The sequence below is a fragment of the Chiloscyllium punctatum genome, chromosome 28 (assembly GCF_047496795.1).
Source record: "Chiloscyllium punctatum isolate Juve2018m chromosome 28, sChiPun1.3, whole genome shotgun sequence".
Taxonomy (NCBI): Eukaryota; Metazoa; Chordata; class Chondrichthyes; order Orectolobiformes; family Hemiscylliidae; genus Chiloscyllium; species Chiloscyllium punctatum.
In genome coordinates, this window is record NC_092766.1 from 55,980,845 (window position 1) to 56,052,933 (window position 72,089).

Below are 72,089 nucleotides of genomic sequence, written 5' to 3' on the forward strand. Positions count from 1 at the left end.
AGGATTCCAGGATGTGGTACATTTAGCAACAGTTGTGGGATGTGGAAAATATCACAGTGATAGGGAGGATGGAATGGACTGGAGAATATTACAGTGAAAGAGTGTGTAGTATGGACTGGAGAATGCTGCAAGCACATGGAAGATGATATAAGCTGGAGAATGCTGCAGCAATAGAGAGGAGTATATGGACTGGAGGATGTTGCACGGACAGGGATGAAGTTGTAGACTGGATACAGTTAGAAGGAGAGATGAATTTATGCACTGGAAGGTACATCAGAGAGAGTGAGTGGTGTGCATGCTGCAAGATACGACAGGGATTGGGAAGCTTCTTGAGACTGGAGGAAAGAGTGATAGAGAGTCTTGTGAGAGACCAGATTCACTTATGAGCATAGGATGTGCTACATGAGTAGAGCCTTTTGCTGATATAAATGAGGATAAAATGGCCACAAAGCCGTAACACTTATGCATAGGTATATAGGAACTGAAGGAATTGAAGAGATTGCACAGGCTAGGAGTGTTGTATGCATTGGAGGAGATTAACCTGACAGGGAAGCTTTTAGAACTCAACAATGTTAGGAACTAATGGTAGTTGCAATGGTGAGAGCAGGTTTCAACAATTCGGAGGATATAGACCTGAAGGAGCTTTGACAGATAGCGATGGTACAGTAAAGGGAATTGTCGTGGCTTCCGTTTCATAAGCAATCCAAAAGCACTTAAAACAGCCTGTTTGACATGTGCATTATCTCTCGACCATTCATCAGACAGCGCTGCAACTACTTCACTGGCTCTGCCGACCGGCTTAGACTTAACTAGCATTACCAAGAAGACCTCGGGCCACTCTATCTGTCGATGCAATTTTTCAAATGAAATAAAGAATTCCTTGACAGTAGAGTCACAGGTAGTTAGGATAGCGAAAGCGGTGCTTGGTATGCAATCCTTTATTGATCAGAGTATTGAGTACAGGAGTTGGGAGGTCATGTTGCGGCTGTACAAGACAGTGGTTAGGCCACTTTTGGAATGCTACATGCAACTCTGTTCTGCATCCGATCAGAAGGATTTTGTGAAACATGAAAGAGTCCAGAAAAGATTTACAACAACGTCGCCAGGGATGAGCTAGAGGGAGATTTTGAACAGGTGATGGTTGTTTTTCCTGGAGAGTCGGAGGCTGAGGGTGACCTTATAGAGGTTTATAAAATCAAGAGGGGCATGGATAGGGTAAATAGACAAAGTCTTTCCCCTGGGGTGTGCGAGTCCAGAATTATAGGGCGAGATTTAGGGTGAGAGTAGAAAGATATAAAAGATAAAAAGGGGCAACTTTTTCACGCAGAGGATAATACATCTATGGAATGAGCTGCCAGAGGAAGTGGTGGAGGCTAGTACAATTGCAACAGTTAAAAGGCATCTGGATGGGTAAATGAATAGGAAGGGTTTAGAGGGAGATGGGCCGGGTGCTTGCAGGTGGGACGACATTGGGTTGGGATATCTGATCTGCAGGATGGGACCATGAATGGGTTGTGGAACCTGGAGGATGTCATGATTTGAACCACAGGTAATGTTTGATTGGATCTTTTAGCCAATCTTACAGATGGTACAATTGCAAAATTTAAGAAGCATTTGGATGAATATATGAATAGAAATTTTTAGAGGGAGATAGGCCAGGTACTGGCAAGTGGGACTAGATTGAGTTGGAATGACCTGTCGGCATGGCTGGGTTGGAATGAAGGGTGTGTTTCCATGCTGTGCATCTCTATGACTGTAAGATCGGCTGAATGGTCCAATCAAAAATTACCTGTGGTTCAAATCATAATATCCTTCAGGTTCCACAAGCCATCCTCTGTCCCATCCTTCAGGTTCAATGAATCCCGGAACCTCTAACATTCTGCAAGTCCCACGTCCCTTCCGACATTTGTACCATCTTCCAGGTTCTGCAGCCCTTCATACCTCGGAACATGGCCCAGACTCTCCAACTCCTCCTTCCTCTGCAATGTTCCCCAGAAGGGCACTGGAGGATGGTGGAGGTTACAGAGATATGGAGGGACATCAGGACGGGAGGATTTTGCGTACATTAGGAATATAGGGACTTGAGGAGGTTTCAAAGTTTATGAGTGTTGTAGGGACTGGAGGAACTTACAAAGATAGGGATAGTTTTAGATTGGAGGATTCTGCAGAAAACCTTTAAGTGGTTAAAGGCAGGATTCTTAGCAGTGTGCAGGAACAAAGGCATCCTGTGTCCCTCAGGTTCCCACCCAAGTTGACAGGCTGTTAAGAAGGCGGATGGTGTGTTGGCTTTCATTAGCAGGGGGATTGAATTTAAGAGATGTGAGACTTTAATGCAGCTCTGCAGAACCCCAGTTAGACCACACTTCGAATATTGTGAACAGTTCTGTTCGCTTCATTATAGGGAGGACATGAAAGCTTTAAAGACAGTGCAGAGGAGATTTATCAGGATGCTGCCTGGACTGGAGGGCATGCCCATAGAAGGTCCGTTGTGGAAGCAAGGGCTTTTCTGATCAGAGCGAAGGAGGAAGAATGGTGACTTGTTAGAGGTTTACAAGGGAATGAGAGGCATAGATAGAGTAGATAACGAGAGACTACTTCCCATGGCGAAATGGCTATCACAAGGGGACATAAGTTTAAGGTAATTGGCAGATTCTTGAGATCACACTTTGGAAAGCCTCCCATTTGCCAGTTGTTCCTTTTCCTTCAAACAGACTCACCCAATCGATTAGAATCATAATGTGGAGGTGCCGGTGTCGGACTGGGGATGTACAAAGTTAAACATCAACCGACACTCGGTTCCAGTCCAACCGGTTTATTTGAAAGCACTAGCTTTCAGAGCACTGCTTCTTCATCAGGTGGTTGTGGAGCACAATCTTAAAGGTACAGAATTTATAGCAACAGGATGGCAGTGTCATGGAATATAATATCAAACAAATTTAGTTGAAGCCTTCCATCTGTTACAGTGATCACCAGCGCTTCCAAAGCGAGTTGGATTATAACTGAGCATTGTGCAATTTTAAATTCACGGCATTGACGCTGGCCAGATCCTGCAGAATGGCCCCAAAACTGGCCCTGTTCCAGTTTTTCTCTTCAATCTGTGGACCTGCTGATCTTTTTTCCATAACTATGTTAAATCGGAGACAGTTGTGGGCACTGGACCCAAAGTGCTCTCTGAATGACACTTCAGTCACTTGCCCGACCTCGTTTTCTGAGGTGAGGTCCAGTGTTGCACCTGCCTGAGTAGAGTAGGGCCCTCTGCATATTGATTTAGGAACCTTCCTTGGACACATTGAAAAGTTGCCCTCCGTCCAGGTCTTCTTACACTCTAGGTGGCGCAGTCAATACAGGGAATATTAAAATCTCCAGCCTGCACTCCTCTATTATTCCTATAGTTATCTGCAATCTCTCTACACAGCTTCTCCTCTGGTATCTGTTGGGTTTACAACAGTCTACAATACAGTCCCAACAAAGTGACCACCCCCACCTTCTTCTTTCCAACTTCTAACCATGTGGAATTTTAAATGAATATATGTTTTAAAAATTGGAATTAACAATCCATAAATAAGTAACGATAAAAATCCAAACACTTGACCTTCAGAGAAAGACAACAGTTCACTCTCATGTGGTCTGCACGACATACCCACAGCAAAGTGTTTGCCTCTCAATGACCCTGTGAAATGGGCGAGCCAGCTGCTTAGCTCAAGGGCAGCAAGGGATGGGCAATAAAGGTTCGTCAGCCAGAGACACCCACATCCCATACCTGATTTTTAAAAGAATCCATTCAGATTGGTCCCAGCACAGTTCCAGTGGAACAATGTCCTGGCCAATCATGTTGGTAGATTTACGGACAGGGCTTTAAACTGACAGAGAGGATGCAGGGACAGGCTTCAGGTGAAAGGAGCTTTCCAAATCCAAAGAGAAAACGTGAAGCATCAGAGCAGCATGGGAATGTGACTGAAGACAACAGAAAGGAACAGGATGGGACAAAGTTTCACTAAAACTGTAGATCAGTAAATCCATTTGTCACAGGAAATCGTGGGAACGACTAAATTATGTTTTTTATTAATGGACAAACTATCTGCAACAAGGTAGTTGGATTTGTGACACAGAGATAAAAGGGATTTAGACACCAGAGAGATGTGGTTACAGGGCGAAAATATGGTGGAACGTAAATATTCAATGGTTCACAGCCTTGTGCAAATTCAGGCAAATGGACGACGCTAACAATAATGGGTAAGAACGGCATTGCAGAGAAAGCATTTGGCATCAGATCATGAAGTAGAGTCAGTCTGAATGTAATTCCTGGCTACTACTTGCTAAGGGCACAAGCAGCAGAACAGTTTTAGACCACCCACCGAACAGCATTTCATGGCTCGTCACTGCAATAAATAGGAATTCATTGGAATGTTTAATACAGGCATGGTGAACATTTAGTGAAATGTCAATATTCGCAACGTCTGGGACAATCACACTGACAACAGTGATATTGGAAGAGGAGTTCAGAGAATTTTTTTCAGTGTTTCTTAGAATAACACATTGTGCAACTGGCGAGGGACGTAACTGTCTCAGAGAGACTGTTGTGTGATAAAACTTAGTGAATGAGTAATGTCACCTGGAGAGATGCTCTGGGAAATTGTGATAAAGTGCAGTTTAAAGAAATATAAAGTTTTAAAGTGCAAAATTGGTGGATAGAATACTTTCACCAGCGGGTGTACCACGGGGATCTGTGCAGGAACCATTCAACATTATTAACTCGGATGTGAAAGCAGAAGATATCAAGAGTAGGTTTACAGATGACATGAAAGGTGAGGGTGTTGTTCACAGTGAGGGGGGTGGTCTCCGTCTGCAGTCCGATGTCGATCGGATGATAATCTAAGCAGAGTTTAGTTCTGATCGAAGTGAGGGAATACTCTGTGGGAGGTACGATAAGCGAAGGACAGACATAATAAACGGTAGGTCTTTGCGCAGTACTGAGGAATACAGGGACCATGGTGGACAAGTCCATAGATCCCTGAAGGTGTCAGCACAGGGAGACAGGGTGGGAAAGGCACCTCAACTGGGAGAGGGAGAGGAACCCATATCCTGGTGGGGTGAATTGCTAGAGCTGCTTGAGAGGATATAACCTAGTCTGGCAGGGTGTTGGACCTTAAATGAACGTAAGGCCAGAAAGAAGATTGAGGCTTGTACACGAGTTAAAGACAGCAATTTCAGCAGACAAGGCAGGCAAGAACATAGCAGGGAAATGGGGGAAAACTGATGATTAAACTGCATTTACTTCAATACAAGGGGCCTGACAGCTAAGGAAGATGAACTCAGGGCATGGATTGGAACATGGGACTGGGATATTATAGTTATTACAGAAACACAGCTGAGGGATGGGCAGAACTGGCAGTTCATTGTTTCAAGGTAGAGATGCTACAGGAAGGGGAGGCAAGAGAGGACGTGTGGTGGTGGGTTTTTATTCCATGAATCATCACAGCAGTCATTAGAGAGGATATTCCTGTGGGATCGCCCAGTGAAGCTCTGTTAGTGGAACTGAGAAATAAGAATGGGTCATCACTTTGATACGATCGGACTGGTGACCCCGAATAATCTGTGGCAGATTGAGGAACAAATATGTTGGGACATCTTAAATATCAACCATAATAATAGGGCTGTTATGGTTGGGGTTTTCCAAACCATAGACTGGGACTGCCAGTGTCCAGTGTTTCCAAGGTAGGAATTTGGAAATTGTCTTCCAGAAAACTGCCAATCAATATGTAAATGGCCTGAAAAGAGAAAGGGGTAAAACCTGACCTCCACTTGGGAATTAAGGTAGGGGGAGGGACTGAGGTGTGAGTGGGAAAGCATTTTGCCAAAGGGACCACAGTTCTAGTAGTTTGAAAACAGCTTTGGAAAAGGACAGGCCAGGTCCACAAGTGCAAGTTATAAAATGGAGCCTGACCAATCTTGATCGTATTAGCCATGAACTTTCAAAATGTGATTGGGGAAGGGAATTATTTACAGGGAAAGGGAAGTTTGGCAAGTGGGAATATTTTAAAAGTGAGATAAATTGAGTGATCAGTGCCAGCATTTTCCTGTTTGTGTGCAGGTCAATGCTGACAGCATTCGGAATCACTGGCTGTATATTGTGGGTCTGGTCAAGGAAAAGGGGGCACATGTCAGGTATAGCCAGCTGGATCAAGGGAATCCCTGAGGATATACAGGGGCTGTAGGAATACACTTTGAGTAGAAAACAGGAATGGAGAAAGGCTAAATGAAGTAGCCTCAGCAGAGAAGGAAAGGGAAATCCAAAAGTGATTGTATCAGTATTTTAAGAGTACATAAGTAACTCAGGACAGAATAGTGTCAATTAAAGATCAATGATGCCATCGATGTGTTGAACTGAAGGATATTTGCTAAGATCCTAAACATTTTTTTCATTCCAGAACTTACTGTGGAGAAAGAATGGGGAACTCAGGGAACAAGAGTAATACATTAGACCACAATTGGAGTTCTCTGCAATTCCAGTCTCTCTGCTGCAGGAAGGATGTTGTGAAACTTGAAAGGCCTCAGAAAAGATTAACAAGATATTGCCCGGGTTGTTGCTGAATAAGCTGGGGTTACTGTCACTGGAGAATCGGAGACTGAGGGATGACCTTACAGAGGTTTATATGAACATGAGCGGTATGGATAGGGTAAACAATCAAGGCCTTTTCCCAGAAGTTGGGTAGTCCAAAACTAGAGGACATAGGTTTAAGGTTAGAGGTGAATGGTTTACAGAGGGACTGAAGGAACAGCTTCTTCACACACATGGTGATGCGTGAATGGAATGAGCTGAGAGAGAAAGTAATGGAGACTGATACAATTACAACATTTAAAAGGTATCTGGATGGGCATCTGAACCGTAAGGCTGTAGACGTATATGTTCCAAATGCTGGAAAAGGGAATGGATTTATTTAGATCTTCTGGTAATCCTGGAGGGGTTGGGGACTGAAGGGTCTTTTTCTATGCTGTATATCTCTATGACTTGAAAAGAGTGCATGCTATTGAAGAGGTGGTGCTGGAGGTTTTAAAACACAAAGCTATGGCAAGTCCCAGAAACTGATTAAGTGTATCACAGGACACTGCGGGATGCTTGTGAAGAAATTGTGGAGCCCCGAGCAAAGGTATGTGTCCTACTGACAGCCACGTGTGATGGGCTGGCAGGCTGGAGGGTGGCATCGTGGACAGTGAAGGAGGTTTTCTGAGATTACAAAGGGATCTTGATGAAGGGAGTGAATGGGCTGGAAAACTAGAGATGGAATTCAATCTGAATAAATACGAGGTAATGCATTTTGTCAAACAAAAAAGGGTAGAGCTTATACAATTAATGTTCGGGCCTCGGTTAGTGTTTTAGAGCAGAGGGCCCTCCGGGTTCAGGTACATAATTCTTGAAGTTGACATCAAAGGATGGATGAGACAGTGCTTGGCATGCCTGACTATTGCTCAGTCCATTGAGTGGATGATTTGGGACGTCATGTTGGGATTGAACAGACATTTGTGAGGCCTGTTCTGCAATACTCTGTCCAGTTCTGGTCACCCAGTTAACAGGGAGTTAGCTGCAGGGCATTCAGAAGAGATTTACCAGGATATTGCTGGGCATGGAAGGCTTGAGTTCGGAAAAATGGCTGGATAGGCTGAGTCTTTTTTCACTGGAGCCTGGAGGTTGAGACAAGATGCTATAAAGGTTTATAGGAAAAAAAGTGATTTATAGATCAATTTAATGGTAGTTGCCTTTTCCTCAGGATGGGGGAGTCTCAAGAGGAGGGGCCACATTTTTAAGGTTAGAGCAGAGAGATGTTCAAAAAAAAGATATGGGGCAATTTGCTACACAGAGGGTGGTTTGAGTGTGGAATGAACTTCCTGAGAAAGGGTTTGATGTGGGTACAATTACAACATTTAAAAGATATTTGGATAAACTGGTGAATAGGGAAGGGTTGGAGTGATATGGGCCAGCAACAGGCAGCTGGGAAGAGTTTCGTTTTAGATTATGGTGGGTATCAACTGAAGGGTCAGTTTCCATGCTGTATGGCTCTATGACAAGAATATGGTTTGATTCCATTATTGAAGAAAGGATCAGGGCTGGGTCCACTGATGTGCATCATCGACATAAATGATTTGGTTGAAAATATAGGAGTGATTGTGTGAAAGTTTGTTGATGATCAAATGAATGGTGTAGTGGGCAGTAAATACGGTTATCAAAGGGGATCGTGACCAACTGGGCCAGTGGACCAAGGAATGAAAGATGGAGATTAATTCAGGTGTTGGATTTTGTTAAGACAAACCAGGGAGGACTAATACAGTTAATGGAAGGGCTCTGGCTAGGGTTGTTGAACAGAGAGAGAGAGACCAGGGGGTGCAAGTTACATTGTTCCTGGGAAGTGGCATACCAGGTGGACAGGGTGGGGAAAGCGACATTTGGCACATTTGCCGATATTTGCCAGCACTTTGTTACATACGTTGGATATATTTGTCACATTGTCCTAAATATTTCCCTTGGGCAGAGCAGGCCACGGGGTGATCCTAAGAATCGTGAATAACCAAGGGTGGGTGAGTCCAAAAGTAGAAGATATAAACAGGAGGTGAGAGAGCAAGGATTTAAAGAGGGAGCTGAGGGGGAACATTACCCACAGAGGATGGTGCAGAGATGGAACAGACTGCCTCAGGCACATCGGAGAAACCAGAACAATTATAGCATGGAAAAGACATTTGGGCAGGTACATGGAGAGTAGAGGGTTTGAAGAGATAAGGGCCAAATGCAGGCAAATAAGATTCATTCAGTTTAAGTAACATGGGCAGCATTGAAGAGTTGGACCATAGGTTCTGTTTCCGTGCTGTATCACTCTGTATGCAGCTAAAGAGAATTAGTGTACCAAAATAAGGCCTGTTGTAGACACTGAAACAAGTTACAGCGATGGGGATGGTAGTCTGGAATGCAGTACGTCTCAAATATGTGGAGGGACTATCGGGAATGGAGCAGGTTACAGGGACAGCTCCTGTTATAGGAGTTAAAAATGACTGAAGACACTGGTGCACAAGCCATGCCATAGATACAGTGTTGCAGAGTAGTGAGTCTTAGTACAGTGTTGGAGGGAGAATACAGAACAGAAAGATCCCAGGCAGCATTCCCAACCTCTCGTCGGAGGCCTACTCTCCCCTCTGTTGTCCTGATGCCCACTAAGACAGCGCAGACCTGGAATGATAACTCTGATCACTCTCAGTGCAACATAAGTTAAAGTAGACGTGGTGATTGAGCCTGGGGTGTGTCTATACTGTGCTCCCCATCCAGCACTGTATCTGTGGCATGTCCTGTTATCGATGTCTGGAGCTTTCTCATTGCTCCCTGCTCTGTGCACTGTGAGTGATCTTACCTCACTGCAGGATTTATTGAAGGCTCCAGATCTCCCTTCCCTTTGTCTCTCTGGCTGACCAACCATCTTCAGTGAGGTGATGGATGAGACACACAGCAGTTGGGAAGTCTATTGAGTCAGCAACTTCCTGAGTACCTACAGGAGACAGAGAGATAGACAGAATGGGAAATTAGACTGATGCAGTGAGGGTTACATAAGGAGAATGGGAATGAGCCCAAACAGATATCTGGAAAATCCCAAACTCCATCCATGGCCTGTGCTGTTGCGTCTCTCTGGAGTGGAGAATTCTGTTGGCTCAGGATGTGGAGCAGCTGCAAGAGTGAAAGACACTGATAGAGGCAGCAATTGACCCACACAGAGAGGGATACCACATGGACAGCGACTAAGTGATGTCACTGGAGTGCTGGAAGACTTCAGGATCACACAGTCATGTTGGAAGAATGGGTTTAGCTTCATGTATCAGTGCTCAGGGATGAGCAACCAGTGAGCGGGTGAAGTGATGGCCTAGTAACATTATTGTTAGGGCATTTATCCAAAATCTCAGCTAATGTTCAGGGGAGACAGGTTTGAATCCCATCATAAGATATGGTAGAATTTAAAATCAATAATTTTAAAAATAGCAATTAACAATCCATAAACAAATATGAAACCATTGCTGATGTACAAATATCACAATCCCTAAGACTAGATTCCATACAGTGTGGAAACAGGCCTTTCGGCCCAACCAGTCCACGTCAACACTCCGAAGAGTAACCCACTCAGCCCCATCACCCTCGACCTAATACACCTAACATTATGGGCAATTTAGCATGGCCAATTCGCCTGACCTACGCGCCTTTGGGAGGAAACCAGAGCATCGGAAGGCAATTCACGCAGACACAGGGACAATGTGCAAATTCCAAACAGTCGCCTGGGGCTGGAATCGAACCTGGGGCCCTGGTACTGTGAGGCAGAAGTGCTAATTACTGAGACACTTTGCCGCCCACTTGTCCTTTCGACAACGAGATCTGATCATCCTCACGTGGTCTGCATGACATACCCACAGCAACGTGTTTGTCTCTCAATGACCCTCTGAAATGGCCGAGCACGTTACTCAGCTCATGGGCAGCTAGGGCTGGGCAAGAAAGGCTGGTCAGCCAGAGACACCCACATCCCCTCCCTGATTTATAAAAAAAAAATCCATTAGGATGGTCCCACTGGAACTGTGCCGGGAACAGTATCCTGGATAATCATGTCAGTAGGTTTAAGGACAGGGCTTTAAACTGACAGAGAGGATGCAGGGACAGGGTTCAGGTCAAAGGAGCTTTCCAAATCCAAAGAGAAAAGGTGGAGCATCGGAACAGCATGGGAATGTGGCCATAGACAAGCAGGAAAGAACAGAATGGGTCAGCGATTCACCAAAACTGCACATCAGTGAATAGGTTTGTGATAGGAAATCGTGGGAAAGAGTAAATTATGCTTTTTTTGAATGGACGAAGTCTCATCAATAAGGAAGATGAATTTCTGACACAGAGATAGAAGAAATTTAGACACCAGAGAGATGTGGTTACAGGGCGAATAAAAGGTGGACATAAATATTCAATGGTTCACAACCTTGTGCAAATTCAGGCAAAATGGACGACGCTAACAATAATGCGTAAGAAAGGTCATTGAGAGACAGTGAAAGCATTTGGCATCAGATCATGAAGTGGAGTCAGTCTGAACATACATTATGGCTACTACTTGCCAAGGACACAAGCAGCAGAACAGTTTTAGTCACCGAACAGTATTCCATTGCTCATCACTGCATTACACAGGAACTGATTGGAATTTTTTGACAAACACATTGTGATAATTTTGGAAAACTTCAATATTTATATAATCTGGGACAATCACACGGTCAACATTGATATTGGAAGAGGAGTTCGGTTTTTTTTTCAGTGTTTCTTTGAAGAACACATTGTGCAACCGTTAAGGGACATAACTATCGCAGAGAGACCGTGTAATGAAACTTAGTGAATGAGTAATGTCACCTGGAGAGATCCTTCGGGAAATTGTGATAAAGTGCGGTTTAAAGAAATATAAAGTTTTAAAGTGAATCAAACAAAGGACAAGCTACAACTAGAAACAAAAATAGCCAATTACATGAGTTTGAGAGGAGAACTGACCAAGATAAAAAGGCTAAACAGACAGAAACATGTGTCTGTAAATAAACAGTGGAAAACATTTGAAGGAACAGTGTAAATCACTCAACAGAAGGACACTCCATTGAAACAGTATAAACGTCAGCAAGAAATCCCCACTGGTCCCTCACTCAGGACAAAAGGGATCATACTAGATTGTAAGGCTGAGAAGATCACCACAAAGTACTTAAAATCCTGAAGTGAGAGAGTGTTTTAGGAGTAGATGTTGATGGATTGGAATGGGTCTGCTCGGAGGAGGAGGGCTGTGGGAAGGGGAACCACGGTCAGGGTTTATTGACCCGATAGGAACAGGGAGAGGTGAAAGTGCTGGAGGTGGTGAGAGTATCAGAGAGAGTGGTCAGGGTCTGAACGGTGTTACAAAGCCAATACGGATTGCTGCAGCTGGAGGAGTTTGCAGTGGTAGGGAGGGACATATGTATTTGTATTTATTCATTCATGGGATGTGGATGTCACTGCCTAAACCAACATTCTTTGACCCCACTGCTAATTACCCAGAGGTTAGCTCAAAGTCGGCCATATTGCTGTGGGTCTGGAGTCACATGTCGGCCAGACCAGGTTAGAATATTTGATGTTCTTTCCTAAAGGAGGTTAGTGAACTAGATGAGTTCTTCCTACTGATCAACAATATTTTAATGGTGGCCCCACCAATGTCTTTTACAGCCACAACATGACATCCCAACTACTACTCTTAATGCTCTCTCCAATGAAGGTAACCATCCCAAATGCCTGCTTCACCAGCCTGTCTCCCTGTGACGCCACTTTCAAAGAATTGTGTACCTGCATCCCTGGGTCACTGATGACAACACTACCCAGGGCCCGAACATTAACTGTACAAGTCCCACCCTGGTTGGTTTAACCAAAATGGAACACCCACACCTTTATCTAATTAAACTCCATCTGCTATTCTTGAGCACACTATCCCAGCAGTACTGTTAGTCTTGTGTATTATATATAATCTTCTCCACTCACCACTTTACCACGAATTCAGTGTCACCCATGATGCTTACTTACCAGGAAACCAATATTCCCATTCAAACCATTTCTCCAAATAACAAACAACAGTGGGCCCACTACACCGCTGGTCACATACCTCCAGTCAGAAAAACATGTCCCCCTTCACCCACTTGTCTCCTACCATCAAGCAACTTTTGTATCCAGTTCACTAGCTCCTCCTGAATGCCATTTATTTGCACTGATCTGAGCTTCTTACCCAGTTTACCACACAGAACACAGAACAGTTCAGCCCAAGACACTTCGGACATGATTTCATGCAAACCATTTATCGAACTGTAAGATCAAACTAACCTACATACCCTTCATTTTACTACTATCCATGTATCTGTCCAAGAGTCTATTAAATGTCCCGGATGTATCTAATTTTACTCCCACCATTGGCAGTCCATCCAACCACCTACCATTCTCTATCTTCTGATCCATCCTCCAATCACCTTAAAATTACACCGCGTCGTAATAGCCATTTATGCCATAGGAGGAAAATTCTCTGACTATTCACTCTCTCTGTGCCTCGCATCACCTTGTTCACCTCTACCGGGTCGCCCCGCCCCCTTTTTCACTCCAATGAGAAAAGCCTTAGCCCTCTCAACATTTCTTCATAAGAAATGCTCTCCATTCCAGGCAGCATCCTGGTATATCTCCTGTGTACGCTCTCTAAAACTTGCACATTTTTCCTGTAAAGACGGGACCAGAATTGAACACAATATTCCAAGTGTGGTCTCACCAGGATGCTATATAGATGCAGTAAAATCTCATGGCTCTTAAAATCGATCCCCTTGCTAAGGAAAGCCAACGCAACATAAGCCTTTTTAACAAACCTACCAACGTGCGTGGTGATTTTGACATGGACCCCATGACCTCTCTGTTCCTCCACACTGCCAAGTATTCTGCCTTTCACCCTGTATTCTGTATTCAAATTCGACCTTCCAGAATGAATCACTTCACACTTTTCCAGATTGAACTCCATCTGCCACTTCCAGCCCAGCTCTGCGTCCTGTCAATGTCCCATTGCAACCTACAACAGCCCTCCACATTCCCCACCACTCCCACCAACCTTCAGGTGATTGGCAAACTTACTAACCCACTCTCCAACATCCACATCCAAGTTATTTATAAAAATCACTGAGAGCAGAGTCCCAGAGCTGATTGTTACAGAACGCCACTGGTCACTGAGTTCCAGGCTCAATACTGTCCGTCTGCTGCCATACTCTATCTACTCTGGGCCATCCAATCCTGTATCCAGACAGACAGATTTCCCTGTATTCAAAATCATCCTTCTTTTCTGAATGAGCCATCAACATATTCTGCCATATCCTCAAAGAATTCAATATTGTCTGTGAGGCATGACCTGCCCCTCACAAACCCTTACTGACTGTCTCTAATTTAACTATGGTTTCACAAATAGTCATAAATCCTGTCTTTATAATCCTCGCCAATAATCTGCACACCACAGACATTCGACCAAATCTGTAATTCCCAGAATTCTACCTCCGTAACATGGCTCGGACTTTACAAATCTTCCATCCTCTGCCATGTTCCCCAGAAGGGCACTGGAGGGTGGTGGGGATTACAGAGTCAGGGAGGGATATCAGGACAGGAGGATTTTGCAGACATTAGGAGGGTTGCAGTGCCAAAAGGAGACTTCAGTAATTGTGAGGTTTCATGGTGATGAAGGCATTTGAGGAGGGAGGGAGGGAGGATTGTAGGGAAATGAGAGGATTCACAGTTTAGGTGTTTTGTTAGGACTGCAAGTAGTTACTGAGTTGGGGAGGGTGTAAGCACTGGTGGATATTACAGAAACATGTGGTTTTAGTTGCAATGGCAGGAAGAGGATTCAGGAAGCAGGAGAGTATGGGGTCGGAACGAGGTTACACAGAGAAGAAGGACCATAGACCCACAGGAGGTTACAGAAATGTGGACAGCTATAGGGCCTGCAGGAGTTCATGGAGTTGGCAATGTTGGGAGCGATGGGTAAGTTTACAGGGATAAGGATGTTTGTAGGACAGGACTGGATCACCGACAGGGAGTGTGTTAGGGGGCTGAGCAGATTACAGAGATAAAGATGTTTGTATCGACTGGAAGAACAAACAGAAATATGCAGGGGAGTCGTGACTGGAGATGATAATGGATTTTAGGGAAGGCTTAGATTCTAGGGGTTATGGAGGTTGTGGAATCTGGATTTCGTTTCAGAGATTGGGATAGTAATTTTGGTTCGAGACAGTTTCACAGATAAGGGAGCACAGCACAAACAGGAGGAAGTTGTAGGGGAGGGTGACGTTTAAACAGATAGTGGTGTAAGAGGTGGACAAGGTTATGGAGATGGGTAGATGGTGGAGACACAGGAGGAGCTTACATTGACAAGGGTGGGAGGAGGGTGTTAAATAGATAGTGGGTTTTGTGGGAACTGGATTGGGAGATGCACAGGCATGGAGTGAGTTCGACAGATCAGGATTACTGCAGAGCCCTGAGAGGATTAGACAACGAGGAAGCTTACATCAGCAAGGAGTGTTTTAGAGTCTGGAGGAGATTACAGTGTTAAGGAGAATATTGGGGATCAGACCAGGTTTAAGAGACGGCGATGGTTGACAGGGCTGGACAATAACCAGAATAGAATCGCCATAGCGTGCAACCAGGCAATTCGGCACAACCAGTCCATTCCAAAACTCTGAAGAGCATCTGACCCAGAGCGACCCCTCTACCTATGCATTAAAGCCTGCATTTCTCGTGGTGAACTTACTTAAACCACACATTCCTGAATACCACAGTAAATTTATGATGGCCAATCCACTGATGGTGCAAATTTTGGACACACACAGCAAGGCAGCGACACGCAACCACACACAGTGAGGGAGATACCCGCAGACACACAGCGAGGGAAGGACATGCACACACACACACACACACAGTGAGGGGGCACGCAGACACACAGTGAGGGAAAGACATGCACACACACACAGTGAAGGGGATACACACAGACACACAGTGAGGGAAGGACATGGACACACACACACAGTGAGGAGGATACACACAGACACACAGCGAGGGAAGGACGTACAAACACACACAGTGAGGGGGATACACAGACACACAGCGAGGGAAGGACATGCAAACACACACAGCGAGGGGGATACACACAGACACACAACGAGGGAAGGACATACAAACACACACAGTGAGGGGGATACACAGTCACATAGCGAGGGAAGGACATACAAACACACACAGTGTGGGGCATACACACAGACATACAACGAGGGAAGGACATGCAAACACACAAAATGAGGGGGACATACACAGACACACAGCGAGGGAAGGACATACAAACACACACAGTGAGGGGGATACACACAGACATACAACGAGGGAAGGACATGCAAATACACAAAATGAGGGGGATATACGCAACACACAGCGAGGGAAGGACATTCACATACACACAGTCATGGCGATACACATAGACACATATCGAGGGAAGGACATGCACACACACTCTCACACAGTGAGGGGGATACACGCAGACACACGAGAGAAAGACATGCAAACACACACAATGAGGGGGATACACGCAGACACACAGCGAGGGAAGGACATGCAAACACACACAGTGAGGGGGATACACACAGACACACAGCGAGGGAAGGACATGCACACACACACACACAGTGAGGGGGAGACACGCAGACACACAGCGAGGGAAGGACATACAAACTCAAACAGTGACGGGGATACACACAGAAACACAGCGAGGGAAGGACATGCACACACACACAGTGAGGGGGATACACACAGACACACAGCGAGGGAAGGACATACACACACACACACAGTGAAGGGGATACACGCAGACACACAGCGAGGGAAGGACATGCAAACACACACAATGAGGGGGATACACGCAGACACACAGCGAGGGAAGGACATGCAAACACACACAGTGAGGGGTTTACGCACAGACACACAGCGAGGCAAGGACATGCACACACACACACAGTGAGGTGGATACACGCAGACACACAGCGAGGGAAGGACATACAAACACACACAGTGAGGGGGATACACACAGACACACAGCGAGGGAAGGACACGCACACACACAGTGAGGGGATACACACAGACACACAGGGAGGGAAGGACATGCACACACACACACAGTGCAGGGGAGACACGTAGACACATAGCGAGGGAAGGACATGCAAACACACAAAATGAGGGGGATATACACAACACACAGCGAGGGAAGGACATTCACACACACACAGTGAGGGGGATACACACAGACACACAGCGAGGGAAGGACATGCACACACACACAGTGAGGGGGATACACACAGACACACAGCGAGGGAAGGACATACACACACACACACAGTGAAGGGGATACACGCAGACACACAACGAGGGAAAGACATGCAAACACACACAATGAGGGGGATACACGCAGACACACAGCGAGGGAAGGACATGCAAACACACACAGTGAGGGGGATACACACAGATATACAACGAGGGAAGGACATGCAAATACACAAAATGAGGGGGATATACACAGACAGACAGCGAGGGAAGGACATGCACGCACACACAGTGAGGGGGATACACGCTGACACACAGCGAGGGAAGGACATGCACACACACACACAGTGAGGGGGATACACACAGACACACAGCGAGGGAAGGACATGCACACACACACAGTGGGGGGATACACACAGCGAGGGAAGGACATGCACACACACACACACACACACAGTGAGGGGGATACACGCAGACACACTGCGAGGGAAGGACAAACAAACACACCCAGTGAGGGGGAAACATGCAGACACACAGCGAGGGAAGGACATGCACACACACACAGTGGGGTGGATACACGCAGACACACAGCGAGGGATGACATGCACACACACACACACAGTGAGGGGCATACACGCAGACACACAACGAGGGAAAGACATGCAAACACACACAATGAGGGGGATACACGCAGACACATAGCGAGGGAAGGACATACAAACACACACAGTGAGGGGGATACACACAAAGATACAACGAGGGAAGGACATGCAAACACACACAGTGAGGGGGATACACGCAGACACACAACGAGGGAAAGACATGCACACACACACTCACACAGTGAGGGGGATACACGGAGAAACACAGCGAGGGAAGGACAGACAAACACACACAGTGAGGGGGATACACAGAAACACAGCGAGGGAAGGACATGCAAACACACAAAGTGAGGGGGATACACACAGACAAAAAGCGAGGGAAGGACATGGTCACACACACAGTGAGGGGGATACACACAGACACGCAGCGAGGGAAGGACATACAAACACTCACAGTGAGGGGGATACACACAGCGAGGGAAGGACATGCACACACACACAGTGAGGGGGATACACACATACACACAGCGAGGGAAGGACATGCACACACACACAGTGGGGGGATACACACAGCGAGGGAAGGACATGCACACACACACACACACACACACACACACACACACACACACACACACACACACACACAGTGAGGGGGATACACGCAGACACACAGCGAGGGAAGGACATACAAACACACCCAGTGAGGGGGAAACATGCAGACACACAGCGAGGGAAGGACATGCACACACACACAGTGGGGTGGATACACGCAGACACACAGCGAGGGATGACATGCACACACACACACACAGTGAGGGGCATACACGCAGACACGCAACGAGGGAAAGACATGCAAACACACACAATGAGGGGGATACACGCAAAGGTACAACGAGGGAAGGACATGCAAACACACAAAATGAGGGGGATACACAGAGACACACAGCGAGGGAAGGACATGCACACACACACTCACAAAGTGAGGGGGATACACGGAGAAACACAGCGAGGGAAGGACAGACAAACACACACAGTGAGGGGGATACACGCAGACACATAGCGAGGGAAGGACATACAAACACACAAAGTGAGGGGGATACACACAAAGATACAACGAGGGAAGGACATGCAAACACACAAAATGAGGGGGATACACAGAGACACACAGCGAGGGAAGGACATGCACACACACACTCACACAGTGAGGGGGATACACGGAGAAACACAGCGAGGGAAGGACAGACAAACACACACAGTGAGGGGGATACACGCAGACACACAGCGAGGGAAGGACATGCAAACACACACAGTGAGGGGGATACACACAGATATACAACGAGGGAAGGACATGCAAATACACAAAATGAGGGGGATATACACAGACAGACAGCGAGGGAAGGACATGCACACACACACAGTGAGGGGGATACACGCTGACACACAGCGAGGGAAGGACATGCACACACACACACAGTGAGGGGGATATACACAGACACACAGCGAGGGAAGGACATGCACACACACACAGTCGGGGGATACACACAGCGAGGGAAGGAAATGCAGACACACACACACACACACACACAATGAGGGGGATACACGCAGATACATAGCGAGGGAAGGACATACAAACACACACAGTGAGGGGGATACACACAAAGATACAACGAGGGAAGGACATGCAAACACACAAAATGAGGGGGATACACAGAGACACACAGCGAGGGAAGGACATGCACACACACACTCACACAGTGAGGGGGATACACGGAGCAACACAGCGAGGGAAGGACATGCACACACACACCCACACCCACCCACCCACACACACACACACACACACACAGTGAGGGGGATACACGCAGACACACAGCGAGGGAAGGACATACAAACACACCCAGTGAGGGGGAAACATGCAGACACGCAACGAGGGAAAGACATGCAAACACACACAGTGAGGGGGATACACAGAAACACAGCGAGGGAAGGACATGCAAACGCACAAAGTGAGGGGGATACACACAGACACAAAGCGAGGGAAGGACATGGTCACACACACAGTGAGGGGGATACACACAGACACGCAGCGAGGTAAGGACATGCAAACACACACAGTGAGGGGGATACACACAGATATACAACGAGGGAAGGACATGCAAATACACAAAATGAGGGGGATATACACAGACACAGAGCGAGGGAAGGACATGCACACATACACATTGAGGGGGATACACACAGTCACACAGCGAGGGAAGGACATGCACACACACACACACACACACACACACACACACACACAGTGAGGGGGTTACACAGACACACAGCGAGGGAAGGACATGCAAACACACACAGTGAGGGGGATACACACAAACACACAGCGAGGGAAGGACATACAAACACACACAGTGAGGGGGATGCACGCAGACACACAGCGAGGGAAGGACATGCACACACACACTCACACAGTGAGGGGGATACACGGAGCAACACAGCGAGGGAAGGACATGCACACACACACACACACACACACACACACACACACACAGTGAGGGGGTTACACAGACACACAGCGAGGGAAGGACATGCAAACACACACAGTGAGGGGGATACACACAAACACACAGCGAGGGAAGGACATGCAAACACACACAGTGAGGGGGATACACGCAGACACATAGCGAGGGAAGGACATACAAACACACACAGTGAGGGGGATACACACAAAGATACAACGAGGGAAGGACATGCAAACACACAAAATGAGGGGGATACACAGAGACACACAGCGAGGGAAGGACATGCACACACACACTCACACAGTGAGGGGGATCCACGGAGAAACACAGCGAGGGAAGGACAGACAAACACACACAGTGAGGGGGATACACGCAGACACACAGCGAGGGAAGGACATGCAAACACACACAGTGAGGGGGATACACACAGATATACAACGAGGGAAGGACATGCAAATACACAAAATGAGGGGGATATACACAGACAGACAGCGAGGGAAGGACATGCACACACACACAGTGAGGGGGATACACGCTGACACACAGCGAGGGAAGGACATGCACACACACACACAGTGAGGGGGATATACACAGACACACAGCGAGGGAAGGACATGCACACACACACAGTGGGGGGATACACACAGCGAGGGAAGGAAATGCAGACACACACACACACACACACACACAATGAGGGGGATACACGCAGATACATAGCGAGGGAAGGACATACAAACACACACAGTGAGGGGGATACACACAAAGATACAACGAGGGAAGGACATGCAAACACACAAAATGAGGGGGATACACAGAGACACACAGCGAGGGAAGGACATGCACACACACACTCACACAGTGAGGGGGATACACGGAGCAACACAGCGAGGGAAGGACATGCACACACACACCCACACTTACCCACACACACACACACACACACACACACACAGTGAGGGGGATACACGCAGACACACAGCGAGGGAAGGACATACAAACACACCCAGTGAGGGGGAAACATGCAGACACGCAACGAGGGAAAGACATGCAAACACACACAGTGAGGGGGATACACAGACACACAGCGAGGGAAGGACATGCAAACGCACAAAGTGAGGGGGATACACACAGACACAAAGCGAGGGAAGGACATGGTCACACACACAGTGAGGGGGATACACACAGACACGCAGCGAGGTAAGGACATGCAAACACACACAGTGAGGGGGATACACACAGATATACAACGAGGGAAGGACATGCAAATACACAAAATGAGGGGGATATACACAGACACAGAGCGAGGGAAGGACATGCACACATACACATTGAGGGGGATACACACAGTCACACAGCGAGGGAAGGACATGCACACACACACACACACACACACACACACACACACACAGTGAGGGGGTTACACAGACACACAGCGAGGGAAGGACATGCAAACACACACAGTGAGGGGGATACACACAAACACACAGCGAGGGAAGGACATACAAACACACACAGTGAGGGGGATGCACGCAGACACACAGCGAGGGAAGGACATGCACACACACACTCACACAGTGAGGGGGATACACGGAGCAACACAGCGAGGGAAGGACATGCACACACACACCCACACCCACACACACACACACACACACACACACACACACAGTGAGGGGGATACACGCAGACACGCAACGAGGGAAAGACATGCAAACACACACAGTGAGGGGGATACACAGACACACAGCGAGGGAAGGACATGCAAACGCACAAAGTGAGGGGGATACACACAGACACAAAGCGAGGGAAGGACATGGTCACACACACAGTGAGGGGGATACACACAGACACGCAGCGAGGTAAGGACATGCAAACACACACAGTGAGGGGGATACACACAGATATACAACGAGGGAAGGACATGCAAATACACAAAATGAGGGGGATATACACAGACACAGAGCGAGGGAAGGACATGCACACATACACATTGAGGGGGATACACACAGTCACACAGCGAGGGAAGGACATGCACACACACACACACACACACACACACACACACACACACACACAGTGACGGGGTTACACAGACACACAGCGAGGGAAGGACATGCAAACACACACAGTGAGGGGGATACACACAAACACACAACGAGGGAAGGACATACAAACACAAACAGTGAGGGGGATGCACGCAGACACACAGCGAGGGAAGAACAAGCAAACACACACAGTGAGGGGGATACACACAGATATATAACGAGGGAAGGACATGCAAATACACAAAATGAGGGGGATATACACAGAGAGACAGCGAGGGAAGGACATGCACTCACACACAGTGAGGGGGATACAAGCAGACACACAGCTAGGGAAGGATATGCACACACACACAGTGGGGGGATACACACAGCTAGGGAAGGACATGCACACACACACAGTGGTGGGATACACACAGCGAGTGATGACATGCACACACACACACACAGTGAGGGGCATACACGCAGACACACAACGAGGGAAAGACATGCAAACACACACAATGAGGGGGATACACGCAGACACACAGCGAGGGAAGGACATGCAAACACACACAGTGGGGGGATACACACAGATATACAACGAGGGAAGGACATGCAAATACACAAAATGAGGGGGATATACACAGACACAGAGCGAGGGAAGGACATGCAAACACACACAGTGAGGGGGATACACACAAACACACAACGAGGGAAAGACATGCAAACACACACAATGAGGGGGATGCTCGCAGATACATAGCGAGGGAAGGACATACAAACACACACAGTGAGGGGGATACACACAAAGATACAACGAGGGAAGGACATGCAAACACACAAAATGAAGGGGATACACAGAGACACACAGCGAGGGAAGGACATGCACACACACACTCACACAGTGAGGGGGATACACGGAGAAACACAGCGAGGGAAGGACAGACAAACACACACAGTGAGGGGGATACACAGACACACAGCGGGGGAAGGACATGCAAACACACAAAGTGAGGGGGATACACACAGACATAAGCGAGGGAAGGACATGGTCACACACACAGTGAGGGGGATACACACAGACACACAGCGAGGGAAGGACATACAAACACACACAGTGAGGGGGATACACACAGACACACAGTGAGGGAAGGACATGCACACTCACACACAGTGAGGAGGATACACTCAGACACACAGCGAGGGAAGGACATACAAACACACAAAATGAGGGGGATATACACAACACACAGCGAGGGAAGGACATTCACATACTCACAGTGCTGGCGATACACACAGACACATAGCGAGGGAAGGACATGCACACACACACTCACACAGTGAGGGGGATACACGCAGACACACAACGAGGGAAAGACATGCAATCACACACAATGAGGGGGATACACGCAGACACACAGCGAGGGAAGGACACACAAACACACACAGTGAGGGGGATACACACAAACACACAACGAGGGAAAAACATGCAAACACACACAATGAGGGGGATAGACGCAGACACACAGCGAGGGAAGGACATGCAGACACACACAGTGAGGGGGATACATACAGACACATAGCGAGGGAAGGACATGCACACACACACACACAGTGAAGGGGATACACGCAGACACACAGCGAGGGAAGGACAGACAAACACACACAGTGAGGGGGTTACACAGACACACAGCGAGGGAAGGACATGCAAACACACAAAGTGAGGGGGATACACTCAGACACAAAGCGAGGGAAGGACATGGTCACACACACAGTGAGGGGGATACACACAGATACTCCGCGAGGGAAGGACATACAAACACACACAGTGAGGGGGATACACACAGACACACAGTGAGGGAAGGACATGCACACACACACACAGTGAGGGGGATACACTCAGACACACAGCGAGGGAAAGACATACAAACACACAAAATGAGGGGGATATACACAACACACAGCGAGGAAAGGACATTCACATACTCACAGTGATGGCGATACACACAGACACATAGCGAGGGAAGGACATGCACATACAAACACACACAGCGAGGGGGATACACAGTCACACAGCGAGGGAAGGACATGCAAACACACACAGCGAGGGGGATATACACAGACACACAACGAGGGAAGGACATACAAACACACACAGTGAGGGGGATACACAGTCACATAGCGAGGGAAGGACATACAAAAACACACAGTGTGTGGCATACACACAGACATACAACGAGGGAAGGACATGCAAACACACAAAATGAGGGGGATATACACAACACACAGCGAGGGAAGGACATTCACATAATCACAGTGATGGCGATACACACAGACACATAGCGAGGGAAGGACATGCACACACACACTCACACAGTGAGGGGGATACACGCAGACACACAACGAGGGAAAGACATGCAAACACACACAATGAGGGGGATACACGCAGACACACAGCGAGGGAAGGACATACAAACACACACAGTGAGGGGGATACACACAGACACACAGCGAGGGAAGTACATGCACACACACACAGTGAGGGGGATATACACAGACACACAGCGAGGGAAGGACATGAACACACACAGAGTGAGGGGGATACACACAGACACACAACGAGGGAAAAACATGCAAACACACACAATGAGGGGGATATACACAGACACAGAGCGAGGGAAGGACGTGCACACATACACATTGAGGGGGTTACACACAGTCACACAGCGAGGGAAGGACATGCACACACACACACACACACACACACACACACAGTGAGGGGGTTACACAGACACACAGCGAGGGAAGGACATGCAAACACACACAGTGAGGGGATGCACGCAGACACACAGCGAGGGAAGAACAAGCAAACACACACAGTGAGGGGGATACACACAGATATACAACGAGGGAAGGACATGCAAATACACAAAATGAGGGGGATATACACAGACAGACAGCGAGGGAAGGACATGCACTCACACACAGTGAGGGGGATACAAGCAGACACACAGCTAGGGAAGGACATGCACACACACACAGTGGGGGGATACACACAGCTAGGGAAGGTAATGCACACACACACAGTGGGGGGATACACACAGCGAGGGATGACATGCACACACACACACACAGTGAGGGGCAGACACGCAGACACACAGCGAGGGAAAGACATGCAAACACACACAGTGAGGGGGATACACACAGATATACAACGAGGGAAGGACATGCAAATACACAAAATGAGGGGGATATACACAGACACAGAGCGAGGGAAGGACATGCAAACACACACAGTGAGGGGGATACACGCAGACACATAGCGAGGGAAGGACATACAAACACACACAGTGAGGGGGATACACACAAAGATACAACGGGGGAAGGACATGCAAACACACAAAATGAAGGGGATACACAGAGACACACAGCGAGGGAAGCACATGCACACACACACTCACACAGTGAGGGGGATACACGGAGAAACACAGCGAGGGAAGGACAGACAAACACACACAGTGAGGGGGATACACAGACACACAGCGAGGGAAGGACATGCAAACACACAAAGTGAGGGGGATACACACAGACACAAAGCGAGGGATGGACATGGTCACACACACAGTGAGGGGGATACACACAGACACACAGCGAGGGAAGGACATACAAACACACACAGTGAGGGGGATATACACAGACACACAGTGAGGGAAGGACATGCACACACACACACAGTGAGGAGGATACACTCAGACACACAGCGAGGGAAGGACATACAAACACACATAATGAGGGGGATATACACAACACACAGCGAGGAAAGGACATTCACATACTCACAGTGATGGCGATACACACAGACACATAGCGAGGGAAGGACATGCACACACACACTCACACAGTGAGGGGGATACACGCAGACACACAACGAGGGAAAGACATGCAAACACACACAATGAGGGGGATACACGCAGACACACAGCGAGGGAAGGACATACAAACACACACAGTGAGGGGGATACACACAGACACACAGCGAGGGAAGTACATGCACACACACACAGTGAGGGGGATATACACAGACACACAGCGAGGGAAGGACATGAACACACACAGAGTGAGGGGGATACACACAGACACACAACGAGGGAAAAACATGCAAACACACACAATGAGGGGGATATACACAGACACAGAGCGAGGGAAGGACGTGCACACATACACATTGAGGGGGTTACACACAGTCACACAGCGAGGGAAGGACATGCACACACACACACACACACACACACACAGTGAGGGGGTTACACAGACACACAGCGAGGGAAGGACATGCAAACACACACAGTGAGGGGATGCACGCAGACACACAGCGAGGGAAGAACAAGCAAACACACACAGTGAGGGGGATACACACAGATATACAACGAGGGAAGGACATGCAAATACACAAAATGAGGGGGATATACACAGACAGACAGCGAGGGAAGGACATGCACTCACACACAGTGAGGGGGATACAAGCAGACACACAGCTAGGGAAGGACATGCACACACACACAGTGGGGGGATACACACAGCTAGGGAAGGTAATGCACACACACACAGTGGGGGGATACACACAGCGAGGGATGACATGCACACACACACACACAGTGAGGGGCAGACACGCAGACACACAGCGAGGGAAAGACATGCAAACACACACAGTGAGGGGGATACACACAGATATACAACGAGGGAAGGACATGCAAATACACAAAATGAGGGGGATATACACAGACACAGAGCGAGGGAAGGACATGCAAACACACACAGTGAGGGGGATACACGCAGACACATAGCGAGGGAAGGACATACAAACACACACAGTGAGGGGGATACACACAAAGATACAACGGGGGAAGGACATGCAAACACACAAAATGAAGGGGATACACAGAGACACACAGCGAGGGAAGCACATGCACACACACACTCACACAGTGAGGGGGATACACGGAGAAACACAGCGAGGGAAGGACAGACAAACACACACAGTGAGGGGGATACACTGACACACAGCGAGGGAAGGACATGCAAACACACAAAGTGAGGGGGATACACACAGACACAAAGCGAGGGAAGGACATGGTCACACACACAGTGTGGGGGATACACACAGACACACAGCGAGGGAAGGACATACAAACACACACAGTGAGGGGGATATACACAGACACACAGTGAGGGAAGGACATGCACACACACACACAGTGAGGAGGATACACTCAGACACACAGCGAGGGAAGGACATACAAACACACATAATGAGGGGGATATACACAACACACAGCGAGGAAAGGACATTCACATACTCACAGTGATGGCGATACACACAGACACATAGCGAGGGAAGGACATGCACATACAAACACACACAGCGAGGGGGATACACAGACACACAGCGAGGGAAGGACATGCAAACACACACAGTGAGGGGGATATACACAGACACACAACGAGGGAAGGACATACAAACACACACAGTGAGGGGGATACACAGTCACATAGCGAGGGAAGGACATACAAAAACACACAGTGTGTGGCATACACACAGACATACAACGAGGGAAGGACATGCAAACACACAAAATGAGGGGGATATACACAACACACAGCGAGGGAAGGACATTCACATACTCACAGTGATGGCGATACACACAGACACATAGCGAGGGAAGGACATGCACACACACACTCACACAGTGAGGGGGATACACGCAGACACACAACGAGGGAAGGACATACAAACACACACAGTGAGGGGGATACACACAGATATACAACGAGGGAAGGACATGCAAATACACAAAATGAGGGGGATATACACAGACACAGAGCGAGGGAAGGACATGCACACACACACAGTGAGGGGGATATACACAGTCACACAGCGAGGGAAGGACATGCACACACACACACACACACACACACACACAGACAGTGAGGGGGATACACGCAGACACACAGCGAGGGAAGGACATACAAACACACACAGTGAGGGGGATACACACAGACACACAGCGAGGGAAGTACATGCACACACACACAGTGAGGGGGATATACACAGACACACAGCGAGGGAAGGACATGAACACACACAGAGTGAGGGGGATACACACAGACACACAACGAGGGAAAAACATGCAAACACACACAATGAGGGGGATAGACGCAGACACACAGCGAGGGAAGGACATGCAGACACACACAGTGAGGGGTATACATACAGACACATAGCGAGGGAAGGACATGCACACACACACACACACACACACAGTGAAGGGGATACACGCAGACACACAGCGAGGGAAGGACAGACAAACACACACAGTGAGGGGGTTACACAGACACACAGCGAGGGAAGGAAATGCAAACACACACAGTGAGGGGGATACACACAGACACACAGCGAGGGAAGGACATGTACACACACAGTGAGGGGGATACACGCAGACACACAGCGGGGGAAGGACATACAAACACACATAGTGAGGCGGATATACACAGACACACAACGAGGGAAAGACATGCAAACACACACAATGAGGGGGATGTACACGGACACACAGCGAGTGAAGGACATGCACACACACACAGAGTGAGGGGGATACACACAGACACACAACGAGGGAAAGACATGCAAACACACACAACGAGGGGGATACACACAGACACATAGCGAGGGAAGGACATGCACACACACACACACACAGTGAAGGGGATACACGCAGACACACAACGAGGGAAGGACAGACAAACACACACAGTGAGGGGGTTAAACAGACACACAGTGAGGGAAGGACATGCAAACACACACAGTGAGGGGGATACACACAGACACACAACAAGGGAAAGACATGCAAACACAGACAATGAGGGGGATACACGCAGACACACAGCGAGGGAAGTACATGCACACACACACAGTGAGGGGGATACACGCAGACACACAGCGAGGGAAGGACATGCAAATACAAAAAATGAGGGGGATATACACAGACACACAGCGAGGGAAGGACATGCACACACACACAGTGAGGGGGATACACGCAGACACACAGCGAGGGAAGGACATGCAAACACACACACACACACACACGCACACACAGTGAGGGGGATTCACGCAGACACACAGCGAGGGAAGGACATACAAACACACACAGTGAGGGGGATCCACACAGACACACAGCGAGGTAAGGACATGCAAACACACACAGTGAGGGGGATACACACAGACACACAGCGAGGGAAGGACACGCACACACACACACAGTGAGGGGGATACACGCAGACACACAGCGAGGGAAGGACATACAAACACACACAGTGAGGGGGATACACACAGACACACAGCGAGGGAAGGACATACAAACACACACAGTGAGGGGGATACACACAGACACACAGCGAGGGAAGGACATACAAACACACACAGTGAGGGGGATACACAGACACATAGCGAGGGAAGGAAATACAAACACACACAGTGAGGGGGATACACACAGACACACAGCGAGGGAAGCATATGCACACACACACTCACACAGTGAGGGGGATACACGCAGACACACAACGAGGGAAAAGCATGAAAACACACACAGTGAGGGGGATACACACAGACACACAGCGAGGGAAGGACATGCACACACACACAGTGGGGGGATGCACACAGACACACAGCGAGGGAAGGACATGCAAACACACACAATGAGGGGGATACACGCAGACACGCAGCGAGGGAGGGACACACACACGCAATTCGAGGGAGGCGACTCACACAGCGAGGAAGGGACACACACACAACGAGGGAGGGACACGCACACACGAATAAAGGGAGGGACACACACACACAGAGCAAGGGAGGGACACACACACTCACAGCAAGGGGGGCGCGCACACACCCATCCAGGGGGAGCATACACACACAGCGAAGGAGGGACACGCAGCGAAGGGACACACACACAGACACAGTAAGGGAAGGACATGCACCCACAGCGAGGGAAGGACATGCACGCGCACGTACGAGAGAGCGAGGGACACACACACAGTGAGGGAGGGACACGTGCACAGAGCGAGGGAGGGACACACACACAGAGCGAGGGAGGGACACGCTGAGACACGCAGCGAGGGAGGGAACATGGACACACACAGCGTGGGAGGGACACGCACACACACAGCAAGTGATCGACATGTGCACACACAGCGAGGGAGGGTCCACAGCGAAGGAGGGACAAGCACACACACACTGTGAGGGGGAGGGCATGTGCACACAAATTGAGAGGGGGAAGAGACACGCAAAGTGAGGCAGGGACAAGCATAAATACACACACACACACACACACACACACACACACACACACACACACAGCGATAGAGGGACACGCACATGCACACAGTGAGGGGGATACATGCAGACACACGGCGAGGGAGGGACACACACAGCGAGGGACAGGGACACACACACGCAAAGTGAAGGAGGGACGCGCACACATCCACACACACACACACACACACACACACACACAGACACACACACACAAACGCAGTGCAAGGGAGAAACGCGCACACACAGTGTGAGAGGGACAAACAGACACACTTACTGTCAGGGGAATACACGCAGACACACAGTGAGGGAGGGACATGCACATACACTGCAAGGGAGGGACACGCACACACTGTGAAGTAGGGACAAGCACACACATGTCGAAGGGGAGAGCATGTGCACAGAAATTGAGAGGGGGCATGCACACACAGCGAGAGGGGACACACACCGACACGGCAAGGGTGGGACACGCGCACACAGCAAGCTGGTCACGGACTTACACACACAAGGAACAGTCACACAAAGCGAGGGAGGGTCACGCACACATACATGCACACACAGAAACACAGAGCAAGAGAGGGACATGAGCACACGCACACACAAACACAAGGGATGGATACACACACGCAAAGCGAAGGAGGGACACGCACGCATACACAAACACAGAGCAAGGGAGGGACATGCACACGCACACAAGGGACGTATACTTGCAAAGTGAGGAAGTAACAAGCACACATACACACACACACAAACACAGAGCAAAGGAGGGACACATGCACACACAGAGAGCGTGGGATACACACAGCGAGGGAGCGACACCCAAACACACACAGTGAAGGGGTTACCCACAGACACACAGCAAGGGACGGACACACACACACACACACACACACACACACACACACAGAAGGAAGAACACGCACACATAGTGAGGAAGGGACACACAAGCACGCAGCGAGCGAGAGACACACACAAGGGAGGGACATGCGCACACACGCACGCACACACACATACAAACACTCAGAGCGAGGGAGGGACACGCAAACATAGCGAGGGTAGGACATGCACACACAGCAAGGGAGGAACATACACAAACACACACAGCGAGGGAGGGACATGCTCATACACATCAAGGGAGGGACACACACACGCACACACACACACACACAAACACACACACAGGGAAGAAGGGACAAGCACACACACGGCGAGGGGGAGGGCATTTGTACAAACATTGGGAGGGGACAGGCACACACGGCGAGCGAGGGACACCAGCGCACATTGCAAGGGGGGCATGCACTCACACACCAAGGGGAGAAGCGCACACACAGTGAGGGAAATATACACAAAGTGCAATGGAGGGACACACACACACTCACACAAGGGACGCACACACACACACACACACACACACACACACACAAAGCGAGGGTGGGACATGCACATTCACTGCAAGAGGGACACACATACTCACAGCAAGAGGGACACACACACAGCGAGGGAGGGACACACACACAAAGAGCAAGAGAGGTACACTCACAAACACAGCGAGGTGGAGACACATGCTCACATTGCAAGGGAGGGCCATGCACGCACGTGCACAGCAAAAAGGACACACACACAGAGCAAGGGAGGAATACGCGCACACACAGCCAGGGTAGGATATGCACACACAGCGAGGGAGGGTCACATGCAAACACACGCGCGCACACACACGCACGCACCACACACATAAACACAGAGCAAGGAATGGACGCGTGCATACACAACGAGGAAGGGACACAAACACACAGCGAGGGAGCGTCATACAAACACAGACAGTGAAGGGGTTACCCGCAGACACATAGCAAGGGAGGGATACACACACAAACACACACACAGAGAGCAAGAGAGGGACACACACACACGTACAGCGAAGGAAGGGACACACACATGTCAAGGGGGAAAGCATGTGCACAGAAATTGAGGGGGGAGACACACACACACAGCGAGAGGGGACACACACAGACACGGCAAGGGTGGGACACGCACACACAGCAAGGGGGGAAACGCACTCACACACACAAGGGACGGACTCATGGACACACAAAGCAAGAGGGGTTCACGCACACACATACACACAGAAATACAGAGCAAGGGAGAGACATGTACACACGCACATACACAAGCACAAACACAGAGCAAGGGAGGGACACACACACAGCGAGTGTGGGATACACACAGCGAGGGAGCGACACACACACACACACACACACACAGACACAGACACACAGAGCGAAGGAAGGGATCCACACACAGACACAGCGAGTGGTGACATGCACACACACTGCGAGGGAGGGACACACACACACACACACACACACACACACACACACACACACACAGCGAGGAGGGACATACACACAGCGAGGGAGAGACACGCACAGTGAGGGTGGGATACGCGCGCACACAGCGGGACACACACACACGCGTGCGCGTACACACACACACCCACATGCACACACACAGGAAAGAACACGCACACACATCGAGGAAGGGACACACACACACACGCAGCGAGTGAGAGACATACACAGCAAGGAAGGGACACACACACACACACACACACACACACACACACAACCACTCAGAGAGAGGGAGGGACACGCAATCACAGCGAGGGAATGACATGCACACACAGCAAGGGAGGAACATGCACAAACACACACAGCGAGGGAGGGACACACACACACACAGAGGGAAGGAGGGACAAGCACACACACGGCGAGGGGGAGGGCATGTGTACAGGAATTGAGAGGTGTCACGCACACACAGTGAGAGGGGACACACACAGACACAGCGAGGGAGGGACACGCGCACACAGCAAGGAGGGACCATGCACTCACACAGCGAGGGGAGAGGCGCACACACAATGAGGGGGATATACACAAAGTGTAATGGAGGGACACAAACACACAAAGAGCAAGGGAGTGACACGTGCACACACAGCTAGAGGGACACATACACACAAAGCGAGGGTGGGACACGCACATACACTGCATGCGGGACACACATACTCACAACAAGAGCGACACGCGCATGCACAAGCACACACACAGAAACACACACAGCGAGAGAGACACACACACACACAGCGAGAGAGGGACACGTGCACACATAGCTAGGGAGGGACATGCACACACAGCGAGGGAGGGACACACACACACAAACACACACACAGAGCATGAGAGGGATACTCGCAAACACAGTGAGGTTGAAACAGATGCGCACACAGCGAGAGAGGGCCACACACGCATGCGCACAGTACGAAGGACACTCACACACACACACACACACAAACACACACACACACACATACAGTAAGAGAGGGACACGCGCACACACAGCCAGAGAGGGACATGCACACCCAGTGAGGGAGGGTCACACACAAACACACACACAGAGCAAGAGAGGGATACGCGCACACATGAGCTGGAGACACATGCACACGCAGTGAGGGAGGGCCATGCACACACACGCACAGCAAGAGGGACACACACCCACACACACACACACACACACACACACACACACACACACACACACACACACACACACACATACACCCACACACACACACAGAGCAAGTAGGGGAAACTCACACATACACAGCGAGGGAGGGACACCCACACACACAGACACACACACAGAGTGAGGGAGGGACGGACACAAACACAGATACTGTGAGGGGGAACACGCACACACACACAGCGAGGGAGGGCCCCCCACCCCCCCACACACACACACACTGGGAGGGACACGCACATAAACACAGGCACACAGTGAGGGAGGGATACACACACACACAGCAAGAGAGAGAAACATACACACAACGTGATGGATTGACACACACTCAAACAGCGAGTGAGGGACACGCAGTGAAGGGGGAACACACAAAACACATACAGTGAGGATGTGACACGTACACACAAACAGCGAGGCAGGGACACATGCACACAGACACACAGCGAGCGAGGGACTTGCTGAGACATGCAGCGAGGGAGGGATGCGCGCACACACAGCGAGGGAGGGATATGCACATACACAGCGAGGGAGGTACAAGTACACACAGCGAGGGAGGTACATACACTAAGCGAGGGAGGGATACGCACATGCACAGCAAGGGAGGGATACGCACACACAGGGAAAGAGGGACAAACAGACACAAGGCGAGGGAAGGGTATGTGCACAGATATTGAGAGGGACACACACACACAGCGAGAGAGGACATGCACTGGCATAGCGAGGGAGGGACACACGCACACACAGCAAGGGGAAACATGCACTCACACACCGAGGGAAAATGCGCACATACAGTGAGGGGGATATATACAAAGAGCAAGGGAGGGAAACACACACACAACAAGGGAGTGACACGTACACACACAGCGAGGGAGGGACGGACACACGCACACACAAAGATACAGCGAAGGGGGATATGCACACACACACAGCGAGGAGGACCCACACACTCACAGCGTGGGATGGAGACACACTTGCACACACACACACACACACACACAGAGGGAGGGACACGCACGTAAGCACACAAACAGAGCGAGGGAGGAATATGTACACACACAGCGAGAGAGAGAAACATACACACAACGTGATGGAGTGACACACACTCAAACAGCGAGTGAGGGACACGCAGTGAAGGGGGACACTCAAAACAGATAGAGTAAAGATGTGACACGTACACACACACAGCGAGGAAGGGACACACACACACAGCAAGCGAAGGGCTTGCTGAGACACGCAGCGAGGGAGATGCGTGCACAAACAGCGAGGGAGGGATATGCACATACACAGGGAAGGAGGGACAAGCACACACATGGCGAGGGGAGGGCATGTGCACAGATATTGGGAGGGATACACGCTCACACAGCAAGAGAGGACATGCACAGGCACAAGGGAGGGACACATGCACACACAGCAAGGGGGGACATGCAATCACACCAAGGGGAGATGCGCACGTACAGTGTGGGGGATATACACAAAGAGCAAGGGAGGGACACACATACACACAAGGGAGGGGCATACACACACAGCAAGGGAGTGACGCGTCCACAGACAGTGAGAGAGGGACATGCGCATACAGCGAGGGAAGGACATGCACATTCACAGCGAGGGAGGGACATGCACACACACACAGAGCGAGGGAGGAACACACACATACACAGCAAGCGAAGGACACACGCGCGCGCGCGCGCGCCCACACACACACACACACACACACACACACACGCAGAGCAAGGGAGAGAAGGACATGCACACACAACGTGGGAGGGACACGCACAGACAGCAAGGGGGGGCATGCACTCACACATGCACAGCGAGGGTGGGACCGCACACATGCACACAGCGAGGGAGAGGCACATACACACGGAGAGCGAGGGAGGGACACACACATACACACACACAGTGAGGGGGGGACACGCACACACACAGCGAGGGAGGGACACGCACACACACGGACAGCAAGTGGGACACACACACACACACACACACACAGAGTGAGGGAGGGACACACACAAACACACTGACAGCAAGGGAGCGACACATGCATGAGAAAGCACACAAACACAGACATACACAGCAAGAGAGAGACATGCACACACTCAGCGAGGGAGAGACACGCACACACACACACACAGACAGCTCGGGAGGGATACGCACACACACACACACACACACAGACAGCTGGGAGGGACTCGCACATGCAGTGGGTGAGTGACATGCGCATGAGGAAGCACACAAACACAGACGTATACAGCAAGAGGGAGACACACACACACAGCCAGGGAGGGATATGCATACACAGCAAGGGAGGGACACACACAGACACACACACAGAGCAAGAGAGGGACATACACAAACACACACACAGAGCAAAGGAGGGACACACACACACTCACCGCAAGGAAGGGACACACACACACTCACAGCGAGGGAGGGACACACACACTCACACACTCACAGTGAGGGAGGGACACACACACTCACAGCAAGGGAGGTACACACACACTCACAGCGAGGGAGGGACAAACACACTTACAGCGATGGAGGGACACACACTCACAGCGAGGGAGTGAAACACACACACTCACAGCGAGGGAGGGACGCACACACACTCACAGCGAGGGAGGGACACACACTCACAGCGAGGGAGGGACATACACACACAACGAGGGAGGGACACACACACAACGAGGGAGGGACACACACACGAGGGAGGGACACACACACACGAGGGAGGGACACACACACACACACTGCATGAGGGACATACACAGCTAGAGCGACATGCACACAGTGAGAGAGGGACATGCGCACACACTCACACAGCAAGGGAGGGACACACAGACACATAGTGAGTGAGTAATACGCATACACACACATACAGAACGAGGGGAGGACACCCTCACACAGTGCAAGAGGGGCACGCACACTCACAGCAAGAGCGACACACACACACAGCGAGGGTGGGACACGCACACACACAGCGAGGTTGAGACATGCAGACACAGCGAGGGTGGGACATGTGCTCAGAAAGCGAGAGGGGAAACATAAACACACACAGAGAGGGGACACACTCACAAAGTGAGGGAGGGAGACACGCAGACATACGCACAAACACACACACAGTGAGGGAGGGACACGTGCACGCACAGTATGGGAGGGACATGCTCATATACACAGTGAGGGAGGGACACATACACACACAGTGAGGGAGGGACATGCTCACATACACAGTGAGGGAGGGACAAACACACACAGCAAGAGATGGGAACACACACGCATACACACACACACACACAAACACAGAACTATGGAGGGACACGTGCACACACAGTGATGAGTCTCTTGGGACATGTAATCGTCCAGTTCTCACTCCAGTCTGCTCCCTCACAGGGTCACCGTCTCTGTGACTCCCAGGTACAACTAGGCCTCGATCCTCAGTGCGGATTTATATTCTCCCAGTTTTGAGTCAGCCTCAAGCTCCTGCTCCAAGTTGCTCCCTCACACGGTCCCTCCCTCTGTGACTCGGTGCTGATTTCGAGCCTCCTGCTCTGCTTTTTACCCAAATCCAAGTCCCAGTCGGCCTTGAGCCTTGCTGCTGATTTATATTCTCCCGCTCTGTGCTGCACTCGCTCAGGTTCTCTCCCTTGATGACTCCCAGGTAATGGTAGGCATCAAGCCTCAGCTGAGATTTATAACATCCCATTCCGCACTGCTCTCTTACAGGATCGCCGTTGTGCCTGGAAGACAGTGGGAAGGAGGAGGATTAGACAGAGCAGGGGGTGTTACAGTGATTGAGGGAGCTGTAGGGGATGAAACAGGTTATCTAGGGATCTCGGCAGACCTGCAGTAACTAAAGAACGTTACTGGAAGATACAGCGAGAGTTGCAGACACTGAAGAAAACAAAGGAAATAGAGAGATGGTGGCTTGTTTATGACGGAGCTTTGTAGAGTCCAAAGGGCTTCAAAGTTTGTGAGAAGATTTGTAGCAGGGGTGCTCGTTGTTGTGGTTCTGTTCACCGAGTTGGGAATTTGTGTTGTAGATGTTTCGTCCCCTGTCTAGGTGACATCCTCAGGGAGCCTCCTGTGAAGCGCTTCTGTGATGTTTCCTCCGGCATTTATAGTGATTTGTATCTGCCTCTTCCGGTTGTCAGTTCCAGCTGTCCGCTGCAGTGGTCGGTATATTGGGTCCAGGTCGATGTGCTTATTGATTGAATCTGTGGATGAGTGCCATGCCTCCAGGAATTCCCTGGCTGTTCTCTGTTTGGCTTGTCCTATAATAGTAGTGTTGTCCCAGTCGAAATCATGTTGTTTGTCATCTGCGTGTGTGGTTACTCAGGTCGTGTCGTTTCATGGCTAGTTGGTGATCATGGATGCCAATTGTTCGCTGTCTTCCTGTTTGTCCTATGTTGTGTTTTGTGCAGTCCTTGCATGGGATTTTGTACACTACGTTGGTTTTGCTCATGCTGGGTATCGGGTCCATCGTCCTGGTGAGTTGTTGTCTGAGAGTGGCTGTTGGTTTGTGTGCTGTTGTTATTCCTAGTGATCACAGTAGTCTGGCTGTCAGTTCTGAAATGTTCTTGATATATGGTAGTATGGCTAGTCCTTTGGGTCGTGGCATGTCTTCATTCCGTTGTCTTTCCCTGAGGCATCTGTGGATGAAATTGCGTGGAGTTTGACCCCACCCCACAGCTCACCAATAGGATAAACAAGACACTGAGAAACGTACAAAAAAACGGATAGATAACCAGGTTTGTCCGACAGAGAATGAAACCTGAAAGCAACAACACCCTCAGATTCTATGCACTGCCTCAAGTGCACAAACCAAACATCCCACTCAGACCAATAGTATCACTACCAGGGACACCATCACACAAACTGGCTAAAGAATTACAGCAGAAACTGAAACACCTGATCAGCGGATCCAGACACTCTGTACAGTCAACACAGGAATTCTTGGACATCATCAGAAATACACACATAGACAAGGAAGAAACCATGGTCTCATTCGATGTAACGGCACTGTTCACCTCTATCGACAAAACCCTAGCTGGAGAAACATTAGCCAACCTGCTGGACATACAGAACAGACAACAAGACAGGGAACCTATCAACAAAGACGGCATACTCAAACTACTGGACCTGTGCCTCACAACACACTTGACATTCAACAACCAAATATATAAACAAATCAACGGCACACCCATGGGCTCACCCATCTCTGGACTCATAGCAGAAGTGGTAATGCAAAGATTAGAGCAAACAGTCTTACCGCAAATTCAACCCAAACTCTGGGTCAGATATGGGGATGACAGCTTTGTAATCATTACAAACACAGAAATAGAGAACAGAAACCAGATCGTCAACGCCACACTCACAGGAATCCGATTCACTGGAGAGGAAGAAAAGGACAACCAACTCCCATTCCTAGACGTGATGGTACAGAGAACACCGAATGGAGAATTCACCACAAAGGTATACAGGAAAGCCACACACACAGACCAAGTCCTGAACTACGAAAGCAACCACCCCAACACACACAAAAGAAGTTACATCAAGACACTGTTAAAAAGGGCCACAACACACTTCAGTATACCAGAACTGCAAAAAGAGGAAGAAGAACACCTGTACAAAGAATTCGCCAAAAATGGATACCCGCGCAATTTCATACACAGATGCCTCAGGGAAAGATAACGGAACGAGGACATGCCACGACTCAAAGGACTAGCCACACTACAATACATCAAGAGCATTTCCGAACTGACAGCCAGCCTACTGCGACCACTAGGACTCATAACAGCACACAAACCAACAGCCACTCTCAGACAACAACTCACCAGAACGAAGGACCCAGTACTGAACATGAGCAAAAGCAATGTAGTGTCCAAAATCCCATGCAAGAACTGCACAAAACACTACATAGAACAAACAGGAAGACAGCGAACGATCCGTATCCATGAACACCAAATAGCCACGAAACGACAAGACCAGCTATCCTTAGTAGCCACACATGCAGATGACAAGCAACATGAATTCGACTGGGACAATACTACTATGATAGGACAAGCCTAACAGAGAACAGCGAGGGAATTCCTAGAGGCATGACACTCATCAACAGATTCAATCAATAAGCACATTGACTTGAACCAATTATACCGACCACTGCGACGGACAGCTGGAACTGACAACCGGAAGAGGCAGATACAAATCACTATAAATGCCGGAGGAAACATCACAGAAGCGCTTCACAGGAGGCTCCCAAGTACTGAGGATGTAACCTAGACAGGGGATGAATCATCTGCAACACAAATTCCCAGCTCGGCGAACAGAACCACAACAGTGATCATGTAACTATACGGGTAATTCAGAGGCACGGGCTGTGAATCCAAGGCAGTGTTTAACACCCTACCACAGCCGATGACAGAGCTTAAATTCGAATGACAAAAATTGGAATAAAACCTAATTTCACTCGTGGAAGCCAGAAACCGTTAAGATATATTTTTATTATTTTGCTGATAGTCTTTGGTAAAGAAATTTAACATTATTATCCAGTCCGAACTCAGTGTGACTTCAGAAGCACAGAAACATTTTTGGCTCCATTTTGTCTTGAATAATGGCCGCGTGGTCAAGGACAATTAGTGAATGACAACAAATGCTGCCCTTGCCCATGATGCTGCATCCCGTGAAACAACAGCATTAAAGGTGAAATAAACCAAGGAACGGTAGGTGCTAGAGATCGAAAATAAAATTCTCCAGCGTCTGAAAGTGTTGGAGAATCTCAGCGGGTATGGCAGCATCTGTCAGGAGAAATGTAGATAACGGTTTGAGTCCAGCGACACTGCTTCACAGCTGAAAGCAAACAGGGAAATAATATTATTTATCCCGGTATCATGGATGGTTGGGTTGGAGGAAAAGGTCGGGGCTAGGTTTAAATTGAATGGATGGAGAAATGGCCAGAAAAAGAGAGGAAAATAAATGAAAAGTGAGCAAAGGGATTGCTGATGATAAACTGAAAGGAAAACAACATGGCAAGTTATTCTCACATTTGCCCATTTCCCATATTCCTGTCAATCGCGTCCATTTAGATATGTCCCTGTTTAAAGTGAGTTAGGTTCCCTCTATCTCTCTTCTCATTTGGTGCCCTTGTAGTTGCTGAGATATCGAGGAAGGTAATACTACATTCTCAACTGCTTCTTTGGAGAGGGAACCTCTTACTATGGGACTGTGCAGATGCAATGGCTTTCTCAGCCAGGAAGAGAAACTCAGGAGTGGAAATAGTTTTCAACACTGAGCTGTGCACCTTCCATGTGGGGAATTGACTTGATCCTGTCATTGGAAAATCAGTGGAGTTCCTGTGGATGCTTATCTCGAGTTTGTATTGTCAGCTGCTGGGTCTGCTGACCCCACTCTATAAACTGCATTTACAGTGTGTCTGGGTCCATGGTAAACAAATGGAGATGAGGCTCCACAGAAGGAAAGCTCTATAAATAGGGAGGTGCAGGAGAGTACATTATCTTTCCTGGGATTTCCCGGTATATTTGTCTAAGCTGGACCAGGTGTCAGGTATGAAACCAGTTTGTTTCAAAATTGAGGTGGTCACTGAGCTGTGTCCCCTCCTTCAATATACTGTGCAGCCTCACATCAGTGACAGGATTGTGCTGATGCTCACCATGAATTAAACTGGATTAATTCTGGAACTTTGCAGACAGGAGTGAGTAACATATCCATCATCACCGGAGTGCAGTCCTCCGATATATTCACTTTCTGACAGAACCCATTTGTCTGCTGAGAGCAATATATTATGTTCATCTCCCTGAGGAAGATGCTGAAAGAAACTTCCAGAAATACAAGGGAACAGAGTGACTGGTGAAAATGAGGAACAGCAGGAAATTAGAATTAATAAAAGGTATGTCTTTCAAAATCTCATTGAATTTAAGGTTGGCATATTGCTGCATCTGATGAGCTATATCCCAGAGTATTGAGGAGGTGGCAGTAGAGAGAGTAAAAGAATTACTGATTATTCATCAAAGCTGGTTAGATTCTGGAAAGGATCCTCCAGACTTGAAAGCAGCTATTGTAAACCTAAATATTTAAAACAGGACGGAGAGAGCAAACAGCAAACTAAACAGTGGTTAGCTTGATGCAAGCTGTGAGAAAAAACATTGGAACCTTTTGTGAGGAATGTGACAACTAGACACTTGGTCAATAATGACATGATTCGGTAGAGTCAATCTAGAGTCAGGAAGGGGAAATGATCTTGATCTTTGATAAACCTCCTGCATATTGTGGAGATTGTCTGTTGTGACATCGACAATTGAGAACCAGTGGGAATGAAGTATTTGAATTTTCAGCAGACGTTTGACATGGTTGAATACAGGTGAGTGGGGAATGCTAGAGTCCATGGGCAGGTAGGGGTGGAATACACCCAATGTATTAAAAGTTGGATAATCGAGAGAATGAAGAGAGTAGTATAATTATCTGGAGTGAAGGATCAGTATTTGTGCAATAGCTCTTCACAAGATATAAAATATTTCAGATATGAACAACAAATATCATCATTCACATTTATAATCATTAAATAGTGAGAGGTTGGGAAGTTCTGTTGTTGAAACAGACCTGGATGTGCTTGGTCATAAGTCACAAACAGAATTTTTATGCAGCAGGAAGTAAATGATATGTGGCTCTTCATGCAAAATGATTAAAGTACCAGAGTAAATGTATCTTTCCAAATGATTCTGTTTTGTTGAGAGACTGTTAGGGTTATTGTGTACAGGTTGAATCAGCTTTACAAATAATGATCTTGTCAGCGATTCAGTCCAAAGGGGTTTCACCAGACTAAACCCTGGCATGATGCTACCATGAGGAGAAAGTGAAGAAATTTGTGCTTTATAAAGTGTGTTAAGGTGTTTGTGAGTTTATATTTAAAAAATGGAAGCACATTGAGTGTTGAAGATACAAAATTGCCTTATTAGATCAATTAAAGGAATACCCAGGCAAATTCACATTTCCTATGTATTGGAGTGCAAATCTATCTACTGTAAGTATATTGCTTGTGCCTGTTCTAGTCGAGGAGAGATCTGCACGGTAACAGCATGTAGATTGTGGTTTTTGAGGGTGGTGGTGGGCGGTTCAGCCAGTTACTGTATTGCAAATGGACAACGCAGCAGAATCATCTAGCCTGCGATAAGAAAACATGCATCTTTCTCCCTCACTCCGAACTTCACGAGAGCAATGGCTGATGGGAGATGTGATCAATAGCAAGCAGTGCCAATATTCAATCCAGTCCCGTAGTTTTTGTGAACTGAAGGAACCATACTGAAAGAGGTTAAATGGAGCTGTTTGTTCAGTGACTGTGATTGATGCCAGTCTCCATGGATCCTAGTTGTGTCACTGGATGTTTTCCATCTCCTATTAGTAAGGGACCTCTTGCAATGGTTTATGCCATTGTAGCAGCAGATGCATCAACTCCAACGCTCAAAGGGACACAGCTGCAGAGACACAAAAAGGAGATTTAAACATCTGAGAATAGTCTGGAATGATCCATTAATGGATCAGAATCTGAGAACATTAGACTGGAAAGCTGCAACAATGGACAGGAGTTTATCTGATGGTCTTCTCTTTTTTTCCTGGTCTTGGTCAACATTACCAGATCGGATATGGGGTGCACTGATGATTATCCAGGCGGGTTACTATCCTATCCTCGCTATTGTTGGTATTCCTGGTAAGATTCTTCATCTCTATCCATTTATTAATCTCTTCAACCATGGCGAACGTCGTTGCTATTTCTGTTATCTATATTTGAAAAAGACGGAAAATATTGTCTTCAGTTTGAAATGCAAATTCCATTAATTATCCACAAATTTCAGAACCGCCCTCACAAACATCTGAGAACAAGACTGTTCACAATACTGAAGTACCTTTCTTCCCTGAATTCATTTATGTCTCGGTATTCTGTCCATCACCAAACCAACCCACTACCAGCTCGATTATATGCCCATTCACCATCTTGGCTTCAATGCTGACGCTTAATTATCCATTATCTATGCTTCAGTAAAATTCAGACGTTATGGTTCCACCTCTCTTCTAAGCACTCTTTCAGTTGCAAATATTTCGATCACATCTTTATTCTTGTCTCTAAAATAACTTAATGACAGGAACACTCTCTCAGAGCAGTAATGTCGGAAGAAATGTAATCGAGATGCACAGGTTATTACACAGAAATACACTGTTCCACATCCTACCGCAGACGATGTCAGAAAGTAAATACACAAGACAGGAATTTGGAAAAAAGCAAGTTTTACTAATAACAACCATTACATCTCCAACATTTACGTTTATCTATTTCACTGATCTCCTTTGGTAAATAGATCTTGCGTTACTCTCTGGTCTGGTTTATGATTGATGTGAGACCCACAGCAATGTGCTTGGTTCTGAACTGCCTGAAAGAATGACCTCGCAGTAAATGACATTTGGTTGGGTCAACAAATGCTGCCCCTGTCAGCGATGCAGACATTCCAAATAATAACAAAATTAAAGGTTATATAAAGCAAAGAATGATGCAGCAGATCAGAAACAATAAAGAACGAGAAAGTGCCAGACAAACTGAGCAGATTTGGCAGCCCCCTCCGGTCGAGAGAAAAATAGAATTGGCAATTCGATTCATACATCAGAACTGAATACAGTTGGGAAATAATGTGATTGATGTTGGTGACACCGACATCTGTTATGAAGGGGAGAAGGATTGAGTTGAATAGTTGGAAAAAGAGAGAGAGAGAGAAAGAAACAAACAAAGGGATTGTTGATGGTCAGCTGTGATGGAAATAAAAACTGAAATTAAAAAATACTTATGTTTTTCTTGTTCCCATATAATTGAATATCATGACCGTGTAACGTACATGTCAAAGTCCCTCCTTAAAGTTATTTATGTCTGTTGTTCTCTCTTCCCTGAGTGTGATAATCGTCTTTTATTCAGTAATGGGATGCTGGGCCAGTATTTAATTCCCTTTCCCCATTGTTCTTGAGAAGGTGTTGGTGAGCTGCCTTCCTGACCCACTGCAGTCTGTGGGCTGTAAGTAGTCAGTGCTGAGGTCCATGCGGTTTCATTTCTTTGAGGTTTTGAAGTGACTGATATAACTGAGTGGCTGGCTTGGCTATTTCAAACTGCAACTGAGAGTTAACCACATTGCTGTGGAGTAACATGTAAGTCCCACCAGCTGAAGATGGTAGATTTCCTTTCCTGAAGGGCGTGAAGGTGCAAGGTAGGACAATCGACATTGGTTTCATTGTTTCATTTGCTTCTTAATTCCTGATATTTTATTGAATTTAATTTCGAACATTTGCGTTGTGGGATTCGGATCCGGTGTCTGGGTCATTACCTGATTCCTTGGATTAATATTCGGAGATAATACAGCTAGATCATCGCCTCCTCAGTATCTCCATTCAACTCGATTGGCAACAGTGATGTTTTTGGTGTGACTTTGCTTCATAAGGCAAATAAATGATTGAGAAAAATGCCATCCTTCTCAGTTTGTGTTTATCAGAAGGCGAGATGATGGGAAGTGCTCTTGGTGAAAAGGAGCTGGATGTCCTTGATCATGAGGCACTAACGGAATTCTTAAAGAGCATTCAGGTACTGGCAGGTGGGACTAGATTGGGTTGAGATATCTGGTCGGCACGGACAGGTCCGACCGAAGGATCTGTTTCCATGCTGTGCATCTCTATACCTCCATGCCTCAGGAAGTAATCAGCACAAAAACTGAGTAGTATCGTTCATTACAAAATGATTCAAGAATAAGAGTGAAGACACCGTCCTGCAGTTGTGGAGTATACTTGAGACAGTATTTTCTTTCATTTATACTCAATGATCTCCTTGCTACAGAGAGACGGTGTAATGGAGTTTCACCAGACTAATCTCTGCAGTGATGGTATCATGAGGAGAGTGTGAAGGAATTTGGCTGCCCTTTCCTTACCTCTCGCCGTTAGCTCAAGATGTTTAATTTTCAACTGAATTCTTGCCATCTCTGATTCTGTTGGTTTCTCCAGCAAGTTTAATTGACGAGATACCGCTGTAATTATCTCTCCTTTCCTCACAGAAGCAGTCAGTTCCAATTCCGGCTTTTCTGCTAATTCTTGCAACTTGGTCTTATTCATTTTTCGTAAAATTTCCAAAGTCACTGCAGGCACACCCAGAAAACGTTTGGCGACTGAACTAGCCATTACTATTCTAAGTTTTCTCAACCCAATCAAACTAATACCCAAAATGAAACATTTGACTTTCGATAAAATGCAGAAGAGAGGGAAAAAAGAAAGCAGCATAACAGAGAGTAAAAAGAAAGAATGGCAAAAGAGAAAGCAATAGGGGAGAGAGAAAGAGAGAACATTTGAAGAACAAAAACTGACAATTAAAAAGAAAAGTCAATGTAAAAGGCTGGAGATAACGGCTGAGGGTGTGCTTAGTTAGGAAGAGAGTGGGCATGAGCAAGCCCCTGGTAGTCAGAAGCCTAGTGAGAATTTGTTTGAGTATGTTCAAGCATCGCCTCAATTTGATGAGAAGAATGTGATACCCTTTTCATCTCATTTGAAAAGTTGGCTAATCAAATGCAGTGGCCAGAGGCTATGTTGATCCAAACGAAACTTGGAGGTAGGACTGGTGAGGTATTCACATCCCTATCAGAGGAGGTATCTGGGGAGTATAAGGAGGTTAAAAAAACATTTTGTCTGCACAGGCAACCTTTCAGGAATTTAATGAGGGATCCTGGTGAAACCTACACTGAGTTTGTAAGGATCAAACAGACTAATTTCGATAGTTGGATAAGAGCTTTAAAATTCAAGCAAATCTATGATGCCCTTAAAGAGGTTAACACTTGGAGGAATTCAAAAATTAACTGCCTGAAGTAATGCAAACTCAGGTGGAAGAGCAGAGAGTGTAAGCAGCAAGGTTAGCTACAGAAATGGCTGATGATTATGAACTGGTCCATAAACTTGGTTTGGCTTCCAGAACCAGTTCTGGTCACTGAGGACAGAAATTGGAGCAAAGAGATATCCTCATGTGCAAAGGGGAAAGGTAGATCACAGTGTAGATCATAAGGATCATTTACCACAGTAATAAAGAAAACCTTGAGGGGGACAAAGAAGTTAAAAACCTGTCGTGTTTTCATTGTAAAAAAAGAGGGCCACACAAAATCACAGTGTTGATGGGCTGGGAGAAAACCAGATGTAGGATAACCAAACACGCCTGGAAGTTTTGTTGGACTCGTTACAAAAAGCATAAGGGAAGGTAGGCAACAGAGTGTACTAGATGATCAGTGGACGTGCCAAATCTGCAAACAAAACTTACATGAAAGTTTATTCACCTAGGCCAGGAGTAATTGGTAAGAAGGTTTCAATATTAATTGACACATGATGTTTTCAGTCTGTAATGCTTAGGGGTGAGGCTTTATGCACTCTTGAGAGACTATTTCCAGAAAATGTGCTGGTTACAGGAATTCATAGTGATACAAAAAGTGCTCAGTTATGTAAAGTGAGGCTAGAGTGTCCAGAGAAGATTGGAGCATGTGCGGTAGGTGTACTAGACCCCTAACTCTCAGCTCCAGGGATAAAATTTGTCCTTGCAAATAATATAGCTGCTTCACTGGTAGGCGTGCTGCCTACTCTAGTTGAAAAGCCAGTGGAGATACGAGCAAATGAAGACCTGGAGAATGTTTATCCAGGAATTTCCCCTGATTGCATCACCAGAAGATCACAGAAGCACAGGTTTAAGCAGGATAAGGCACAGATAACAAAGCTGACGTAGAGTTATACGAACGTTTCTTTTTGATCAGTTAAGTGGAAAACAGAAGGAGCAAGTCGGAAAATATGAACGTATTTTTAGCTCTGCTAAGCTGATTGAATTACAACAGAAAGATGTGGAGTTACAGAAGTTATATCAAAAGATATTTAGCAAGAAAGAGAATGAATGCATTCCTTTGTGTTATTACTTAACAAATGATGTTTTACTGCAGATATGGAGCTCAGCACACATTGAAGCAGATCAGATGTGCACAGAAAATAATCAAATTGCTTTGTCTGTTGGGTATAGAAAGGAGGTGCTGCGAGTGGCACGTGAGCTACCACTTGGACTTCATTTCGGGGTGAGGACATTACAGGCTGAAATACAAAGATATTCTCACTGGCCTGGACTTCACAAAGATGTAGTGAATATTGCCAAATGTCTCAAACATGTCACACACGCAGTAATAAAACCTGCAACTTTAATACCTATTCCAGCATTTGAGGAACCTTTCACAAGAGTCTTGATAGATTGTATAGGTCCCCTATCGCAAAGACTAAGTGGGAATAAGTATTTATTAACAATAATGGATGTGTTGACTAGATTTCCAGAAGTAGACCCATTATGCAGCATCACAGCTAAAAAAGTTGTAGAAAAAAATACTTCTTTTTTACGTAGGTACGGACTACCAATAGAGATCCAGACAGATCAAACCTCACATCCGAACTATTCAATAAGGTGATGGAGAACTTGGTAATAAAGCAATTCAAATCTGCTACGTAGTATTCGGAATCAATGTGCGCATGAGCAAATTGGCATCAAACAGTGAAAACCATTTTGAGGGTTTATGGTCAGGAGAATCCAGATGATTGCGATAAGGAAATTACTTTTGAACCATTTGTGATCAGAGACGCACGGAATGAATCGACTAAATTCAAACTATTTGAATTAATTTTTGGGCATGAAGTGAAAGGACCGTAAACATTGGTTAAGGAGAAATCAATAAGACAGAATTCAGAGACCACCCATTTGGACAATGTGTCAAATTTTTGGGAACGATTAAGTAGAGCTGGAGAGTTAGCTAGACAGCATTTGAAAGTATCGCAGCATACAATGAAACAGGAAGTGGATCAGAAATCACAAATTCACAATTTTGCAATTGGGAATAAGGTATTGGTGTTTCTTCCATTAACAGTTGAGCCTTTAGAAGCAAATTTTAGTCTCCCTTAGCAAATTGGGAAGAAATTGAATGAGATGAACTACTTGCTACGGACATCAGACAGGAAGAAATCTCACAGAGTGTGTCATGTGAATATGCTCAACAGGTATTTTGATAGGGAAGGAAAGCAAGAGGAGAAGGTATTAATGATTACAGCACAGAAGGAAGACCCACGTTTAGAGGATTCTCAATTGGACATTCCTAATATCAAATTGAACAGTGAGAAAGTTGTCAAAAATTGGGATAAATTATTGAGTTACCTTCCACAAGAAAAGCATAGTGACCTGAAAGAGATATTACGATATCTTGGAGAGATGTGTGGAAATAAACTGGGAAGTACGAACATAATTGTGCATGATGTGGACACAGGAGATGCTGTTCCGATTAAATAACATCCTTAAAGGCATTATCCTCTAAAGTTGGCACAGGTTCAGAAGGAAATAGAGCACACGCTCCAAGATGGCATATTCGAAATGAGTTACTGTGCTTGGAGCTCATGTATAGTCATGGCGCCAAAGACAGATGCTACCCAGAGGACATGTGAGGACTATCACAAACTCAACTTTGTTACAAAGACTGATGCATATCCAATTCCATGTTTGGAGAACTGTGTCGAAAAAGTGGGAGAAGCTACTTACATTTCTAAGTTGGACTTGCTCAAAGGCTACTGGCAAGGACCAATGTCAGAGAGAGCAAAGGCAATTTCGGCTTTCATAACACTAAACGGATTGTTTCAGTTCAAAGTTGTGGCATTTGATATGTAAAACGATCCAGTCTTTCAGAGACTGATAATCAGGTCATTGTCGGATTACCCAACTATGTGGTGTACATTGATCACATGGTAGTTTTTAGTCACTCATGAAAGGAACATTTACAGCATTTATCGGACTTGTTTGATTGACTTCAGAAGGCAGGCTTGCTGGTAAACCTAGCTAAAAGTGAATTTGAGAAAGCCAAGCCACGTTCCTGGGTCACGTTATTGGACATGGACCAATGGCCCAATGAGATACAAAAACGAAAGTAGTTGGGGAATGTTCCCACACCGTTGGCAAAAAGAAATATGTAATACCACGGTTCCTGGGATTGACTGGATTTTACTGAAAGTTTGTGCTAAACTTTTAGCAGTGTGGCTGCTCCACTCACCGAATTGTCAAGGGCAAGAACTCTCAGTGGACAGAGGACTGTCAAAAGGCATTTTCCAGCTTAAAACCTGTGTTAGACACTGCCCCAGTATTAGCTACACTAGATTACACGAAGACTTTCAAGGTGGCTATCGTTGCCAGTGATGTGGGTATTGGTCCAGTGTTCCTGCAGGAGGGTGATGAGGGAATAGAAAGACCTATCTGGTGTTTTTTCTGGGAAGTCGAACGTTCATCAACAGAAATGTTCAACAGTGGATAAAGAGACTTTAAACTTGGTGTTGGCATTACACCATAACTGTGTGTATATTACCAGCAATGCATCCGAGACAATCGTGTAAACTGATTACAACCCATTGCCATTTGTGGAAAAAATTAAAGACAAAAATGCCAGACTGTTTAGATGGACTTGTTGTTGCAGCCATTCAATCTGACAATTGTGCATGTGGCAGATCGCGAAAACGTGAAAGCTGATGAGTTATCGAGACTAGAATGAGATACGGAGGTGTTTGGTGGTGGGTATACAGCAGCGTGGTTTTGTATGGGTTTGTGCATGTTTGAATGTTTACAATTAGTACAGTATAGCTGTCAGTTTTAAGACGACTAACTGGGTTTGAAGGGTTAAAAATGCAGCCACCTTTTATTATTAATGTTTTTTTTAAGGGGGGAAAGATGTGTCACAAAGCAAGTCCCTTTTTGTCTAAAAGCTGTTCCTTGGCTCAAGTAGACTCTGTCCTTGTTTTTTTTTTTCAGAGGAACAATAAAACTGGGCCAAGCTCCTATCAGACCTGAAAAATGTGTTGCTGGAAAAGCGCAACAGAAGAATCGACGTTTAGGGCATAATCCTTTCCTCACTTTCTCCAGGCTCCGATCAGTGTGGTGTGGTACAGAGATGAAAAGTATATTCAGAGGTCTTTTATTTATATGGAAACAGATGAGTCTTCAGCCCAAAGTGGCCATCCTTTTTAAGTGACCAGTACAATGAACGGAGAGTGGTGAGCTACTGTAGCTGAACTAGCTGAGCTGAGCTGACCAGTTTTCAGTTGAGTCTTGAACTGGGAAGTTCAACTGGGAGCTGTGTGGAAACTCTCCCTATATTCTGACCTTCAACTTCAACCTGGAAGTTTGTGTTCCATTTATACTTTTTTTTTATTATTGGAATTTGCTTATTGGGACAGTTGTGTGTATTCGGAATAGCATAATTAAGTCTAGCTGAATAGGTTGAATTCTGTCGTGATTTTTATTATGTTCTTTGTGTTTCATTGTGTAATTTTATGAATAAAGTTTTTGTCTGTTTCAAAATCTAGTAGTCAACCTAGCTAAATTACCTCCAGTAATTTTCATTGTACACTTACCGAAACAAATTGCAAAGGTATGCTCTGGGCTGACTGCTTAAAAGTGTTTGGAGTAGTCTAACCTAGTTCATAACAACTCGGAGATGGAAGGTGCCTCCTTGGGACTTGGCACAAACCATTCACTTTCCCTCCTCATGGTCAGCAAAGCACGTTAACATAGCACGTGTGTACCATTAACAATGGAGCCAGGAGGAACAACATGGAGCAGTCTGTCTTTGCAGTCTATGGCTCATTGGTTTGTCGTGTTGCAGCAACAATGACATGCTCCAATTTCAGTCTACCAGTTTGGAGGTGCTGAATGGCTTCTTCTGTTCATTTGTCAGTGTCTGGAGGAACTGAATGTCTTCCTCCTGGCCCGAGGGCAGAGGTTCAAGGACTTCAGTGGGCAACCATTAGTTCCTGCCTACCAGCACGCTGTGCAGACTAGACTCTATCTTCATGGGTTATAGGAGACAAACAGAAGGCTGGAAGAACACAGCAAGCCAGGCAGCACCATGAGCTGGGAAAGTCAACATTTAAGGTATAACCTTTCTTCAGAACTGGGTTGGGGGGAAGGGGGAGCTGCAGATAAAGAGGGAAAGGAGTGGTTGGGGTGGGGAGATCAGGGGGATGGTCAGTTACGGCGATGTGGACACAAGTGCTAGGTGCAACCTGGTTGGGCGATGGGAAGGATGAATCCGGATGGGAGCTGAAAGGTACGGTCGTTAGGTGAAATGGAAAATATCCCAGTACCTTCCTATTTCAATTCTCTTTCCTAATGCCTTTCCGACATGACCATCGTTTGCCTCCTCCATTGCCACAATGAACCAAAACATAATTTGGAGAAATAAGATCTCATCTGTCAACTGTGCAGCCTGCACCTCGGGGACTCAACATTGAATTCTTCAATTTCAAATAACCTCCCTTCCATCCCCCGACTCCCTTCACAAGCCCTCCCCTCCCGTCCATTCCTCTGAGCCACCTTTTGAACAGCTACCAACTGGATTCAGCCCTTCCATCAACAACTCGCTGATACCCTTTATCTGTGTTCACTAATCCCCACCTCGCTACTCTGCCTCCTCCTTCCTCACCCGCACTTTATCTATATAACCCCTTACTCCCATCCACAGTCCTGACGAAGGGTTATATACACTTTTCAAAGTCTTGATGCTGCCTTGCTTATTCTGTTCTTCCAGCTTCCTGCATGTGTATTTTGGATTCCAACACCTGTTTTTATTTTAAATTGTCTTCTTGTGTAATAGGCAGGAGTGAGTGAACCCATTGCGCCTCTTGTTATCCAATAGATCTGATGGGCTGAATGGCTTTCTTATATTACTGTGAAACTAGCTAGAGTTGCTGAAGCGGCCCCTCTTTCTTTTAACCGTGGAAATGTGTATTCTCCAGCAGTGCTTTTGATTCATGTTACCTATACATTAACAGCACAAGCTTGAATGTTGTCCAGATTTGATACTTTAGTACCTTAGGAGGCGTCGCATTGTTCTGAACATTGTATAATCTTCACAGAATATCCCCACCTCTGATTGCATGAAAGAGGGAAAGACATTGATGATGCAGTTGAAGATGTTTATGCCGAAGAAGCTACCCTGAGGATTGCCCACAGAGATATCCAGGGACTGAGAGGATTGATGTCCACCAGCCCCATTGTATTCTGAATGATTCAACCAGCGGGGAGTTTACTACTGATTCCCATCAAGTTCAATTTTGTTCAGACTCCTTAACATCTTGCTCAATCAAATACTACCATGATATCAGGGCCAGTCATTTTATGCTGTGTTCATATTTTCTATCCATGTCAATAGGCCAAGCTATATGTGTGGGGAGTGGTTCCATCTCTCAGGGAATAGTGATGGTTGGGGCCAGACAGTTTGGGGAGGCTACATCACTGAAATATTTGGGAGTTGCGAGTGGGTGTCAATGGGTTTTGACGCGTCAGAGAGTGGAGGGCTACAATGAATTGGGCATGAAAGAGAAATTGCGGCCGAGTGCAAATCAGCCCTGACTTACTGAATGGAAGTGCAGGTCTGAGAGTTTATGTAGCCTGGTTTTATTCCAGTATACCCCTTAGTCCAGTCACTTTCTGGCCTCTTCCATTTCCTGTGTTACTGACTTCAAGTAGCTGAATAGATTGAACCTGTTGACGTGCAACTGGATACTGGTGCTGCATGATCTGGTTACAGTTTTATAGGCCCGAGGGGTTTATTGGCCTCCTCCTGTAATTGTATATTAGGCTACAGGGGCTAAAAAGCCTCATTCTGTTCTGCTGTAACGGAAATCCATATCGACTAAATCTACTGCCAATGGAGAAATTGAGCACTGCAGATGCTGGAGATCAGTGTCAAAAAGTGTGGCACTGGAAATCACGGCAGGTCAGGCAGAATCAGAACAGGAGAATCGATGTTTTGGATGTTCCTGATTAAGGGCTTATGTCCGAAACATAGATTCTCCTGCCCCTCGAAAATGCCTGACCCGCTGTGCTGATCGAACACCACATGTTTTGAAATCTACTGCCCCACACAAATCAATCTTCCTGGTCACATCATCCACATACTTTAAGAGAATTGTCAGGCACAATCTTCCTCGCAAAAAGCCACACTTACTATTCTAACTCAAAGCCTGTCTTTCTAAATCCATGTACATCTTATCCCTCAGAACCTTGTCAAGTAACTTACCTACCACGGATGTCAAACCTACTGATCTGTAGTTCCAAGGCTTTTTTTGTTCAGTTCTTCTTGAATAAATGCACAACATTTGCTATCCTCCAGTCTTCCGGGACAATACCTGTGGTTACTGATGATAAACATTATAAGCCAGGGTCCCTGCAAATTCTTCTGGAGCCCCTTGAGGTGTTCTTGGAGAAATCGGGTAAGGACCGTGAGATGTATCCATTTTCAAACATTCTAGTATGTCCAAAATCTCCTCAACTATGATATAGATTGGCTCTAAGATATCAGCACTAACTTCCTCAAGTTCTCAAGTCAACATATCTTTCTCCACGGTAAACATAGAGTAGAAATATTAGTTGAGGACTTCACCCATCACATAGAGTTCCACACTTACTTGTCCACATTGGTCTTCGAGGGGTCCTATTTTCTATCCAGTTTTTGATTTTTCTTTTAATATATTTAAAGTAACTTTTTGGATTCATCCTAATCTTCTCAGCCAAGACTCTTTCTTGCCCCCTTTTCACCCTACTGCTTTCCTTTTTACAGAATGCCTGTATCACTAATATACCTCCAGGAATTCCCTTGATCCCAGCGGCCTGGACCTGAGCCACGCCCCAAGTTCGAACATGAATCTGTGGACCAGTTTTGTCCTTCTCCATAACTATTTGAATATTAATAGAACTGCAGTTACTGGTCACAAATTGCTCCCCCACTGTTAACTCAGTCACCTGTCCTGCCCTATTTCCTAAGAAAATTTCATGTTTTTCCCCTTTCCGAGTAGAACTCTCTGTATACTGCTTGAGGAAACTTTCCTGAAGCTTTTATCGGATTCTATCTCATCAAATCCCTTAACGCTCTGGCCGTTCCAATCTGTATTGGAAAAAATAAAAGCCCCTATTATGATAACACTGTTGCTCTTGCAGGGTTCCCCTCTCTCCCTGCATATTTATTATCTCATTCCTGTTGACTATTTGGGGGCCGATAGCACATCCCCAATCACCTCACCAACCCCTTCCTATTTCTTAACTCCACCCACAAAGCCTCACTGAGTGATTCATCAGTTATTTTATATCTGATTACTGCTGTGGTACTCCCCTTAATCAGAAATGCAACTCCCCTCCCCTCCTTCCAACATCTCTGTCTCAGCTAAGGCACCTGTACCCTGGCACATTAAGCTGTCAGTCCTATCCATCATTTAGCCATGTTTGTGTAATGGATATAATATACCAATCCCACCTATCTATTCACGCCCTGAGTTCATTGGCCTTACCTGTAGGCCTTCTTGCATTGAAATAGATGCAATTTAATCCAAAAGGCATTTTTCTGTTTCATTTTCCAGCCTAAATTTACTATTTCTGATTACTCTATCTCCTTCCAGCCTCGCACTTGCCTCCCTGCTCTTGAGGATACCACCCCCTGCCAATCTAGTTTAAACCCACCCTCGTAACACTAGCATAACTGACTGGCAAGATATTGGTATCCCTTCCAGTGCATGTCTCGGACGGTAATCTCCCTCTAAGGAGGTTTGTTTTTAATGTTTCTCCGAGCTCTCCATAATCTCGCTCCAAAACCTCGGCCCCATTTGAACAGGTATCATTTGTGCCAATGTGCACAATGATTTCTAGATGCTCACCCAACCCCTTGAGAATGTTTAGCAGCCACTTGGAGGCATTCTGGACCCGAGCAGCGGGGCGGTAACCCACCATCCTGGATTCCCGTTTGTGGCCACAGAATCTCCGATCTGTCCCTCGAACAATCAACCCTCCTATCTTTAACGTCCTGTTTACCTTTACCCTTTCCTGCTGTGCCCCAGAGCCAGTGGTAATACCACCATCCTGGCTATTGCTGCTTTCCCCTGAACTGACATCGCCCCCAATAATCCAAAATGGTCTACATGTTATGGAGAGGAATGGCCACGGGCTATTTCTGCACTCTCTGCCTACTCCCTTTGCCATTCCTAGTGGTCGCACAGCTCCTCTCTGCCTGGAATATGACAGGAAGCAAGGAACACCTGTTGGATTAAATTGTGTTTATTTAAATACAACAGGACTGACAGGTCAACCCAGGGCGATGAACGTTGGACTGGAATATTGCAGTCATTAAAGAAACATAACTAGGGGTGTGTCCACCACACTAAAGCGCTTACCAATGAAGTCCTCAGTATCTCGGATGACCCTGAGTGCATCCTAAATTATCTTCAGCCCAACAAGTCCGCACCGACCCTCCAAAGAGCAGCCCACTAAGACACACTCCCCTACACTACAGGCAAATTAGCACGACCAATTCACCTAACCTGCACATCTTTGAACTGTGGGAGGAAACCGCATCACCCAGAGGAATCCCATGCAGACACGGGCAGAATGCGCAAACTCCACACAAGCAGTTGTCCGAGCCAGGATTTGACCCCTGGTCCCTTGTGTTGTGAGGCAGCAGTGCTAACCACTGAGCCACCGTGCTGCCCAGCTCCAGCTTCCCTAGCACGGTCTCCCAGGAGATGAAGCTGGGTGCACAGTCCGCACGTATAGTTATCAGGGACGGTGAAAATCTCCGTGAGCTCCCACATCCCACAAGAGGAACGTGCGACTGCCCTAACTGGCATCTCGACGGCTGTAACAATAAAGTTAAAAGGACTTTATTTCAGTTTCCCTGTACATTTTGCTGAGCTGGAGCTGTCCGAAGCCTCTCGTGTCAAAGCCTTACTGCTTACTCTGCTACAACGGCATGTCTCTCTACCTCTCCACATATAGCTTTGGCCAGCGAAGGAAGGAGACACGACAGTGATACAGTGTTTAGGCCTTCAGCACTCCTTGACTTCTGGCCACTAACTACCTGCTCTCCAGTGCAGATCTCTGCTTGGCCTTGAAGGGTGTCTTGCTGAGGTCTTCCTTCTGGTAGTGGTGACTTGTCTATGCAAATTCTCACCCCAATCTGTGTTGTCGCAGCCCTCTCGTGCTTTCTGTCTATTAGTATCGCGTTTATGAATTCCTTGAATCCCTCGAGAGAGGTGATGTTCTTGTGAATACAGGGCTATTGGAAAAGAACACTGTTAGACATAGGGACAACAATATGTCTATCCTCTAACTGAGTCTGCTTTTCCTTTGATTAGGTTATTTTTATTTTGTTAATCCCCCATTCCACTTTTCTGCAATTTCCCATAACACTTGTACAAAAATCTGTCTGCCTCAGCCTTGAAGATATTTAATGATCCAGCCTCAACAGCCCTCCGAATTTTCTACAATCGTTCCCCTCTTACTGATGTGAGACTTGGTGGTCTTTAATCTGGTGATTTTCCCACTCTATCTTGAATAAACTTCCAATTCTTCCTCAGCTCCTGTGTCAATTTGCTCAAGGGACAAACGGTCGCTCTCCCTGAATCCAGAAACAGCTTCTCCAAACTAAAGACCGATTCGTAGTATGTATTTAACATATTCTCTGGCTGCGTAAACAGGCTATCCACTGAGTCCTTAACACTCCAGTTCTTTCCCGCATTATCGTCTTCCCCTTAATATACACCAAAAATATGACTTTGGATTCTTGCTAATCTTACCCACTAATGTTTTATCACCGCTCCTTCTGCTCTTCCGCTGACTTTTTAAGTTTAGCCCTCCACTTTCTATATTCTTTTAGGACCTTCATTGGCCCGCTCACTTGGTACCTGCTTTAAGCTTCTCTTTCCTTTTTCATCCTGTTCGGGATTTGTGTCGATATCTGAGGTTCTCTGGGCTTGTTTTCCTAAATGTTATCTTCGGTGTAACATGCTGGGCTGACACTGTCATCAATTCGATTTTAATCAAATCATCCCTCAAACCCCGCCCCACCTTGTTCTGCTACGGTTTCACCCAGAAGCAACTGCACTTTGCCCAGAATCTGTCAGTTTTATTCATAAAATCTGTCTCCCAATCCAAAGAGCTTTTATGATTCAAACATTTTTGCGCCCTTTTCCTTAGCAATGTCAAAATGTGTGATATCACAGTCACTGGTCCTATAATGCTCTCCCAATTATGCCTGGAACAGCTGACTGGCTCCATTCCCCACAGTGAGGCCCAGCACTGCACTGCCCATTGTTGTATCTGCTCGATGTTGATATAAGAAGCTCTCGGGAATAAATTTCAAAGCACCTGCCCCCCTTAAGAAGTTATCACCGCCATGATGAACGTTTGGAATTGAAATGCCTGAATATAATGTTCCTATTATTGATTTTACACATATCAATAACTTGGTTATATACCTGCTCCCGTACTTTCCTCTATCTGGGGTTCTACCACATATCCCAAGCAGTGTTTCTGTCATGGTTTTGAAACTGAGCTTTAACCACCAAACCTCATTTGAAGATCCTTTCAAGATATCGTCCCTTCTTAAGCCAGAAACTGACTCCATAACTTATAAGACAACACTACCTCCTCTTTTACCCTATCGCCTGTCCTGACTATAGTTCTGGTTCCACAGAATACTGAGTTGTCAGCCATGCCCTCCCTCAAACACATCTCTGTAATGGTAAAAATGACACACTTCCACATATCATCTCGTTTCCTTGTCATATCTGTCTGTTTGATAATATTCCCAGCATTAAGGTAAAGCACATCCAACCTGGAATATATTACCTGGAATACTAAATACCTCGGAGTTCTTCAGTCATTCACTGCTCGTTATAAAGCTGTCCAATTCATAAACCAAAACTGTAACTCTGGGACTGAATGAATATTTGTTGAATTGCAATTTCGTTTTTAGTAAAAGTGTTCATCAAATGCAGCTTTCCAGAACTGAACAGTCAGCTCTAACTACAACTGCTTTCTGCTGATTAATCGCCTGCTCAGTGTGCAGAGGGGACAGCCCTCAGTAATGGGCAACGTCAGGACTGTATATCCTGGTGACCGGTGTCGAAAAGTGTGATGCTGGCAAAGCACAACTATTCAGGCAGCATCTGAGGAACAGCAGTGTCAAAGTTTTGGCATCTGCCCTTCATGAGAAAGGCATCCGTGCCTTCCCATGTTTTCCATTCCAAAATACACAGGATATTGGGAACCATACTTGCTCAGGAAGGCAGTACCGTACAGAGCCCTGAAATGGAAAGCAGTCAACCAGTTGTTTGGAAAGGGAGTAATAGTGTTGAGGTCAAATGCAGACTGATTGAAGTACAAACATAAGGATATATAAATCCCTCATCCAGACAGGAAACATCCTCGGTTACTACAAGAAGAGAGGAACGAGATTTTTGTGCATTTGGCGATGGTCTTTGCGTCTTCACTCTCTATTTGAGTAGCATCGGTTGATTGGAGTGTGGCAAATGTTACTCCCTTGTTCAGGCAAGGGAACAGGGATTGTCCTGAGAACGACAGACCAGTCAGTCTTACATCTGTATAGGCCATAGTATTGGAGAGGATTCTGAAAAAATCATAGTTTGATTAGAAATAGTCAGCATGACTTTGTGAGGTGCAGGTCATACCTCACAACTCTTATTGGATTCTTTGAGGATGGGATTAAACACACTAAAGAAGGTAGAGCAGTGAATGCGGAATGCATGGATTTTAACAAGGTGTTTGATAAGCTTCCCCGTGGTAGTTTCATTCAGAAAGTAAGGAGGCATGGCATACAGGGAGTCCTGTCTGTCTGAACAGAGAATAGGATCGCCCATAGAAGACAGAGGGTGGTGGTAAATGGGAAGTACTCAGTGTGGAACTAGGTGAGCAGTGGTATTACGTAAGGATCGGTTCTGGGACCTCTGGTGTTTGTGATTTTAATAAATGACTTGGATGATGAAGTGGAAGGGTAGGTTCGTAAGTTTGATGATGTAACACCGGTTGGTGGAATTATGGATAGTGTGAAGGGCTGTAGTAGTTTGCAACAGGATAATGACAAGATGCAGGACTCTGCTGCTTAGTGGCATATGGTGTTCAATATGGAAAAGTGGGATGCGATTCATTTTGGAAGGTCGAAGTTGAATGCAGAATACAGGGTTAGAAGCAGGATTCTTACATTGTGGAGGAACGGGGATCATATGGGCCATGGAATAGCTCCCGCAATGTTTCTACCCAGGTTTATAAGTTTGTTAAGAAGGTGTTTGATGTGTTCATTAGCCGATGGATTGAGATTAAAAGCTGCGAGGTTATGCTGCTACTCTATCGAGCCCTAGTGAGACCACACTTAGAATATTGTGATCAGTTCTGGTTGCCTCGTTTTAGGAGAGATGTGGAAGCTTTGGTGAGGTTGCTGAGGAAATTTATCAAGATGTTGCCTGGACTGGAGGGCATGTCCTGCAAAGACAATTTGAGGGAGCTCGGGTGTTTTCCTCATTGTAACGAAGAAGAATGGAACGTGACTTGACAGCGATGAGAGGCATAGATAGAGTGGAGAGCCAGAGACTTTCTCCCAGGGTGGAAATGGCTATCTCGAGGGGGTATGATTTGAAAGAAATTGGAGGAAGGTTTAGGGGAGATGTCAGAGGTAAGTTCTTTACACAGAGAGTGGTGGGTGTGTGCAATGAACAGCCAACAGTTGTAGGAAAATCAGCTATATTCGGTATATTTAGTTGGATAGGCACATGAATGATAGTATAATGAAAGGTATGTAGGTTAGTTTGATCTTAGAGTAGGATAAAAAGTCAACAGAACGTCAAGGTCGAAAAGGCCTGTACATGCTGCACTGTTCTATCTTTCCAGTTTCACCCAGCTTGTGGATTCCACTTAAATTGTTGAATGTGTGCGGGAGTGATGTGTGTGAGATCAGGAAGCTTTGGAGGGGTGTAAGGCCAAAACCTCCAGTTATGGTGTGAATTGTTACAGTCACCTGAAGGCCCGTATAATATGTTTGTTTACTTAGACCAGACAGAATCCACCAAGTTCAGTTATTGATGTGATTTGTGGATTGCCATTTGCTGCTGGTTACTTCACATACATTCTACTGTGTGATCTATGTAGTAATCTCTGACCATTCATAGAGATGTACAATTTTATTTTGATACTGGAGAATGTGAAGGTGACATTTATTGGATCTGGCTTGAGAGGTTTCTTTGTGAGACACAAGGCAGTGCAATAGATTGTCAACCTGTTAACGTCTTCACCCATGTCTGGTTCAGGGAGCAGATATATGGAGTCGGCGAGCCAGGTCAGATTTCTTCAATGCAGGTAACTTGTATGGTGAGATTCTGGCTCTCCATGTCAACACGTCTGGTCTCTGGGCCAGGCTCTGACTAAGATGAATTTCAAAACCTGGTTGCTGATCAGCCATTAGTATTTAACCTGGACAATATTTGTACCTATACTGAGACCAGTGATAGTCTGTTGGCGGGTTATCCCTCTGCCCAAGGAGGGTTCCAACTTATTTGTTTTGAAGTAATGTTTCACTGACTCCCCTGAACCATGACAGAAGCTCCATGCACAGATTTTGGAACAGGCCACCGAGTCTCTATAAATCACAGGCATCTGTGAGGTCCAATAGCACTGTAAATGATTTCAGATAAATTGGAAGCAATTTTCAGCGTAGTATATTGCAAGGTGTTGATTTTACTGACCCGAACAATAATCGGATGTTTGCTATATTTGATGAATTGGACAACAATAAGATGAAAACGATAATCATTCAACTGAACTATTATATCTTAAATCAATTCTGTTAATTCTATATTTATGGAACTAAAATATAAACTCCTGTTAAAATTTCCTAACTGAGAAATAAAGCATGTACATTTTATTTTATCGAGGAAAGAACATAACTCTTGTGGTGATTAGAATTAGATATTCAATGTCAAGATTCAAAGCAATCTTTTGCTAGACCAATATTTTTAAAGTGGTTGGCTTCTGAGTGATTGCATATTCAGAGTGAGCAGAAGATTGAACATACAAATAGAATTAGCTTTCTTATACACTTATATATAAACAATCAGTTTAATTTCTCACTGAAATGTACGATCTTCTGCTATTTGCCAGCAATTTTAAAATGGCAATAATTCAATATGAACTGTAAATATTAAACTAAATAAATTATTTGTGCTATCAAATTTCAGTGAACAATAATTTGAAAACTTCCAATTTTCAGAATGAATGATATTTAATATGAAATGTAGAGTGAAGAAGACAACGAAGATAATATCGTGTCAGAGAAATGTCAAAGCTTCCAAAGGGGTTTGTGCCAAAGCAATAATATATTTGTTTTAGCAATTAGAACAACACATGTAAAATATTAATGTTCTGAGTAATTATTAGACTTCATAATGAAGCTGACCTTGCAATACTTGCCTTTTAAATGTTTATGCTGCACCAAATAATCAGATATTTGTGAGCATTTACAATGTGAAATAATTGGATACTGACTTTTATTCACAGCTGACACATAATAGAGTACAAAACTTTAAGGTACAGGAGGAAGTCATTGGCATTATGTATGAATGGGTTCCAAAAATGTCTCCAAGCACCTCTAATACGCCAGCCCTCTCTCTGTTGCCCGTTAAATTAATAATTTCCAAATATACATCCAGGTCTGTTTTTAATCTTCATTCACAACTTTCCCAGTCAGTCAATTCCAATTCGTAGCAACTCCCTAAATAAAGACACTTTTCCTTATTTTACTCCTCGCTCTTCTGCTTACAACCATGAAATTATAATTTTTTGATGCTATAATGCCAACTAATAGAGTAATATTTTTCACTCTGACAGTTTATTCATACTTTTGAGCACCGCAATAAATTCATATCTTTGTCTGTTCTGCTCCAGTAACAATAATCCTTGCAAGAACTGTAACAAACACTCCAACGGAAAGACAAGCAGAAAACTAGTCACCAGGATATATGAACATCAACTAGCCACAAAATACATGACCCAAACACTAATTTCTTGCGTACTCTTAAGGAAGTACGCCACTCTGACTAATCTGCATATCCATCCTAGGACAGGCCAAACAAAGACAAGCCCAGGTATTCCTAGAAACATGGCATTCCAAACGGAACTCCATCAACAAACAAAACAATTTCGATGCCATCTCCCACCCTCTGACGAAAAGTTCTGGAAATGACATCATCGACAGAGGAATTTACATGACCAACGCAAGGAAACCGAAACACTTAAATAGAAAGTGGGAGATAACACCAGCACTTCACCGGAGGCTCACTCACTGAGACAGTCAATGGAACAAACCAGGAACTGCCATTAGCTATTGCTTCAGAATATATCAATGTTCATGGCTGCCACCACGTAGAATCATTGAATGAAAATGCGACCCTGCATCACCAAGTGCATATCCAAAGGCTTTTTTCAAAGTTTGTGAGATTATCTGCTCAATCACCCGCCGAGGGAATGCATTCCAGACACATGTCACCAGGGGCAGAACGGTGGCTCAGTGGTTAGAACCCCTGCCTTAGAGCGCGGGGACCCAGGAGTGATTCCAGCCTCGGGTGACAGCCTGTATGGATTTTGCACATTCTTCCCTTGTCTGCGTGGTTTCCTCTAGGTACTTTGGTTTCCTCCCACAATCCAAAGATGTGCAGGCTAAGTGAATTGGCCATGTTTACTTGCCCATTGTGTTCAAGAATGTGTAGATCAGGGGTAAATATAGGAGGAACGTGTTTGTGTGGGTTTTTTTTGGAGGGTCAGTGTGGATTTGTTGGGCCGAAGAGCCTATTTCTACACTGTAGAAATTTTATATTCTATGTCTGTGCCACCCTCTCAGTTCAAAACAGACTCACAAATCATCTCTCAATCCCCTGCCTTTCACTTTAAGTATGTATCCCTTTGTTTTTGACCCTTCGAGTAAGGGAAACAGCTGCCGTCTGTTCATCCTCTCCATACCCTTTATGCTCTTGTACACCTGTACCAGGTTTCCTCCTCAACCTTCACTGCTGCAATGAAAAAAGGAGCAAATTTAGGCCTCGCAATTCACAGTTTGAGCACACACTTGTCTTGTTAATTCAGATGTGCATTATCTCACATTTATCAGTGTTAAACTTCTGGCCAACAATCTGGATATAGAAGTCATCCGTTTATATCGTCCTGTAGCCTAACCCTCCACACTGTGAACCACACATCTAATGTTTGTGTCATCCCCATTAGTTACCATTCCACTGCCGTCCATCTTCCACATTCTCACCATCATCATTTATGAATATCACAAACAAATCTTGATTTCCTTCCTGTTCTCCAGATGTTATTCACAGAAGAGGAATTAAGAATTCCAGTCACTTGCTGTTCTTATTTTGGGGGATTTACAAAGTGATGTAGTTAACACCTATTGTGAGGAAGCTGCTAATAGCATTTTCGACACAGAGTTGAAATCACCTTTTATTCTCTACCCCTCATCATGTCTTATTCATAAATTTTGTACCAAATTTAAAATGAACTAGGGTTTGGCGCCTTGCACTGGACCATTAGCCATTGTGTCGCGCTGTTCTTTTTATCAATTGTAGGGGATCTAATTTTTCATCTCCAGGATAGACACTGACTCATTGCTTGATTCAGTGAATATGATGAGGATAAATATTCAATTAAATTCTACGTTATGGACAAACTGCAGGAGATCAAATCATATTCTCATGTCTACCTTGAATTGGAAGCAAATACATACTGTTTAAAAAAAATCTAAAATGTTGAGACACCATACCAGGGGAAAAAAAAACATGTCATCTGCATTTGACGGAGATGCTGAAATACAGAGTGAATGTGCAATATGAACAAGAATCAAGTGATAGAAAAAGAAATACATCAAATCATAATTTTCAATGGAACCAGATCCCAATTTTACTGAAAAGTGATGTTTTTCACCCAACCTCACATTTGCTAAAGCAAGTTTTTCCCAGTCACTAATACTTCATTCGCCATTCTTCCTCGGCCTTCTTACTCTTTTCTTACACTCCTACCTCCCTTGCACTGCCCCATCTGCTGCGACATACTCTTCCATTGATGATGTCTCTTCACATCTTCTTCTCCCACTCCCACTGTAAGTTACACCAGTTCCCTAGTTACTGGAAATTCCACTGGCAAATCCTTTCCGTTTTTGCTTTCCAACTGGGGTGATGGGAACTGCTGCCTTTGTGCTGCTATTGGTCTTTAGTGGATGATGAGATTGAGGTGATCAATGTCCAATTGGAGCAGATGTGTGTCTGTCACTGTCCAATGCACCGTGAACTTGGTGATTCTGTTCCCCATAGAGAGTGGAACTTTATTTCTGACTCTTTGTCACAACGCTTAACCAAACAGCCTCATCAGAAATAGGACAAACCTCTCCTCAGAATCAGATGAACATGCATCAGTTTTTCCTGAAACGTTGTGAGGACAGCGACCACATTGTTCAAATAAGCCGTGTTCTATTATTTTGCTCTTTACCATTTTAACTGATTTTCCAATGTCAGTAGAGGTGAGATCAGAGTACCTTCCCTCGCATCAAAGTAATATTTGTCTCTTAAAGCATCATTAACTCTCAGCAAACTGTGGTTAACGGGAATCAAAAGAAATTCTGTGCTGGTAATTTCCTCAATGAACAATGACACCTTCCCTAGAGCTATTGGGAATGAAAAATAACCTCTGCCTTTGCTACTGCCTTCCAAAACTATGGATGGATTTGTCTTATTAATAACATCATTTGTTTTCACGGTTTGGACTGAAGTCTCAGAAATCTCACACCTTGCTGGTTGAGTGTCACCCCAATGAATTCAGAGCATTACAATAAAATAACAATTCCGATTATTTTCAATCAGTTACTTTATGAGGACTGATCGTGCGATGTCACTGCCACTGAGATCAACATTTTCTCTGTCAACCAGCATCTCATCACATTGGCTCAAGGCTGCACCATTCCCCAATTCTACTTCATTCTCCAGCTCATTCGCTGTGCTCGCCAGCTATATGAGGACTACAATAACTTAGAGATGCCGACGAGGCTCTAGACCTGCCATCCCACCCATGCCCTGCGCTCTGAGTCCATCCCCTCCCCCAAGGCCACCTCCTGTCGTGTATTCACCATCCCTCCTAAACTGCCACGCTGTAATGCTGAATGTTCTGTACTCAGCAAAGGTCTCAGCTGTATCCCTCTGTACCTCCACTTTAATGAATTTCAGGAATGACATAATATTGAACTTCTCTTCCACCGTATTCTCCTCGGTGTCCATTTCATTGGACAAGAGTGCACCCACCACTCCACAGACCCTTAGCCCAGCTCCAACACTCTCCTTCCACCTGGACCCATTCCTCTGGCATTTACTTTGATTCAACTGTACTTTGAGAACTTTCAATGTGACACTGGTTGTTTTAATTTCTCTGCATCCCCCTCACCCTATCTCACCTATCACTCTCTGAACAGACGATGCGCTGTATGCTTCGATACAATCCTGACTGTGTTATTCAGCCTGTGCCGATAAGGGTGGTGCTCCTGCAGTCTGGTGGACTCATCTCTCCATTTCAGAGGCTGAGTGCCAGCTCTCAGATACATCCACATATTACCTGCTGCTCCATAACCCTGCCATGGCACATTAGGTTATTGTATTAACTAAATCTGACAACATTTCATGTGGAGATTCCCACCCACTCGCCCCCACCTAACAGTCCCGAAGCTGATGGTCCTCTGATAGCAGAGCTCGCTTTTATGTCCTTCTGAAATTCCACAAACAGAGCTGCCTGGGCAGACCCAATGCTTCAGCCCGCTCCTGCCATACAGAGGGGGTGCCTGGATACAAAAGTGGGCCCAAGTTATACCTGTTCCTACATGGGTTACATAGACCATTCCTTGTTCCAGTGCTTTCTAGCCTCCACCCAAACTGTTTCTCCGATACGTAGATGATATCTTAGCTGTTGCGCCTCTCTCTTGTCCAGAATTGGAAAAGTTCATCATTTCCAATTTGCACTCCTCCCTCACTTTCACCTGGTCTATCTCTGACTCCTCCCTTCCTTTCCTCGACATCTCTGCTTCTATTTCTGGGGATACGCAGGTCACTGATATCCAGTATTAAGCCACTGACTCCCACAGCTACCTGGAGTATACACCCTCACACCCTGTTTCCTGCAAAGACTCCATTACATTCCCCCAGTTCCTCCGTCTCCACCACATTGCTTCTGATGATGTCAACTTCAAAAATGTGGCCTCTGAAACGTCCATCTTGGTCCTCAACTGAGAATTCCCCAGCACTGCTGTCGACAGGGCGCTCAACCAGTTCTGACCCACTTCTACCCTCACCCTCTCTCCTCCTTCCTGCAACAGCGTTAAAAGTTCCCCTTGTCCTTACCTACCATCCCACCAGCATTCACATGCCGAAGATCATCAGTCTGCATTCCCCCACCTCCAGCGAGATGCCACCTCCAGACACATATTTGCCTAATCTCCCTTTTCCGCCTTCTGAAGTGACCATTTCCTCCAGGACACCCTGGTCCACTCGTTATTCACTGCCCACACCTCCCCCCAGCTCCCCCACCCCTTACCACAGGTCCACCTCACTTTCCCCTGCAGGAGGTGTTACACTTTCCCATTTACCTCCTCCCTCCTCACTAACCAAGGGCCCAAACATACCTCCCAGGTGAAGCAGTATCCTATCAACATTTCCCACAATCCAGTCTACTACATTCGTTGCTCACATTGTGGTCTGCTCTACATTTGGGAAACTAAAGGTAGACTGGGTGAACACTTCACAGAGTATCCAAGCTGTACCTATGCAAAAGACCCCGAGTTTCCAGTTGCCTGCCAGTTTAATACCCCACCCTGTTCCTTGGCCAATATCTCTGCGTCAGGCTTGCTGCAGTGTTCCAGGACATTTCAACGCAAGCTGGAAGAACAACACCTCATTTTCCGTGGGTGGACACTGTAGCCCTACAGACGTAAAATAATGTTCAATGATTTTAGACAAAATAATGTTCAATGAACTCCTCAATGCATTCTATCCATACCACCAGGCCTAGTACTCACTTAGCCTTCCATTACTCACCGCCTATTTTAAGCTACTAACAGTCTCCAAAAACAACTATTCAGTCTTCTATACACTAATCAACATTTTCAGGGCTACCATGCGTTCTGAGGAAGGGCCACTGAACTAGAAACTTTAATTCTGATTTCTCTGCACAGAGGCAGCTAGACTCGAAACGTCAGCTCTTTTCTCTCGTTACAGATGCTGCCAGACCTGCTGAGATTTTCCAGCATTTTCTCTTTTGGTAACAAATTACTCGAGATTCAACTGAGAAGCAGCTTTGCTTATATCATTCAGATCAGTCAATTTGTCAGTTCAGAAAGAAAAAAATCGATAGAGGGAAACTCAGCAGGTTTGGCATTCTCTGAGCAGAGATACACAGAATTTAGCTTTGATTCCAATATGACTTTTTCAGAACAGTGTCACATCATATTAGATATGTTAACTTTGTTTCTCTCTGCAGATGCTTCCTCATCTGTTGCGCTTTTCCATCATTTTTTATTTGTATTTCATGTTTCTGTATCATTATCTTTCATGTTTCTTGACAGGGTTACAAGCTGAATTTGGTTATATATGGACAATGTAGTCCTTTCCTGTTCCTATTATCGTTGGTGTGTCTGTGACACCTGTGTTACGGCCGAAATTGTTTCTTCTTTAAGATTCAAAGGAAAAAGAATATTTTTCTGAATATCCTGTAAATCTCAGGAACGCTACTTTGTTTGAAAAGACATTTCAGAGGCAGCTGAAATTTCATAAGATAACATGAATAAATTATTGATGGTGGAACACTCTGTGTCCTTTGTTGAACGAGCTTGTCTACCCCCTCTCCAAAGGCTTTGATGACATAACACAGAATTATTTACAGCAAAAGTGGGGGAAACTCTGCCCATTGTCTTTTCCAGCTTGGAACGACTATATCTCTCCTTTTTGTCTCCTGCACTGTCCCCATAGCCCTCCACATTTTGTTATTAGTGTCTGCTTTTAATTTAAAGTATCCTGCCAGATATGGACAATTCGATCAAACTCAAACAAAAAAAAACAGAACTTAGAGGGCAAGCTCAGCAGGTCTGACAGTACTTTTGAAGAGAAATCAAAGTTAATGTTCTGGTCCAGTCATCCTAATCAATCTGTATTCGCAATGATTAAATGGTGTGTATATAAAATATAGTTCACTTTATCACATTTAAAATGATCCTGTTGAGTTCACTTTGTCATTCAGCATTGCATCTCCCAAATGTTGGCTGTTTCCTTGTTGTGCATTAGATATAATTCTGTCTGTCAGAAACAGTGATGATGACAGGGGAATATCATTGTACTCCCCATGTAGTCTCCACAGCCACTATCCCCATTCTGTTCTATCTCCCAGGCAATGTCACGTTCATTCGAACCTGACTCATTGATTCATATGTCTTAATAAATACGTTCATTGTAATTATCACTTTTGGTTTTGGACTGAGGCCAAAATAGTTAAAAAATACTGTTTTACAGCAAATAAAACTGCATTTAGAAGTTTGTCAATTTGTATAAATAAATTATTGAAGCATATTCCCTAAAGAAGTTCCAAAGTTGCCTTATTAGAGCAGTGAGAGGGACATTCAGAGAAGTCCACGCTTCCTGTCAATATGCAGGGCAAATGTGCCCAGTGACAGTATGTTGGCATGCGTTTGTTCCCGTGGAGGAGAGATCAGAACAGTAACAACATCCTGATTGTGATTCTTTTGGGGGGTGGAGGGATTTGGGGCGAGATGGTTAGAGCATAGTAAACGGAAAACAGAGCAGAATCATCTAGCCTACGAAAAGAAAACATCCATCATTCTCCCTCACAACTGACTTCACTAGAGCAATTGGTGATGGGAGATTTGACCAATAGCCCGCAATGTCAACATGTAGTCCAGTCCAGTTATATTGTGAACTGAATGTGCTGGATTGAAAGCTGGGACTGGTTGCTCAGTGACTATGATTAATGTCAGTCTCCATGCAATGTAACTGTGTCACTGGAGGGTTTTCCTCTCCTGCTGGTGAGGGGCTTCATTCACTGTGCTATCCCCTGTAGTAGCAAATGCATCAATTCCAACAGTAGCAGAGATCAACAGCTACGTAGACAGAGAGAGGACAGATCTGAATGTGAGAATAGCGGACTGGAACATTACTACAATGGAGAGGAGGTTTTTCTTGAGTCTTTTCAAGATTTCTCCCTGTTGAGAATTTCTACCATGTCGGATATCAGCAGTGCTGATGATTATTCTGGGTGGGGTGGAGGGTGTGCTTCTAACCTATTACCGCTTTTGTTAGTGTTCTCTACCTCTGTCCATTCATTAATCCCATAAACAAGTTTGAACTCCGTTGCAATTTCTGTTATCGATATTTGGTTTCAGTTTCAATTGCAGTCTCCATTCATTACCCATGAATTACAGACCACTCCCTCACAAACATCTGAGAACAAAACTGTGCAAAACCCCGAGATCTCTTTTTTTTCTGAACTCATTTATGTCTCGTGTTCTCTCTGTCACAAAACCTGTCCACTCCCAGCTCCTCATATCCCAAATCTTCATCTCTGTGTCAGTATTGTTGCTGAACAAACCATTGGCTGCACGTTGGTAAAATTCAGACTTAATGTTTCAAGCTCTCTTCTGACCACTTTTCCAATCACAAATATTTCAATCACAAAATTGCTCTTCTTTCGGACATTATTTCATGATTAGGACAATGTACGAATGTAGGAATGTCCTGGATGTAATTCAGAAGCTCAGCTTATTGAACGAAAGATATTGTTTCAAGTGATTTGTTTCAATTCCACCACAGCTGATGACAGAACTTAAATAAAAATGATAGGAATTGGAATAAAAGTGAATTTCACGAACAACAAACATAAAAGCTACATTTTGTCTGAAAACCTTCTTCTTTCAATGATCACCTTCGGTAAAGAAATCTAATGTTATTACCCAGTCTGGGTTAATTGTGTCTTGAGACGCATGACAATGTGCTTAACTTTGCATTGGCTTGTGGAATGACCTCTTAATCAGGGCGATTAGTGATGGTCATCAAATGATGCCCTTGGCAGAGATGCCAACATCCCACGAATTAACAACGTTGAAGGTGAAATCAAATAAAGGAAGATGCTGAAAATCTGAAATTATAGAAAGAAATGCAAAGGAACGAACAGAAAGTGCTGGGAAGCATTCCTGAAATGGAAGCAGCTGGAAAGGAGTGTGATTAATACCGTTAACAGGGAAGTCTACTCTGAAGGGAAGGAGGAATCAATAGAGAAAGAGATATATAGTAGAAAAAGAGCAAACAAAGAGAATGATGATCAGCTGGGATGGAAATAAAATATGAGATTCACCTCATTTATTTTTCACCTTTCCCATCTTCCTGAATATCATGCCCTTGTAAATACAGGTATTCCCCGCTTTTCTCAAGTTCGTTTCTCGCCACTTCCCTTTCCGAATAACTTACATTAGGACCTTGTTTCGCTAACCAAAAGAAACGCGAACAGGATTTTCACTTTTACGAAGAAAGCCGAAATTTTTCCCATATAAATTAGTGCTACTGCACTTTACATCATATCAGCTTGCGAACGGTTTCGTAGGAACACTCTACTTACAAATAGTGAGGGAAACCTGTATATATCAGCCATATGTGTACAGGGCGTACAGTATAGGGCTGAGGGCACAGTCGTGTATGTACAGGGAGCACAGTCGGGGGTGAGGATTTAGATATGGGTGAACAGGGAATACAGTGGGGGCTGAGGGCACAGCCATCGGTGTACAGGGAGTACAGTAGGGGGCTGAGGACACAGCCATGTGCGTACAGGGAGTACAATAGGGGACTGTGTACACAGTCATATGTGTACAGGGAATACAGTAAGGGGCTGAGGACACATCTTCCAGGAGCTCCAGTGTAGAGTCTTATTGTGGCAGAGGTGCAGATACCTACCTTCACTAACTGTGGTATTTGGGTCAGAAACTGTGGGACCCAGTTGCAGAGGGTTGAGCCACGACTCAGGTCAGGGAATTTTGAGATCAGTCTGGAGTGGATAATGATGTTTAAGTTGTAGGTCAATGAGCAGGAGTCTGGTGTTGGTGTCTTTGTTGTCCAGATGTCATAAGGATGAGTGCA